The following is a 51888-nucleotide window of genomic DNA, read 5'->3' as shown; positions in this document are numbered from 1 at the left end:
ATCCAAAATAAGATATAAGTTCTTACATACCTCTGTCTAAAATATCATTCACAGAATTAAAAGCTTCTTTCACTTTATCTCTGGAAAGATGGACGTCACATTCCATGTCTCCCGATCCGTATGCCTTAAATGACATCAGTAAAGCAGAGCTCACCCATAATACTAGATAATACGCCATCTATAAAACATTTTTATAAAAAATACCTAATAAAATATTAGTTTATATTAAATCGTTCTCAGTATAAAATCTGGATTATATTATATTAAAAATTTATGAAGTCAAAATGTATAATTTTTTCAATAACAACCTTTAGTCTTAATTGATAATCTTTTCAAGCAAGGAATGAAAAGTCGCTTTGCTTGCGTTCTCAATTTAAGTAACGGCGTTTTATACTTTTTTCCCTAACAATTATATAATGCCCAGCTTTTATAAGTACAAAATCTTATAAATGCTAAAACGAACTTTAATACATGGTAAATAAGAATAAGTGCCAGAAGTTGTACCGCTAAAGCTTTATGAAAACTCACGCCGGCGCTAGGATCTTTGCCGCCCGCATGCAATTTCTATCTAAGCGCCCCTGTAACGATCCGGGAGTGTGTGGTTCTTTTACGATAATAAACATTTAAATTATTTGAAATTTCTTAAATAAATATTGACAGAACAGCCACACGTTGGTTCGCTAAATGTAACGAACCGGGGATGTTGACTAAGCAGGATAATCGTTAAAAACCCGAATATTCAAAAAATTCTCAAAAGTTAAAGCAAATTTTGATAAAGCCACTTCACTTTAATCGTTGAATATAATGATACAGGGATTATAGCCTTCTCACCGACCGGAATCGCTAACAAAATTAGAATGAATTTTAATTAAAGTTAAAATTGATATGAACTAAAGTTCAAAAAATTCTTGCATTTCACTAAATTCTTAGTAAGTTGTAAAATTTTTTTAATAATTTTTATAAGTGGAACTATCTTTTAGGAAAATAAAAGAAACTCAAGATAGATGAGAATATAAGAAAATAATTCAGAAATAATGAGAACATTTAATATAAGTATTCAAAAAAAACATCTTTACAGAATAACAGAAAATAAATTAAATTACATAAATATACTTGAAATTTTTTTAATTAAAATTTTAAGGTTTTTGATTTCATATTCACAAAATTAGAAATAATGGTGTTAACGTCTAATTCCGCACATATCATTTTCAATAGCTATTAGCACGAAACTAACAAGCCTTTTTTTGTGACATACTTGTTCTTAAGTAGGTTTTAATCAATTTTCAACTTGGAAAAGGAACGTTCACCTCTCGCTACACTAACAGTTAAGGTTAATAGTATTCTTAAAGCAATTGAAAAGTTAGGGAAAGATAAATTATTGGACACAATAAAATTAAGAATAACGAAAGGGCTTTTGAATATTTAAATTATCCTGCCGAAAAATATCCCGGAAAGCAAATAATATATATAAAATAATATATATTATATATAAAAAAGAGAATCTCTAAATCGTCACAATTTCTTCGTAAATCTTCGTTATTAATTTGTAGTAATCTATACAAGAAATTGAAATTATCTTAATATGTTTTTAATTGTTTAAAACGTTCTATTAACGAACACATTGCAACGTCTAGAAGTGTAAAAAACACATTCACTCTAAATTTAACTTCTGGCGATTGTGGCGTTTCGTCATGATGCTCGTAGTCCAATTGTCGTGTCTTCTTTCGTCGTCGAACTTCAGTACCAGTTTTAAATTCTTGTTCTCCATCCACCTCTTCACTCAGTTCTTTTGCCCTTTTTAGAACTTCTTTAAAATTTGTATCTGATCGATACTCTTGTAAGAATATTTTTAAGTTTTCGATAGATTCTAAAGCAAGTGTAATGTTCATATTTTTGTCTTGAAGCATTTTATTCACAGGCTTTATTTTGTTAAGTAAATCATGCCAAGTTATAAGAGAGCAAATACATTTGTAATCCTTTATTTTAACACATGATGTTTGTGCTTCATGCTTACTTTCTTTATTAAAATTTTCATTATTTAAAATTTCAAAAAGTGCATCGTAAATTTCTCCTAACTGATATCGTAGAGGGCGGATTGCATTAATTTTACTTTCCCATCTCGTATCTGATGGCTGTTTCAATGTTACATTTTTTACGAACTTTAAAAGGATTGCCCAACGTTTGTAAGAGAATGAAAAGAAATTGTATATTTCATGAATAATTGCAAAGAAACTAATTGTATCTGCATTCACTTTGGCAGATAATTTAGAGTAAGAGCAGCACATGGCACGTAAAACGCTCGAGGATTTTTGTTCGAAAGCAAATTTTGGAGCCCATATTTTTTCTTTTCCATATTTGCCCCATTGTCATACCCTTGACCTCGCATGTCTTCAATGGCAATGTTCCATTTTTCCAGTTGTTCCATTATTGTTACACATAAACTACGTCCTGTGGAATCTGATATATCTGGAAAACCTAAAACGTTTTCTCTGATCTTGACAATTCCATTGTCACAGGAAACAAAGCGAATAATATTGGTAATTTGTATAAAAAATAATATTTAGATTTGCGAATTGATAATAAAATTGTATCCCTGATTGCGTTACTTAAAGTTTCCAATATTTCATTTTGACTGTTTTTACTCAAATAGTGTACTCCATTGTTTCGTTGTAGGACACTTTCAACATGATTTTCCATAACGGGATCAAACATAGCAAACAGTTCGACTAATTTTAAAAAATTGCCGTTATTCCTTTCATATAATTTATCAGATGATCCGCGAAAAGCTAAATTTTGGCTACCAAGGTATTTTATAATTTCAATTAAGCGTTCTAAAACACTCGTCCAATGTTTCTTTTCCATTTCATGCATGCTTCGAGTCTGGAAATCAATAGTAGTTTTGTTGTTTTTTAATTTTTATCAAGTTCCTTCCATTTTAAGAAATTTTTCATGTGAGTTAAACTAGTCTCATGTCTATGTAAAGTTGTACTTACATTTCTCCAATCGTTATAACCTTCTACAAGACTCAGTAGGTGATTCAGTTGATTCAGTAGGTGCGACAAGTTTACAACAAAAGCAAAAAACAGAATTTAAAGTTAATATTATTTTTTTTATTTTGAACAGGCTCCATTACAATTAAAACAACTCGTAATTTTTCATCAATATTTCCCCATTCACCTGGATATTCTAAATTTACAGAGACTAGCAATGTGTTAGTTTCGTGGTCAACTACAACTAAATCTTGTTGTAGTTGACTAAATCCTAACTATTTTTCAATTAAATCATGTTCAATTATCTTGTTCAATAGTTGCAATAGAACTTTCATGCAAACTTTCATGCAAACTGGATGATGTGCACGGTTCTTCGACTCTGATTTCTGATGTATCGAGTTAGTTACAATTTGCATCAGAATATTTTAACAAATTTATTAAGAGCCCCAGTTTGTTTCTTAATATCTGCTTCTTTCGCAGCATGACGCTTACGATTTTGTGCACCGAATAACGTTTTTTAATTTTTGATTCCATTTCTATTTTATACTCACAAGAAATTATTACACAACACGACACAGAGACGAAATAATAGTCGGCACTGCGCTACTGTCAGTAGCCTACTGAGATGCGTACCATATGGCTGGTTAACTAGCAAAAATATTTTGTACGAAAATTCGTTTCTGCGCATGAAAACCGTTCACCGTTTCACTTTAGATAGATTGCAGTAGACACAACATTCTGTAGGCAAGCATTTAGCCTACTCTAGCTGCAAAATTGTAAACAGCTGGCTGATCAAAGAGGCGGCAATATACTTTTTTTTGTTTTAATTTTTATTCGGTGTATCCGGCTTTATTTATTTTAATATTGATCATTCTGAGAATTTTTTGTTTTTAATTAAAATTTAAAAAATTTTTAATTTTAATTGAAATTAATTTATTTGAATTTAATTTTAATTGAAAGTTAAATTTTAAGAAACAAAATTAAAAATTTTGTTTCTTAAAAATTAACTTGTGAACCGTTCCCTGGCGGCGGCGCCCCCATCGTAGCGGCGCCCGCATGCCCGCTTCCGTCGGCCCTGTGAAAACTATATTAGAAAATGAAAGTATACGGTTAGACGAAATTTTTCATGGAAATTGACAATGAATGCAATCAAGAAAAAGATGAGAGCTAGAAAATTAAATTACAAAATTACGATAAATACTCCTATGATGGTTTGCAATTTCATATTCCCAAAACGCTTAAGTGCTTTTCAACTGAAGGCGGTGAGATTTCAGTTGAAGGTAAGACTGGGTCAACAACACAGAACAAATTTCAATTTATATTTCCATCTTTTCCAGTTACTTCATTACAGTAAATATTTGATGATAGTCTGTAATGAAAGACATTCTTATCTAGAAAGTAATTTTTGGTATGATTTATTTCTACGATTTTCAAACTTTGTTACACGTTATTACTATTATATGACTTCATGAGAATCAAGACTCATCAAAGGAGGACCCTTGAAAATTGCGAATTATCTTTATACCTATATAATGTTTCTGTCTTGAAATAAGATTTCAAAAAAGTGTTAACACATTCTAGAATGATTATTTCATGATATCCTTCTTCAGACCAAGATGGCGATATCTCTGCTTATATATTTCTATAATTATGTAAAATGGGAACAAATTTCTGCTTTCTCATCAGCTTTCTATCTACCCATGGTGCGAATGCACTGCATGTTATCCAAACTCTGATTGTATATGAGATCGCCATTAAACATTAAAAAAAAAAAAATTAAAATAGCGGGCATTAATAAGTTTTTCCTGCATTTCGGTTGATCGAAATCTAAATGCTTGAATATAAAGAAAAATATATATTATATTTTAGTTCTTCATTTTTGTAATACTTCTATTCGATAACATTTATAAATTCGATCGATCGACCATTCCTGGTGTATGAATTGTCGAACGTATTGAAGATCAGATACAAATTACATTTATGATGAAATGACTTTGCGATATAATTACAAATATAATTTTTTTACTTTGCAATATAATTAGAAATATATTTGTTTTACTTTGCAATATAATCACAATATAATTACAAATATTGCCTGCAATGATTCATTATGCAATTAAATAAAAATCATTAACATAGAAATTGAAATATATACCACGGCGAATTGCATGCCTTGACGAGTTGTACATTTCTTTCAGTTCAACCGGCAACGAAAATCAATTGCTGACGTGTATTCGTTATTATAAAACAGCACTATCAACTCACTGTTAAAGGGAAATTAACCAGGGTTGACGTATAATTTACATTTATAGATATAATTTATAATTGTAAATTATGTGTTCCGTGAGCGAATCATATAATTTACAATTAGATCTACTTACTTTATTCTTCTTTACTTCTCAAATATGTCTTGAACATATGAAATAACTAGTAGAAGTGTGCTCAACACGCCCCTTCAGTAGTTCAAATTTTCTTTCACATATTCTAACATGAACTCTGCTGATAACATATAAAGAAAAGGAAAAGGAACAGGAAAAAGGAAGACGTGAGTTTATAATGTCTGTAAAAGGGTACAGTAGGCCTGAGAGTTATAGAGTTATTACGCACAGTTATAACAATAAATGCATAAATATATTTATTTATATATTTATATATTTATTTATAAATTGATATTAATAAATGTGTTGGTTTGAATATTGTAATAAATGTGAAAAGTTTTTTACCTTGGTGATAATATATATTAAGGATACCAAGTAATTTTTATAAACTTGGTTTATTTTACTCCTTCCCCCAAGTAAGCAAAACAGTTAAGTTTGCGCCTGAACGTAGTTCAAGTCTAAAGTTAGTGCAACACCAGGGCAACTCGTTGTAAAGGTGGTTAAAGTTCTGATCACTATTCTTAGTATTTCCCATAATGTAAAACACATCTCACTAAGAGATGTATACTGTTATACATCTCTTGAAACCGGTCTGGGTAGTGACCCCCCCCCCACACACCCATAATGTCTAACAGTATACATCTCTTAGTGAGATGTGTTTTACATTATGGGAAATACTAAGAATAGTGATCAGAGCTTTAACCACCTTTACAACGAGTTGCCCTGATGTTGCACTACCTTTAGACTTGAACTACGTTCAGGCACAAACTTAATTGTTTTGCTTACTTGGGAGAAGGAGTAAAAAAAACAAGTTTATAAAATTACTTCGTATCCTTAATATATTGTAATAAATATTTAACTATAAACTGGTAAACTACGGTGTTTTTCTAATTTTTGGTAATTCATATTAATCGCTGTAGTTTATTGCACATTTTGGTTTATAACTGATCGGAAATAAATTGTTGTTTTTGTTGAGAAAAGTCATATCGTTAATCTCTTGTGTTTCTTTAGTACGAGGCAAAATTCCCTCCATTAAGCAGTAGAAAACATGCAGACAGAAGACCTCGGATATGATTTCCTGGCAAATCTAACAATAAAGGCATAGAATAAAGCGACGTTAAGCCTCAGTAAATTAGATATGTCAGAGGTACTTAAGGATATTAAGCGGGAGGCAATGTCGATAATTGAAACAATGCCGGAGTTATCAGCACCTAATCATTCACTAAAGGGTGTATACTTGAGTTTTGAATTCCGATTCAAGATACACTCTAGTCCAGCTGAGAAATTACTCCATCTGTAACGAATTCAATGAAAGCAGAGGATCGCGACCCGAGAATTTTTTTCTGAAGGCAAGTGAAAATAGCACATCTGGGCTATCTGGTGTGAGATAGAGGCCAGCAGAACAATATATATACAGTTGGATGCTTCTATAAACCAGTGTATGGAAAATATGATTTTATCGTAGATGGTATACCAGCTTGAGTTTTACGTGAAATTGCTAGGGAATTGTCGGTGCCTTGGACTATATTGTTTCATCTAAGGCTCACCTCCTGGTTAGTCCCCCAGGAGGTAGAAATATTGGAAAATAGTTCCATTGCATAAAGGAGACTCCAAATCGATGTCGAAAATGACAACAGCTCCTGATGTGCTGTTGTAATTTTGAAGGAAATCGGATACCTTATGGGGGGGGGACATGGTTTTGTGAAAGGGAGATCATGCCTGAGTAATGTGCTCACGTTTGTTAATACATTGATAGCTGGGTTGGATAAAGGTGATAGATTTACAGTGATACTTCTGAACTTTGCAAAAGCATTTGACATTTGGATACCACATGGAATTATAATCAATAAACTGCAGCACATGAGAATGATATAGGGTTTGTCAGGGGGATAAGAGGTTGATTGATGGAGAGATATCAGAGAGTATTTCATTCAAGGATACGCTCCAGAAGAGGGCCAGTGGCTAGTGATGTGCCACAGAGCTCTGTTCTTTACCGCTAATGTTTAGTTTTGCATTATTGATATCAGAAAGGATCTGGAAGGAACTATTCACTGTTAAGTGGATTATGCAAAATTGGTCAGAGCAATAGTTAATATAGATTATGTTAAATTTTTAACATACGTTTAACGTCAGTTTAATGTGGCAAAGTGTAATAATGTTTTGCATTTTGTGGTGAAAAGATTACTAGCTTACATCACATTGATGGAACTGTACTACTCCAAGAAATTGACGAAGCCAAAGACTTGGGAGTATTAGTGGATATGATTTAAAGTTTAGGCGGGACACATAGCAAAAGTGGCTAGCTGCTCGTCAGATCACTTGATTACTGAAGAATACTTTGACGAGCATAGACAAGTAGGTTGGTATATTCTTCTTTATCGAATCTTGATAAGACTCTATCTTGACTACTAAGTGCATATCTCTCACCTAAGTTTCTTTGCGATGAGGAAGAAGTAGAGAGGATCCGGAAGCGAGGGACCACGTCTATGCAATGAATCTTACGAGAACAGGTTGAAGATTTGTGGGTTACAGAAACTGATTGAAAAAGTAGTGACGTGATTCAGACATACAAATTACTGAAGGATTTTTAAAAGACTAATTCAAAGGAAAGTTTTAGAACAGGTCTGGTGGTGGTGGGAGAACTAGAGACCATACCTGGAAACAGAGCAAGAGTTTAGTTAGCAAGGGTGTTAGAACAAGAGTTTTTAGCTTGGAGAGAGAGAGAGAAAGAGAGAGAGAGAGAGAGAGAGAGAGAGAGAGTTGAATAGGTTGCCGGAGTTTTTTTATGGATGCCATGACTGTGAATGAGATGAAAGCAAAGTATGATAGATACTGTGCAATTGTTGGATATTACTTGGCATGATATTTAGGGCCTCCCTCCCTCGATGACTTTAAAGACTACATGGAGTAGCTAATCATCATCATCATCATCATAATAATAATAATAGAACGAGTGCCGTGAAATAACAGTTTGGTAAAATTATATTAACACACATAAATGGAGTTATGAATATTATAATTTGTGTTTGAAGGCAATACAGCTCTAGGTATGACATTTCATTTATTATACATGCATTAACATTTGCATACATATTCATAGGATAATGCAGAATGAACAAGCAAAGTTTTCAAGTAATACTACCATAAAACGTCAAATACTACAGATTCTGTATTGGAAGGATTAGCATAAAGCTTAGCAAGTATTTCTAAATTATTTTCATTCTATGATCGGCATCTCGTCTATCCACAAAACACAACTGTCATTATTATTTCATCCAATGTTCCGTCACAAGGATGCGATCATGATATTGCATTAAAGGTTCAGTCATTTGAGATACAAGTGGATGATGTAATGATCATGTTATGATTTAAAACGACGTTTTTCGATTGCTGAAAACCAGTCGTCGAGTTAGAGAAAGAACAATGGCTTCCCTTCCAGTTTGGATGCAGTTGGTGGATATTGTCTGATAGTCATTTTTGTAAGCCAGCCGTCTCTAGCAGACGTTTGCACAAATCGGTTACCGTTTTGTACTGTTGGAGCAATAACTGCGTTGTGCGATATTTGTCAAGCACAATCTACTGCAGGTATGCTTTTCGTTAATGAGAATAATTTCCGAAATGACTTTGATGTTATACCTTCTTATATAGCTCAGTTAACTAGTATTTTTTGTATTTGTGAGAATTCACATAAAGTTGATTGAATATTTGTTATTATGTGAAGAATAATAAACCAAATGGTGTTTTCCTTTCTCTTGAAAGTTTGAAGACTGGCAATAACATGTGAATTTCCTCCCTGCGGGAGAGAATAAGGCCATGCGTATTGAAAATCTGAAGTAAACTGAAAACAAAACTTCCATTTGTGTGGTTTCAAAGTTGGGTATCTAAATAATGTAAATCCCCACCTGCATTTAAATATTTGGATGCCCAGCTATGTGCAGACTTCACATTACTAAATATAAATCTATGCTTTTTTTTTCCTCGAAACCATCAAAAGATTTATATTTAATAAGTCCCCAAAATGAGCTATGAATGAGGATTGTTTGTTTACTAGATTTCATCAAAACATATAGTACAGATATTGTACTGCATCTGATCTTTGTTCACAGCGACGAAGGAATATTTGAGAGCGAACAGTTTTAGTTTCTCTCATGCAAACTAGTGACTCAGATACAGAAGTCAAAAATAATTGAAAGTGATCTCTGCTAATTCTGGTTCCGATAAGGTGGATGTTTTCAATGATTACATATTTGTAGTTTCCATTCGAAATATAATTGCAGCCATCTGTGGAATCGAAACACACAAAGTTTTGTATATTTCATTAGGGATAACTTTAAACTTCCACTGATTTTAAAATGTCTTTCTTTTTTATTTAGGTTCTAGCAGAACCTCAGGTTAGAAATGAATAGGCCGCAGTCAATTTCCGCAGGAAATCGAAATGGAATAGCAAGGAATTAAATACAATCATCAAATATAGCTTCTTGCCCTTCATTTTAAAAGCATCAGAAGAATCTGGAATATCTAGAATACCAATAAATAATGTTCGTCTTTGTAGTACTTCCCCCCTCAATTTATGTGCAATTAAAAGTTTTCCTCCAGAATTAATATCGTTATCATCATCAGTATTAATTTCCAGACATGAACCTTCAAGACACGCACAGAATATTATGAGAGTGCAGAATAATTTTCCTCCAATACGTAAATAACCATCATTCAGTAGCATCATATCAGATTCTTAGTTTTGCTGACCACAGCCCACTCTGTTTTTCTTATTTTATTTCATTTCATAAATCCTGTAGTGCTTAAATATCCCAACCATTAAAATATTTATCCATGTGATTAAATAAAATTTAAATCAATAAAATATATGAAAAATGTTTATATATTGTCTAAATTAAATGCCTGTAGATAAATTCATTATTATTTTTCATGTTTATGTAATAAAGAAAATTATTACTAAAACCGTCTCTTGTCAATTTAAAATAAAGTCCCTTCATCACAGAAATGATATATATATATATATATATATATATTGCAGCCATTAATTGAGTAATTTGAATATTAGATACATGGTACCTTAAAGCTAGAACTATTTCAATGTTTAGCAGGAAAGGTTTCGTGTAATACTTGTATGTAATTTAATGCTATATTTTTAATGTTGTTTTACCGATGATTTTAATATTTTAAAGGTTTTAATGTTCTGTGTAATGAGCTCACTTAAATGCTTTACACTTCAGATTATTCTTTCCTAAAATATGCTCCGTACCGATCCTTATTGACATCCTTAGATAATAGAAAACTGTTATATAATGCGAGCTTTCAGTGAAGAAAATCATGTTTAGATGTGAAAATACGAAAACATATTATGCTATAAAGCAGATTCTCAGCTACGTGAAGTATGCGAAACGTCGCTTTGGTTGATTTTTCTGCAACTTTATTCATTATTTATTTTTGTTATAACTCATCCTAATAATAAACGAAAAGCAGTCCAGTTTTGTAGCCGAAATTTTATCGACTACAAAGTAACAGATAAGATGCTTGAGGATACAATATTACGAAACAGGAATGAGAACCAATAAAAATTAACAGTTTGTAGTTAAAAACGAGGCTACTTTCAAAATATTTACCTACGTTAATTCACAACCATTCCAAATTTGTGACTGTACAAGCAAGTGACGTTCTACAGCTTAATGTAGCGTATCAGAGGATTGAAATCATAAACAATTATTAATTATTGGAATTATTTTCTGATAAAATTTCTTGTGAATCTCTTGACACACTCCCAGATAAAATCTTTGTTTTCAAAATCTTTTCAAGTGAGACCTCTTCATCGATGTGGGACTTCCATTTCCTTGTATCAAATTTTATTCTGGTAATAGTTGCAATTCTTCTCTTATGAGATGGTCACTTCCGTTTATTTCTAGATACTTTCTTTGTATAGCATGATATAAATTTTATTTCTAAAGAATTTGTAGGAAAGCGTGAATCCCTATGAAAATGATAATTGAATAATATTCAATATTTTACCAAATCATTATGTCACAAAAGATCACAGTAATAACATCGCTTATTTCCCTCTTTCTGAATATTAAATAAAGGGAATTCATGACAAACAATCTTATCTTATTAAACAATTAAAATAGTTATTAAAAATAATAATAATGTTCACTGAGGGATTATATCTTTCACTGATATTCTGAAGTTTACAGGGCGAATCTTCATTTCAGTGAAGGAAAGTGAATGATGATATCCCCTAAAAGTAAGCCAGTTAACCCCATTAGCAAAACTGGAATGTTTGCCCTTCAGAAACAATCCATTGAGATTAGAACTATGGCACTTTAAATACCACCAGGCTGCATTGAGTGCCTGCGAGCAACTACTATTTGGATGCATGTCGTTATCTCTGTCTTTGGTACTGAATTTGCATGTGTTATGTTCACTAAAGGAATCACCTGAAAAAATAATAAATTATAGATCAGAAATAAAGGCAAACATCATACATAACAGTAATCTTTTAGTTCATTGGGTAGAAATTGCTAATGTTAGAGATAACCTCTGCTCGAAGTTGTCATAAACAAACTAAATGCAATGTTTCAAATAAAAATACGCAATTTTGCATGTTTTTGTTCTAATAAACGAAATGCTAACTAATTATTTGAAAAGTTTTCCAACAAAAAAATTGTCACTACTACAAAGAATTAAGTTTCGTACCAGCGTTTCCATTGTAGAACTGCACGTGAAGGGTATAATTGTTTTCTTCATTTTCGATCCAAAACTCATCATAAACAGCATATGTGAAATTACCGTCATAATCTTTCAAATCAAATCTGATTATATTCTCTTCTTGATACGACAATGCATGTATTTTATCATTACCTGTAAGAAATAAGTGTGGGATTAAACAAGCTTACATTACTAACTATACGAAGACGTTAAGGTTAAATTTTGTTTAATGTGTAAATAAAGAAAGGCTAATGAGAAAGTATTAGTCTTCATTCTAGTCAATCAATGGTTATCTCGGCGAATCGGATCACAGATCAAGTCACCTGTGATGAGGAACGTGATCATTCTGATACAGGAAAAGATTCTAACTTAGAGAAGTCGCCAATGGATAGTAAATGAGTAGTTGTTATTCATACCTAACCAGAAATCACGATTAATATCTCCAAACCCAGTTTTATATTCCTTCCATGTTCTGTAGAAATAATCTTGCGCGTGTCAGAAGTCTCCTCTCCTTTGAATAACCTGAAAGTAGTGAAACGTCCATGATTAGCATTTTAGATACATCAAATTAAATCATATTAATTTAATTTATTGGATTTTAAATCATTGGCCTTAATATCGTGTCTGAAATAAAACAATAAAATACTTAATTCTAGGAACAGATAAAACACGGAATTCAGCTGAAGTTAAAAAAAAAAGAAAGAAAGAAACATCAAAACTTCCTTCGATCAAGAGTTCATTTATAAGTAAATTTTTCAAAACTCTCTCTCTCTTTTCTCTCTATTCCAATACTTCTCACTGTGTCAATTGAATGACACAGTTTTCGTGCTTCTGTTTTAAATTCCTAACCACACTGCGGTTTAATTAGGTTCTAAGAGATCTAAAGATCGTCTGAGATTGATTTTGAGGAGAAATGCTAATGTTGGTTTTAAGACGTTACTACCAATGCCTGTGTACCAAATTGAAAATCATCTTTCATTCAAACATTCCAAAACCTTTTTTTTATGTTGTTCCCACCCATGAAAATTATTGGTAAACATGTGGTACGTTAGTACCGTGAGTGGGCTAAACAGATTTTATTTTTATTAATTTTTAAATATTTTTGTAATTTTATTTTTTATTTTTTTGTATAAGCAGTAAACCCTGCTCTATAGATCAAACATAGAGCGTTTTCAGTTTACTTCTGGCTTCCAATACTAAGACTTAAACAAAGTTAATGTAAAAACGTGGTACACTTTTTCTCTACTTTTTAATAAAATTAGTGAAGGTGATAGTTATTTCGATCTGAAACGTCTTATACCCACAATTTCCTGAGATGGTAAGTAAAATAATGATATGATATTTATTGATTTGCTAAAATATTTACACATACAATAAACATCTTGAGTGACATTGCAACTTATAATTTTACAGAATTCAGCACTAAGTGCTGCATTTTCTACATTGGATTTCAATTAAAATTTTTAAACATACTTTTTTGCCTCTGTATTAGGTATTTACAACACATGTTCTTCTAATATTTACAATAAAGATTATACAGAATTTTTGAATATAGAATATACATAATAATAATAATAATAATAATAATAATAAAAAAAATAAGAATAATAATAATAATAATAATATTTTTTTATGTCTCAGACAAATTGCATGCATAGATGCTGTAATATATATATATATATATACATACATGTATGTATATATATGACAGAATGACTGGGAGGTTGTAGCTTATATATATTATATATAATATATATAATATATATATATATATATATATATATATATATATATAATATATATATATATATATATATATATATATATATATATATATATATATATATATATATATATATATATATAATATATATATATATATATATATATATATATATATATATATATATATATATATATATATATATATATATATATATAATATATATATATATATATATATATATATATAATATTTATGACACATTACAATTGTGAGTAATAGATACTTGCAAGTTAATAATTTTCTTCCTCGAAGCTTAGCAGAGCTTATCTGAAGATAATAGATGATAGATGGTGGTAGTTTCTTGGTTATGTTTCTATACTGGTCACAAACCAGGTGTTAATTTTACTGTTTGTTGGTACGTGCTTGGAAGACTTCGACTGCTATCACAGTTTAACTTTTTTCTTCTTTTTTTTTTGCAAATAGGGTTGGATTTTGTCATGGTGTGTTTGTTTCTTTGTGTTCTTGTAGTGATGGTTTTTGAGAGAAGGTTTGTCATAGTTTGTGTGTGTGTGTGCATGTGTGGGGGGAAAGAGAAAGGAATTGCTCTCATTTTCATTCTCTCTATAACATTTATATAGCACCTGTTTCAACTCTGTATATTCCTAGTTTTCTGTTGTCGAACAGCAGTTTGTTTGTCATGTCAGGTATGTAGAAGTTTCGGGTGGCTTTGCGATGATTATTGTTGTACTTATATGTTATGTAATTTGTTGACTGTGGTCTTGTTATTTGATATGTTGTTCTAGTTACTCTATAGGTTGGGCTGTAGTAATGTTTTAACATGACTGTGTAGTGGCATAAGTGTTTCACCTTAAATATTTTGTGTTTTTTCTATGCTTCCTGTATAAGTTTGGGTTGTTCCCAGAATATGAGTTTTACCATTTTATCTTGCAACCATTGCAACCTGTTAATTCTGTAGTCTGAGCAGAATGCATATGATGCGATTGCATATCTTAAAATTTTTCACATAATGCTTTATAGATTAGTATTTTTATGTGGGTTGGGGTAATTCCTTTTAACCTGTATAGTTTACTTGCTATTATCCTAAGCTTGTTATGTAGGTAGTTTGTATGGCTATTCCAACTTTGATCACATCGAAGTGAAGTCCGAGATAGCGAGTTGTTTTCACCTGTGTGATGGTTGTGATTTTAGGTTCTGCGCTTTGTGTATAGGAGGATGAATGTTGGACAGTGAGATATTTAGTTTCTATGGGCAGGGTTTTGGGGGTTTTTGAATACCATTAGCTTTGTTTTTCCAGAGTTTATATATATGCCGTTTTCGGTTAACCAGTTAGTGATTTCATTGATGTCGTGTTGCATATTTCTGTAAGCGATATATTTGCATTGTTGTGAATGGATACTATGGCCGTGTCGTCTGCGTACTGGAAGATTTTGCTTTTTAGGGGAAGGTGGCTTAATTCGTGTGTGTATATTTTAAATAGAATGGGAGATAGTACAGCTCCTTTCCGTACTCCACAGGTTGCATGTACCTCTTTGCTCTATGCTGATCCTATACGTGTGGTGTGCTTTCTATTTTTCATGTATGCTTTAAACCACTGGAGTAGACGACCTCCAATTCCGATATGCGTTAGCTTCGTTAGCAAGGTTTTGTGAGTTAGTGAGTCAAATGCTTTTGTTAGGTCAATGAATACTACTAGTGTTATTCTGTTTTTATCCAATGCAACGTTTATTAGATTTCTAAGATCTTCCAGGAGTGTTGCCTTTCCTTTGGTTTTTTGAATCCCATATTGTGTTTTGGTATGATTTGAAATTTTTCAACGTATGTGGTGAGTTTCTGATGCACGATGCGCTCCATGATTTGGTTGATTACAAGCAACGTGGCGATGGGTCAGTAATTACTTATAATGTTTCTTTTTCCATGTTTGTGTATGGGTGTGATTAATGCAGTCTTCAGTGTTTCAGGTGTGTGTCCCGTTTCGAATATTTTATTTAACAGTGTTTGTATAACTGGAAGTAGGTTGGTTGAGTGTTTCTTGATGTCTTTTGGTCTGAACTAGTCTATCCCCGGTACTTTGTTAGGGTTAATTTGTTGAATTGTGGACAGAGCTCACGAAGTGCTGATTAAATTTGTTTGCCAATTGTTTGAGGAATTTGTGGTCGCAGGCAAAGATGTGTTTTATTGTTCCTGAGGCAGTGGTCCTGTGTATATTGTCCAGCATTTCATTAATCAGGTGCCAGGTTTCCTTTATGTCATTCTTAGCTGTTGTTAATTTGTTGCTGTAATAGTTTCTTTTTGCCGTTCTTGTCTCTGTTGTTAGGAGATTCCGTTTTCTTTTGTGTTCAGCTTTTAATGCGATATTGTTCGGCGACTTCTTAAGTTGTTTCCATAAGGAATCTCTTCTTTGTATGTCTGTTAGTATGTTATCTGTTATCCATGGATTTTGTTTCGTTTGGGGACGGTTTTTTTTATTTTTGTTAATGCTTTGTTATATATTTTGTTAAATGCAAGTTTAAGATTATTATATACAGCTTCAGCAGAGTCTAAAGATGCTATCTGCGTCCAGTCTGTTTTTCTGATATCATCGTTTACTATTGTTTCGTTTAGAATGCTATAATACTGTTTTGTAGTCTCAGTGATTTTTATGGGTTCTAGTTCAGTGTATAACTGTAATGCTGTGAAATAATGGTCTGTCAGTTTGCATGTTATGATGGCTGCTGTGTGGCTGTTTGGAAGGGCCCTTATATTTATATGATCGATGCAGGATGAGGTTGTTGTGTTTCCGACTATCTCTTCTCGTGTATACGACTGTATGGATGAGGTTATGTTATATGCCGATAATAGGTCTAGGTATTGTTCTGTGTTGTTATTTATGTTCCTAATGTTTATGTTAATGTCTCCTATTATCATCAAGTATTCTGAGGTGCCTATTTCCGTGGTTGAAAGCCATTTGTTTAGTTCTTCTAGGAATTTTGTGGTGCTTAAGTTGGGTGGTCTGTATATTGCGTTTAATATCAGGGAGTTTTCTTGTTTGGTGTTTTTAATTTCGATGCATATGTTTTCTGCGTATTCTAATTTATAGTTTGTTTCTGTTACTTCTAGTTTATGTTTGGTAAATATTATTATACTACCGCCTCGTTTTGTTTGTCTGCAGTGTTTGTGTTGTTGGAAGTGTGGCATTTGGTAGGTGGATGCCTCCGTTTGTCGTGGATACTTCAGTCAGTATTAAAATGTCTATGTCGTCTATATCTTCCTTCCGATAAGCTTGCAGGGTCAGCCAGTATTTTTGAATGCTTCTGATGTTGATGTGGAGAATAGATAGTCCTTTTTTGGGGATTGTCAGTTGTTTCCATTCTGTTATTGATTTCAGAATGTGGCATTTATCATATTCCGGGGTGATTACGTCTGCTTGATGGTCTGCATTCATGTTGGTTGGTGTGCTGTTCCTTCTTTACGAGTTGTCCATATTCCTTTCAATGGGGCAGCCTGTTGAGGTCGTCTACGGATTTTATTTCGATTCGTTTTGCGTCTTGTGTCTTTCTTAGGAATATTTTGCTGTCTCTTATCCATATAAACTGGTAATTGTTTTCTGTTTTTACCTTCTTTGCTTGGTAGAATATTTTCTGGTAATATGGCGTTAGGTATTCGGACAAGTATATTGGGGTATTGTCGTGGTCTCCTTTCAGATCCTCGAGTACTGGTTTTTTAATCCTGCTAGATAAAAAAAAAAAACAATAATAATAATAATAATTTATTTTTTTTATTGTTCTTTCAAATATATTATTAGCACCTCCTCTAACTTGGCTGTTAAATTTAATCCTCAGTTCTGGTAAAATCCGATTGAGTGGAAAGAGGGGAAAATTATTCCACTGCATAAGGGACGCTCCAGCACTGAGGTAGCAAATTATAGCCCAATCAGTATATCAGGAGCGGTGTTTAAGGTTCTGGAAAAATTGATACAAATTTGAATTCACAATTGGGTGGACAGAAATATGATACTTTATAAGGGATAATATGGTTTTGTGAAGGGTAGATCTTGCCTTATCAATTTGCTCACTTTCTATAATGAAGTAACAAAGTCATGGAACTCTGTTGCATAAATTGGGTATGGATCAGAGGCTAGTGATTTGGATTAGAGAGCGGCTAGTAGACATATATTAAAGAGTGGTTTATGGTGGAGCGACGTCTAGTAGAAGGCAGGTGACACGTGGTGTGCCTCAGAGCTCAGTGCTTGGTGCTCTACTCTTTAATCTGTACATCTATGATATTGGGAATACTTTAAAAGGAGATATCCACTTGTTTGCTGATGATGATGCAAAACTGGAAAGAGCGATAGTTAATTCAGATGATGTGGAATCTTGTAGGATAACTTAAATAGGCTGAGGGTTTGGGCTAAACTAAATGGCTGCCAGCTTAATGAGGCCAAGTATAAGGCGATGCACTTCAGAAGTATGAGATCACATGCTTGTTACTATATTCATGGGACTGAACTGCAAGAAGTTGATGAGGCTAGCGACTTCGGAGTTATTATGGACAGAGAACACAAGTTTCGAGGGCATATTGCAAAGGTTGCCAAAACTTCACATCAAATTACATGGTTATTGAAGAACACACTGACAAGTGGGGATAAGGAAGTGATTGTCCATTATAAGACATAATAAGATCTCATTTAGACCACTGTGCACAGATCTGGTCACCTGGATTTCTTGGGGATGTGGAAATGGTGGAAAGGTTTCAGTGGCAGGTTACAAAAATTGTTGCAGGCCTGTTGGATGTCTCCTACGAGGTTAGATTGAAGGTCTGTTGACTTCAAAAACTAGTTGATAGACGTAGAAGAGGAGTATGATAGAGGCATATAAATTATTAAAAGGGTTTTATAGGATTGATACTGATAACTTTTTAAGACCAGCGCACGAAGAGAGAGGACGAGGAGTCACCAATGGAGATTGTGTGAGAGTGTGGTTAACAAGGGTGTGTTAGGACCAGATGTTTTGCTTGTAGGGCTTTAAATGGGTGGAATGCGTTGCCGGAGGTGGTCGTGAGTGATGGGTATTGTGTGAATAATGATTAGTATGTGAAAACTGGGTCTCCCGAGATGAGTCTTTTGACTCAATGGAGGCACCTTATATAATAATAATAATAATTATTATTATTATTATTACGTAACACCTCCAGGGAGCCCAAAGGCTCATCGAGAGAGGGCACCTATTCTACAACTCTCTGCCTAAATCATTTAATCCACCAACTACAACGAACCGCAACTACCATTATCATCTACACCAACACCATCTACGCCTATCATCCCCACTAGTATTTTCCAGACAATCACAACATCCATGCCCACTGCGGGATTCGAACCCGCAGCCTTTTGGCTGAAGAATGGATACGCTAACCACTCGGCCAACCAGACCAGTTGTGGCCGAGTGGTCAACGTATAATAATAATAATAATAATAATAATAATAATAATAATAATAATAATAATAATAATAATAATAATAATAATAATAATAATAATAATATCAGCTGATGTACTGCGTGAGGTGCTAACCATTAATGAGCGCAAGTGTGTAAAACTATAGAAAATGGCATAACAAACGCACAAACCAACAAACAAACGCTAAAATAAGTGTTGTTTTCATTTTCACACATCGAAATTTGTGTGCATACACATACACACACATTTCTTCTTACAGAGGATATGTGGAGAACATAAACAAATAAAACTATTGTTTCAACAGTACTGACTTGAAAACAATGCTGATTTTTATTACAAAATAGCAAAAATTTTCTTTTTTTATGGTAAATGAAATAAACGCAATTCAGATCCAAGAGATTTATCTTAACAAGTATTTAAATTACATATTCAGAAGTATTTTGAAATGAAAATGTTCACTGTGGAATTGTTTCCTTCATTAATATCTTAAAGTTTGCTGGACGGATCTTCATCTCAGCGAACGAAAGAGAATGATGATATCCCCTAAAGGTATACCAATTAACACCGTCGGCATAATCCGAATGGTTCCCCTTCAAGAACAATCCATTGAGATTAGAACTGTGGCAACTGGTGTACCACCAGGCTCCATTGTGTGCCTGCGCACAATTAACTGTATCATGTCGATCGTTATCTCTATCTTTGGTGCTGAATTTGTGAGTATTATGTCCACTAAAAGAGTCACCTGAAAAAATACCAAAAAGTTAAAATTAAAGGTCAGAAAGAATTATAGAAATAGTCATAAATTCTTTATATCCATGAAAATGTATACGCTAAAACGTTGACCATTAGTTGAAGATTTCCGACAGAGAGAGCTTTTCAGCAAGATCGTAATAAAATATGATAAACAAACTAAATACGATATTGATGTTCAAGGAGTGTATAATTTTAGTTAAAATGATCACTAATTTAGTTTCATTTTGCTTATGTTGGTAGAGGTTGCTTCGGTGTGCAGCTCTTCGGCAGCATATAAATCACTGTGATCTAACAAAATATATTTAGATTCAATTCTCAGCGACTATTCGGATAGCTAATAGTTATTAACTTACGCTGTACTAGAAGAAAGAAAATGTCAGATAACTTTCTCAGTAGTTTTATATCAAAAGTAATTAATTTTAAAAAAATACATACCAGCATTTCCACTGTAGAACTGCACGTGAAGGATATAGTTATATTCTTCACTCTCGATCCAAAACTGGTCGTAAACAGCATACGTGGAATTACCATCGTAATCCGTCAAATCAAATCTAATTTTGTTCTCTCCTTGATATGACAATGCATGTATTTTATCATTACCTGAAAGAAACAAACTTTTAAAATAACCTTATCATTTAGTTATTAAGGAAATAAAACAGACTTTCGAAAAATTTGCCGAGGGATAATAAAACAGCGGTTATTATACACACCTAACCAGAAATCCTGGTCAAGGTCTCCAAAACCGTTTTTATATTCATTCCAAGTTCTGTAGAAATAATCTTGTGCGTGTCCAAAGTCTCCCCTTCTTTGAACGACCTGAAAGCAGTGAACGTCCATAATTAGCATTTTAGACACTTCATCTCAAATCATATTAATCGAGTCTGTTGGTTGTTCAATCATTGGTCTTAAACTCAGAAAGTGAAACCAAATGCGGAATTCTAGAAACAGTTAACAAATCCAGTTAACAAGTTAACAGTTTATTTAAGTAGGTAAAATGTCAAATAATTCCTGGAATCAATCATTTGCTAATGAAACAGAATTCAAGACGAGTACGAACATATAAGTTAGATCGGTTTTATGTTAAAATAATGTAAATAAGGGTTATTTTCAAAAATATAATTTTTAACATTTCCGAATTATTTTAAACGTGACTAAAGCAATATTTTAGTATTTATGATATCAATTTTTAAAACCAATAAATGCATCGCTGAATGTTAATATTTACATAAGAAGCATCAATAACACACACACACACACACACACACACACACACACACACACACACACACACACACACACACACACACACACACACACACACACACACACACACACACACACACACACACACACACACACACACACACACACACACACACACACACAGAGAGAGAGAGAGAGAGAGAGAGAGAGAGAGAGAGAGAATTCACGACCAGCCGTATCTATATCTCTTTCTTTAGAATCAGTAAACATTTAAATAGGAATATTTGATAATAAAGCCACAAAAAAACACTCTCAAACCTAAAATGTGAAAGAGGGATGTATTGTGACGTTTTTGTTATTTCCAACTAAGAACAGCAATGATTTTTGAATTTCTACACCATCTCAACAATCCCAGTACCAAGTTCAGATTTACTTGTGTAACGAAGTCTAAATATTATGGTTACTTTTTGAGTTTATAACTAATTAAAGGGCCTGCAAAAATTGCAAATCTCCACACATGCACACACGCATATACATATATGTTGTGTGAAGAAAGTTCTGGAAAGACTTTTAATGGGATTATATTGATCAAGTGCATATAATAAACAAATATGTTTACCAACTAGTTTCACCAACTAAGGCTGTTGGCATCTTCAGGGTACATAACTGATGTAAGGCACTAAAAAGTAAAAACTGTAACAAACTCTAATCAACCGATTCCAATTATATTAAACAAAGAACAGAGCGCGCACAATACATGCATAGAGCGTTCATGATATCACTTGTTGTTATTTAGGAACGTTCTATAGTTGGCACTATAATTCAGTTCTGGCGAGTTGAAGGATCTGATAAGGTCTTCCAGATCACGGGCAAGATTATTCTTTGGTTCCTGTGAAGATTTTGCATACAGCGGGCAACTGTTATGGTCTCGTTAAAAATTCGGGAGCGGAAGTCCTCCTCCATGTAAGGAATTGTGCTTCTATCCCACTCTATGGTATGGTTCATTCTTGATAAATGAAAAGCTAACCTCGCGTTTTCTTCTCTGTTATTATTGACGTCGCCTATCTGTTCTTTTTGCCTAATTTCAACGCTCCTTGAAGTTTGGCCGATGTAACATACTCTGCTCATGCGGCTTGAATTACATCGGCCAAATTTCAAGAATCCTTGAAATTAGGCAAAAAGAACACATAGGTGACGTCAATAATAAGAGAGAAGAAAACGCGGGGTTAGCTTTTCATTTCTCAAGAACGAACCATACCATAGAGTGGGATAGAAGCGCAATTCCTTACATGGAGGAGGACTTCAGCTCCCGAATTTTTAACGAGACCATAACAGTTGCCCGCTGTATACAAAATCTTCACAGGAACCAAAGAATAATCTTGCCCGTGATCTGGAAGACCTTATCAGATCCTTCAACTCGCCAGAACTGAATTATAGTGCCAACTATAGAACGTTCCTAAATAACAAGTGATATCATGCACGCTCTATGCATGTATTGTGCGCGCTCTGTTCTTTGTTTAATATAATTGGAATCGGTTGATTATAGTTTGTAACAATTTTTTACTTTTTAATGCCTTACATCAGTTATGTACCCTGACGATGCCAACAGCCTTAGTCGGTGAAACTAGTTGGTAAACATATTTGTTTATTATATGCACTTGATCAACATAATCCCATTAAAAGTCTTTCCAATATGGAGAATGGCTGGCGCCGCTTCTCACACTGACGAAATCGATCAGTCAAATTTTCAAACCATGTGAAGCCTGTTCTGATCATTTCGTACTCTGGCCGGCTAATTCTATTAATGGCCAGAGAATGTTGGCCAGTTTTGGTCAAAATAATAAGTTACTGTTTTTAATAACTTTGTTTTTGAATATTTTGAAAAGCGAATTATTTCCATTTTTCACTATAGAAAGTGTTTTATTTGAAAGAAAATTAAACTTTGATGCTATAATTATTACTAGGATAACCTGGGGGAGACCAGACTCCTACTAGGCGCGTCCCTCGTGTGGCGGACGAGGGAAACACCAACGGATTGCTCCGAATAAAGAATAAGAAGCCGTAGACCAAAGGATGCAGCAGAGGAGTGGAAAGCCGGCTGCATTATTTTGCCATTAAACCCTATGAATCAGGAATCTCCACTGTGTCAAGAGAACGTTACTGCGTCCGAGGATGCCGCCGCGACTGTTCCTAGATCACAGGGAGCAGTCGAGAAGGATGTTAAGCGGTCAGCCAATAGAGTTTCGCATCTCTTAACTTTAAATATAAGGACACTGCTAAAACCTTGGAAAACGAATCTGATGGGAAAATAACTTGCTAGGATTAAATGGGATATTGTGTGCTTGGCTGAAACCCACTGGACAGGAGAAGGAATTAAAAACCTAAATTCAGGAAAATTATTTTTACTCTGGCAGAGAGGATAATATCCATAGAGAAGGAGTCCCCATTTTAGTGAATAATAGTTTACAAAATGCAGTCATGGCCGTAGAACCACGTGTCCGAAGAATGATCGCTATTAGATTAAAAGGCAAAGAGAAAAATGTTCACTTTACAATAATTCAAATCTACTCCCCGACCAGTCACATGAAGACGAAAAACTCGACACTTTTTATGATGAGTTGCAAGATTTAATAGACAAGACTAATAAGAAAGATACATCAATCGTGATTAATGATTTAATGCCAAAATTGGGAAGTTCCTCCCAGGCATGGAGGATGTGATGGGCAGGTTTGGAGTTGATAACAGAAATGAAAGGGGAGAAAGATTACTAGAATTTTGTAAAGCAAATAATCTATTTATTTGTAATACCCTTTTTTTTCATAGACCTTCCCACAAATACACATGGACCTCACCAGATGGTACAATAAAGAACTGTATTAATTACATTTTAATCAAACGTAATTGTAAATCATCAGTGCAATATGTTAGAACTTTAAAAACTCCAGACTTCGACACTGACCATGATCTGCTTGCGGCAACAATTAAACTAAAATTTAAGTGCTGTAAATCACGAGCTGTAAATCAACAAAATAGACCTGTCAAAACTGAAAGAGAAATTTATGCAAGACAGCTATCAAACACTAATAGGAAATGAACTTAGACGATTAATCTGATAATATAGAAAATACATGGAATCAAGGTAAAAAAAAACTGTTACAAGTACTGCAAGAAACATACTTGGTACAACATCAAGGACAAATCATAAATGGATAACCCCTGAAATTGTAAATACTTTAGAAGAAAAAAGAGCATCAAAGCATATATTAAATATAAAAAATACAGAAGAAAATAAACAACATTATAAGAATATTAAAAACAAAATTTATAAAATGTGCATATCTGCTAAAAATAATTGGCTGGAGGAAGAACAAAAAAGCAAAACTGTGCGAAGAAGCTAATAAAAGAAATGATAATAAAACTGGATATAAAATTTTAAAAGAATTAACTATGATCTATAAAGATAAACCACTAACAATTAAAGATAAAAACAATCTAAAAACTGGATCAATACAAAATGAAAACAATTTGGAAAGACTACTATCAAACATTATTTCAAAAAGAATATGAAGGGGAAAGTATAACAGAAGAGATGATATGAAACGGCATCACCCATAACTGCAGCAGAAATTATAAATGCAATAAACCAAAGGAAACTTTCGAAAGCTACAGGCAAAGATGAAATATCTATAGAACTCTGGAAATGTGGTACCAAGGAGCGATTAACTTCTTACTGAAATTATTTAATCAAATTCTTTATACTGGAGTAATTCCAACTGACTGGAAAACAGGAGTTATTATACCAATTCACAAAAAAGGAGACAAAAGAATATGTGAAAATTATAGACCCATAACACTCTTAAGTCATAGTTATAAACTATTCATCCGAATTATACAAACGAGAACACAGGTGCTTACAGAAAACATCATAGAGGAAAACCAAACAGGATTCATGCCACATAGATCCACATCTCACCATTAATAATATAGCAGAAAAAATATTGGAATACAACCTGCCCATATACTGTTGTTTTATAGATTTCAAGCAAGCCTTTGATTCAGTTAATAGAAACAAATTGATCACAGTCTTAAAAAACGTAAAAATGGATTCGGATATTTCAACATTTAAAACAAATTATTATGGAAACACCAAAGCTTTTGTTAAAACGAACAACATTAAAACCGAGGATTTCAGAGTTGAGGAACGTGTAATGCAGGGTTGCCCTCTCTCACTTCAACTCTTTATCATCTTCCTAGAAGTCTGTAAAACCATAGCTGATGAACCAGGTATAAAATTCAATGGTACCAACATTAATCACATTAAATACGCTGATGATATCGTTATCCTAGCAGATTATGAATCACAGTTAGAAAAAATCTGAATGACTTCTCTAAAACTTATGGTATGAAAATAAACATTCATAAAACAAAAATAATGAAGATAGGTAGAGAAGAAGAATATATTTCCATAAATCTCGAAAATCACCCGTTGGAACAAGTTAATAAATATGTTTATCTTGGTAGTCTCATTTCTAGTAACCTCACAATAAGGAAACAGTAAAACACGGGCTAAACCTAGGATGGACCAGCATGAATAAACTAAATAAAATATGGAAAAAAAAATCGAACAAGTCTAAAATTAAAATTACATAAAACAATTATCATCCCCTTGGCTACTTATGTTTCAGAAGCCTGGAGATTAACTCAACAACCAATCAAGAAACTTCAAGCATTTGAAATGAAATGCCTAAGAAAAATTAATCACTCATTGGATGCAACACAAGACTGATGATCAAGTCAGAATAGATTTAAACTTCCCAGATGACATAATAGATACAATCATTAAGCATCAACTGAAATGGTTTGGTCACATCCAGAGAATGGCCCCCCATAGATTATCATATTTAGCTCTGAATTGATATATAGGAAGTAAACGTCCTAGAGGGCAGACCAAGAAGTACTTGGTAAAGTTGCTGAAAGAACATTTCTATCTGCCCAGCTATAGAATCATGACCGAGATGGCTAAAGATCGCGATAAGTGGAGAACCTTTCTTCTTAGTGGACTCAACCCGTTATCAAGTGGATGAGATGATGGTGATGATGATGAATTAATACTAATTGTGTTAACAATTTAATTGAGTTACATGAATTTGATCAATTCTTCTTAGATGAAACTATAGCTGTGCTTATTACAATATGATAATTTTGACGAACACTTTTTAAATTAAATTGTACAGCTAGTTTAAAATTTTTCAAAGAAATTCTGCAGTCTATTGAACACTTTTAAAATGAAACCCTCCAGTTTCATGAGCGTTTCTAACAGTAAACCCTACTTGTTCTTCTCCCAATTCTAAGAATCGTGCAATGGCTCGTTGTACTACTTGATTCACTACTCCGCTCTTCTCATTCAGACGTCGAAGCCATTATGTTATTTTACAAAATTAAACCAATTAGCAATAACGTTCCAGGGGTATCACAAGCCAGATTAAACTTTCGTGTTTGGGACCCACTGGTTCGCTGAGTCTCGATGGGTATCGGACTTTGGATGATCGGTGTGGCCAATATACCAGTCATATATATATATATATATATATATTTTGGAAACCAACTTGGAAACCAACAGCCTCAATGTATACCACCAGTCTCGTCGAAGTTGTTGTTTGTGTTTTCTATATTTGCATTATTTACAATGAAACTACCCAAATAGCGAGTATGAAATTAAAACAGTGTTTACAGCTTTCATAAGAATATAATCGTTATTTCAATCGGTTAAACTTAGACACAGCCCTCAGAAATATCCAAGAGTTTATAGCTTGTTGATCAACTAGAGATCACTGACAAACAGCGAATCATATTGAAGATGCATCAAACTTCATACGAACACACTAGAAATAACGAAATGGCATAGAACTGAGGCTAGAGCTTTGTCATCACATATTTTCAGGACACCAAGAGAAAAGTCTGTTCATATTTATTGTTATTAGATTGTGTATATGTGGCGAAAGGTTTCCTAGCTGTAACCAGATATGCAAATGAGGGAAGTTACACAGTGTGATAACAACGAGCATATTTCCACTAGCAAATTGAATTACGACAATTCTACGTAATGCCGCATTTGTTGTTGACATGCTAATCTTTTTATGTTCGTAAATGTTTCTCTTGATATTATTTTCAATAATTATTTTAAGTAGCATGAAGTACTAACTATCCATCCTCCTCCATCGGTAGTCATATCACAGAAGACATCAATACCATCTTTGACCACTCTGCTCCTCGGCCATATCTTGTATATTCCATTGGTTGTATAACCTAACTTCAATACCTCAGCACAGTCCATTGGCCTGTGGAGATACTGCGTTCCATGCACTAAAGAAAAGAAAAGAGGCAAAAATGATATACTAATTATGTATACAAAAATGAAAATACCAATTATGTATTTAAATACATAATTGGTATTTAAGTTATGTCTTAATGATAAAATAAAGTATAATTTTAAAGTGAAATCAATATACAAGGAACTAGATTTTTTGCATAGTCATTTCGTTTGTTTTTTTGTTTGTAATAAGAAAAGTTATTATTTAAATAATAATAATAAAGCTAAGAAATAATTAATATCAAAGGCATGAACTAATTATAAACGTTGAATATTTTATTTCAAATACAGAAATATCGAACACCATTCCAGAATTTCATAAGATTCTTACATCTTAATATTAATTCCCACTTTTATCTGTCATTGTGCGTAACACATATTTCCGTGTCCGGGCAATTCATCGTAGGGACAATTCATCGCAAGAAAATTTGAAATCATTTTCGTGCCATTCCTATATATGAAATAAAAAAGAAATATTTTATGTATGATTTATAATTTCGATTATACTTAGCGTTGTGTAATTTTTTTATTCTGTATAAAGTTATTAATATTCTTTCTTACTACAGGCTTTGTAGATGGAACACTAATTGCTACAAAACTGGGATAGGATGGTTATGGAGAAACAGCACCATATTTAAGAATATTTAGGAATTATAGTTATAGTTAACTATTTATATACTCCTATTATTCTTATTACTATTCTATCAATATCTAGAATAGTCATTAGAGAGAATAAAATATTTATGAATAGTTAGGAAGAAAGGGAAACATATTTAAGAATATTGATAATTCTGACCGTTCACTATTTTTCTGTTCTGCGCATTTAGACATCCATGCAGGTTTAATATATTTTTATATGAAATAAATCAGAAAGTGACGTGTTTCAGTTAATGAATACACGTGCATTTAGAAAATCCCTGCACGTTTCCTGCACAACAAAGACATCTAGAACGCTGCTATCTTTTGCAGAGCTAGTTTAAGATCATAGATGCAATTTTGAGTAAAGATATTACAAATTATTATAATAAAATTACGCAAATGCTATCATAATGATGTAAATCAGCATACGAAAATCTGCTGCTTCAATACTACCTTTACCTTAACTTTTTCTTTACCTTTTCCTCAAATACTAGTATGTCACGATACTAAGAAATTTTAAATTTTATATTTAGTATTTTTTACTGAAAAAAAATATATACAGATGGATGCTCCCAAAGTGAAATACGTAATTAATTACTTCACTTATGAACCGTTCAAAAGTAAACTGTAATCAGAAACATCACGTCGTTAACATCCGAGTCAACCGGCTAACAACCTCAGCTATTCAGCCGGTATAGTATTAATATACTCATCTTTAGCCAAGGCGCAACAGCACTTTAACAAATTATGCCAAGCTGAAAAAATATTTGGATTGACAGTTAAATGTAATAAAATTAAAATACTCACAAATGTAGTAAAAGGCTCCATTATTACAGAACACAACCAATCTTTAAAAAAGTAGACTTTCAATACTTAGGCTCAAATATAACTAATAGTGTAAATGTCATATAAATAACAAAATATAAGCTCTCAATCAACGAGAAATCTAAGAAATATATCGAAAACGTCCCTCCTTACCATGGAAACAAAAATTAAGCTTTACAAATCGACCGCTCAGGCTATCTTCTTGTATCCTGGAGAAACATGGGACGGTTCCACTCAAACAGCAATAAAAATCATTAATAGCTTTTATACAACCTGCTTAAAACTATTACTGGGTTACCTTTCAAAGGATCGTATTCGTAATTCCAGTACTGTAGAAGAGGCAAACCAAATATCCTTGAATGAAACCCAACGCAGACGTCAACTTGATTGCCATGGACATCAACTGACACATCCTCCTTCTCCATAATTTCACAATTTATTTTTATACGCCCCCTCAAATTGACAAGGACATAGAGGAAGACCAAATAAACAATTCTGGTAGTATATTAACCACCTTATCAGCACAGATTCTCTCTCTCTCTTTCTCTCCATGAGAAATAACTCCGCCTGGCTCAAAACAGAGATGCCTGGAAAACTACATAAAATAATTAATTTTTTCTTATTCCTATTTATTTAGTTCGTTTCTCTATTCATAAATTGTAAATAAACCATGATGAAGAACAACCGACTAGATAGCGTACCCTCTCCCGCAAATGAACTGTGGATTCGTAACTCGCAATAGGCATGGATGTTTGTAATTGTTATTAGGTGAGAGATGAATTTCTTCGACTGAAAATACTAGCATTGGAGGAAATGGTAAAGACTAGTTTTGCAGCCGCAGATGGTAATTTAGCTAATGCTAATTAACATCATTATAATAGCATTTAAGTAAATTTGTTCTTTAAAAAACAGCGTACAACATATCTTTCCTATTCCTATGTAGGAAGAGTGGAGTTATTTTCAAAATAGACATGTATTCAGTAACTGAAACACCTCATCTTCTGAATTAGTTCAGATAAAATGTGCATAGACAACCGTACTTAGACAACCATCCAGATGTGATATATACATACATACATATATATATATATATATATATATATATATATATATATATATATACATATATATATATATATATGTATGTATGTATATATATATATATATATATATATATATATATATATATATATATATATATATATATATATATATATATATATATATATATATATAAGTATGTATGTATAGTACGCAGAAAAACAGTAAACGGTTCTCATAACAAATATTTTTAAATATGGTGCCCTTTCTCCCTAAATAGCCCTATTCAAGTTTTGTAAATATTAATATTATATCAACAGAACATGTAGTATCAAAGTAAGAAAGAATATTTATACCATTTTAAGACGAAACAGAAATTAGGATACTCATCGATCAATAAAATATTAATTTCACTGTATAAGAATAAAAATATTATGAAAACCTAATTACAATCTAAAGAAATAACACATAGATCTTAACCTCTTTTACCTTTACGGTGCGGAAGGTTTCTATTCCTTATAACTGCAACCGTTATACGAGGATTAGATGGTTGGCCCCATGCCTCCCACTGTATCCTATGTCTGTAGAAGTGTTATGTTCTCAAAGCTGGTTTACCTGCTTCCAGGAGGAAAATGCCCAGATAAACTGGGGAGAAAAACCTTGTATTCCTCACCCAATACTGGCTAACTTGGCTATGTCTGAGAAAGACCATAAGCTCCTCACGTCACCGACGGGAATCGAACCCAGGACACACATTTCCCAGGCTTATGGTCGGGGAGCAACCAGCCACTCAAATAACTGCACGGACTAATACATAGATTCATAATAAAATTGTATTTTGTGTCATTTATCTTAAGCTGCATTTACTTTTCATATACCGGTATCAATGCAATATCATTTCAATTTTCTAGCAAATAACATTTTCTGCGAATTTTTTCCGTGATCAATAGTGCGAGGGATGAATATTTCTCTAATGAATTTTCCTTGCAATGATTTTTACTCTCGATGAATTTTACCGGCGATGAATTGTCCCAGCAATGAATTGTCCCCGTGATGAATTTTCCTACTGTTCGTATGAGTTCACGGATAACATGAACTCATACTATTAAACATTTTGTGATGATTTGTCGCCTCTTTTGCCTAACAGAACTGTTTTTCCTCATATATGGCAACATGTATCCAATATATTCTACAACAACTCTTGATGGTGTAATGAGGCATTGAATGTATGCTGAATTTTTATGTAGGACTGCGTTTACTTCTTGGGGCGCCAGGACATGGAAAAAAGTCAAGAATTTTGAATGGTGTGGAGAATGAAGGCATTCCTTCCAACAGAAATGATTCCACTTATTGTATGGGAAAAGGGGTTTCGGCACGAAAAGCCGAAAAAGCAATAAGACAACAATCTCTAACATCATCCCATAAGAAAGGCTCAGGCTTGGAAGAAAAATGAGAAGTATCTGTATTCTACTGGATTGATAAACAACTGGATAGCAAATAGGGAAGTGGAACCAGTATGAATTATGAACATTCAAAGTCTCCCACGATAATACCTTCATTCTTTGGATTATTAGACTGCATGAAAGCAACGTTTAGACATAATCAAAGAGATCAGCACAGATTATCTGGATTAGGAGAGAATGAAAGCATTAAATAAAGGCAAACAAAATGTGGCAGATCATATTGAGAGAATTAAAGGTTTAGATGCTTCAAAAATATCAAATAATAATAATAATTTATTATTATTTTATATATTATTGTCAATATATAATATGAAATAATATATTATGTCAACGATTTTATGAAACAGATTGTGATATTTTGCGAATAATCTGTAAGTAACAGGTTAATTAGTTGTCATTTTTCTACTCGGTATATTTTAGGTTACAGATTGACGACTTCACACTCCCACACATTATAAAGACGTGTGCCATCTATTTAATAAATGTCTAGATTTAAGTTGCGTTTTATTTAAAAAAGTAGACGTTTTGGTTGTCAGGACAACGTGCAAGGAAACATGCTAATTTCTACAACCCTGAGAACTGAAAGATAACATGATTTACTTTTGGGAATATATGTATAGATAGAGCGAATATTTAACGGTGATAATTATTCCACACCGCCGTAATTCGACTTACTTTTCCCCCCCTCCCATCTTTCCTTATAACTATATTGTTCGCTGACCGACCGATCTTGCAAGGAGTTTCATTCTGGCTGCACTACTTACATCATTGAGTTAGATTTTTTGTTTGACCTGAAATGATGCACTTGAAAGAAAGGGGTTAATTCCAGGTTGCAAGGCGCAAAGGAGAGAGAGTACTGCAAATGATATGGAGATAATTATGAAATGTAAGAACAAACTGAGAACTTGTGGGCTGCAGATACAAACAAGATAATACAGTTAGTGACCTAGAACTTCTGAAAGGTTAATAGGATACTGTCATACGGAATTATTCATGGGAATTGAAAAGGAACGCAATCAAGAAAGAGGTCAGAGCTAGAATTTGTTTTCTCTCACAGATTAGTGCGTGATGGGAATGGATTGACACTGGATGAAGTGAGTGCAGATGGTGGGAGTGAATTCAAGAAAAAGTATGACGTCTGATAGTAAGTGATATGTGACCTCCCTTGATTAACCCCTGATTCCTAGAGGTCTCGAGTAGTAGTAATAGTGGTAATATTAGTGTTACGTAAATCGTATCTTTTCTGCATACATTACACTAAACACTACATAAGTATGGATTTTCATTCATTTTAACTTTTGGTTAAGTAGGTTTACTGCAGTTATTAGAATATTGTTCAAAACTTTATTTCCTTAATATTTTCCTTATTTGTCTCTTATTTCCTTATTTTCTTCCCTATTTCACAATTCCTCTCTGTTTCTGTTGCTTGATAGGAAAATTATCAAATTAACAACAAAAAAAGCATCATATAAAGAAAGCGCTGGGCTGGTTCACCAAGCGGTTAATGTATCCACTTACCAATCAACAGCTGTAAGTTCGATTCTCTCTGTGGAATGCTTTGTTATTGTCTTTAAGTAGGAGATTAAATTCATCGCCCGAAGTAAGACCACCGGCATTCTAGAGAGTGTTGAAGTGACTTTAAAAAATTCCATGTTTGGTCTTCAGAGAAGGGTTTCCACACTTCATATATTACAAACTATGTTTGAAATATATAAAAAGTTAAATCATTCCAATTGTTTGGGTCAATCGAAAAAATTAAATGATAGAATTTAAGAACTGGAAGAGAACAAAATGAATATTTCATTGTATATAAAACGTATACCAAAATAATTATTTACTTTTTTAAGTGTTTTCTTGCATAAAAGATCTCAATCCAAAATAAGTTCTTGCATACCTCTGTCTAAAATATCATTCACAGAATTACAAGCTTCTTTCACTTTCTCTCTGGAACGATTGACTTCACATTCCATGTCTCCTGATCCGTATGTCTTAAATGTCATCAGTAAAGCAGTGCTCACACATAACACTAGATGATACGCCATCTATAAAACATTTTTATAAAAATATACCTAATAAAATATGAGTTTATATGAAATCGTTCTCAGTATAAAATCTGGATGGTATTATATTAAAAGCTTACGAGATTAAAACAAATCTTTTTTTAATAACATATCTGAACTTTTCGTATTAATTGATAACCTTTTCAAGAAAGGAATGCGCTGTCGTTTACCTGAGTGCTCTCGAATGTTTCCAGCTTTTATAACTTCAAAATCTTATAAATGCTTAAACGAATTTTAAAACATTCTAAATAAGAATAAGTGTCATAACCTACTACACAAAAGTTTATGAAAACAATATTAGAAAATGAAAGTAGAATTATTACTAAAATTAAATTAAAAAAATACGATAAATATGATGCCTTGTAATTTCATATTCCCATATATGTGAAACACTTAAGTTCAATTAACATATAATCTTACATACTAATTATATTTTAATTCCCATCAACCTAGTCCCATATATTATATTATATTATATTATATTATATTATACTAAAGTATAGTATATTATTATGAAATCATTGCCACCTATATAAGACCAGCTTGGAAACAAGTGATTTTCAAGCGAAGGTGAGTTATCTGTTGAGACTTCAGTTTAAGGTAAGACTGGGTCAACAGCACAGAACAAATCTATTTAAATGGTGTTGGAAATCGCAAAATTAATTAGTATGTTTTAAGTTATGATGATATGTTTCTGTCTTGAAACAAGATTTCAAAAGAGTCCTGACATATTCTAGAATGATTATTTTGTAATTCTCTCCTTCCCTAGATAACGATATATCTTCATATATATTTCCAGAATTAAATAAAATGTGAACAAAATTCTTCTTTCTCATTAGCTTTCTATTGACCCGTAGTGCGAACGAACTGCATGTTAATCAAGCTCTAATTGTATGACATCGCCATTAAAAATAAAAAAATATAGCGGACGTTAATAAATTTTTCACGAATTTCGGTTGATCGAAACCTAAATTCTTTAATATACAGAAAAATATATATTATATTTTAGTTGTTCATTTTTGAAATACTTTTCTTCGATAATATTTATTAATTCGATCGATTGTACATTCCTGGTGTGTGAATATTCGAACGTATTGAAGATCAGATCCAAATTTCATTTAAAATGAAATTACTTTGCAATATAATTAAAAATATAATTGTTTTACTTTGCAATATAATCACAATAGAATTACAAATTTTGTCTATAATTATTCATTATGCAATTAAATGGGGGAAAAAATGTAACATAGAAATTGAAGTGTATACCGCTGCGAATTTCATGCCTTGGTAAGTTGTAAATTTTTTTCAGTTCAACAGGCAACGAAAACTAATTGCCGACATGTATTTATTATTACAAAACATCAATATCAACTCAGCATTAAACACAAATTAACCAATGTTAACGTGAGCGCAACATTTAATTTACAATTAGATCTACTTACTTTATTTCTTCGTAACTTCTCAAATATCTCTTGAACATATGAAATAACTAGCAGAAGTGCTCAACACGCCTCTTCAATCTGTTTTAGTTTCTCATATTCTAATATTAACTCTACTGATAACATACAAAGAAAAGGAAAACGAAAATAACAGGAAAAGGAAGAAGTGACTTTATATTGTCTGTAAAAGGGTATAGTAGGCCTGAGAGTTGTAGAGTTATTAGGCATAGTTATAACAATAAATGAATAAATAAATTAATATTAATTAATGTATTAGTTCGGATATTGAAATAAATATCTAACTGGAAAAATATAAACTTTTTTCCAATAATTAAGGGGATACAAATCCCTTGTGCTGGTAAGCAAAACTCTAAGATCGAGAATTACGAATCTATGAGTTTCATATATATATATATATATATATATATATATATATATATATATATATATATATATATATATATATATATATATATATATATATATATATATATATATATATATATATATATATATACCTAAAAACTATCGGCGAATCCAAGTGTAAATGACCACTTGGTAGTACAACACCAAGGCAACTCGAAGCAAAGGTGGAGCAAGCTCCCTCACTATCCTTGATATTTTCTCATAATGTAAAAACACAGCCCCTAGAGGATGTAATACTGTAATTAGATTATGAGGAGAGGTCACTACCCAGACCGGTTTCAACCTTTTTGAGGTCTCATCAGTGAGTATATAGACCTGGAAGATAACAAGGTTTAAGTGAAAAGAACTTACATACCTTTACTATACGAATGACATAAAGGTGTGTTTGTATATTATAACATAAATCGAAACCAAACGGCAGTTGAACAAGAAGGGATTTGTTTCCCTTTAATTATTATTAAGGATGACCGAAATATCGTCCAACTGAGTGTTCGTTACACTCAGTGACAGGCTTACCCCACCACTGAACAAAACCGCTCATATTCCAGGGAAAAGCACCCACAGAAGGCACCACATGGGCCCTGCCAGAAAACACTCTCCTCAGAGTGTTTTCCCAGAGACACAAAATGCTCTCGCATTGCAAATCCCCCAAAGTCTAAGCCCCTCTCACCAGGAACTAATTTTTAAGTAAAGCCCATCTTTAAAAATTAGGGTGATCCCCAAACCTCTCCCTACGAGTGACTAAAATATCCTTCAACTCAGTGACTGTATCACCTTTCCACAGAGAGTCAAAATGCTCTCTCAGGGCAAACCCTCAAAATCTAACCTCCCGTCACTGGGAAATACATTTTTAAGTAAAGCCACTCTCTAAATATTAGGACGATTCCCAGGACTACTCCCTACGAGTGACCGAAAGAACGTCCAACGCAGCGTTGCTTCCACTCAGTGATAGACCCACCCAACCACTGAGGAAAACAGCTCATATTCCAGGGGAAAGCATCCACCAACAAAGCCTTGCATGGGCCATGCCCGAAAACATTCTCCCCCAGAGACTCAAATAGCTCTCCCAAGGCACTGTCTAAGTAAGGGCCTCTCTAAAAAGTAAGGCGATCCTCCGGATCACACCTACGAGTGACCGAAAGATCGTACAACTCAGTGACAGGCTCATTCTTCCCCTGAGCAGAACCGCTCATATTATAGTGAAAAGTACCCACTGACTAGCCTCACACAGGCTATGCCGGAAATCTTTTCCTTGGAATATGAGCGAATCTGCTCAGTGGTAGGGTGAGCCTGCCACTGAGTGGAACCAACGCTGAGTTGGACGATCTTTCAGTCACTCGTAGGGAGTGGTCCACGGGATCGCCTAATTTTTAGAGAGACCTTTATTTAAACAGCGCCTTGAGAGAGAGCTATTTGAGTCTCTGGGAAGAGTGTTCTCCAGCATGGCGCAGGTAGGTCATTGTCGGTAGATGATTTTCCCTGGGAAATGAACGGTTCTGCTAACTGATGGGGTGAGCTTATCACTCAGTGCAACCAACGCTGAGTTAACGATTTTTTGGTCACTCGTAGGGAGTGGTCCTGGGGATCGCCCTAATTTTTGGAGAGGGGCTTTACTTAAAAATTAGTTTCCGGTAAGGATGAAAATTAGATTTCGGGGGATTTGCCCTGAGAGTGCATTTTGAGTATCCGGGGAAAGGTTTTCCGGCTGGAAGATCTTCCGACAATCGTATGTAGTGCTGCGGGTGATCGCCCAAATTTCGAGAGAGGGGCTATACTTAAAAACTAGTTCCCGATGAGGGGAGCTTGGATTTCGGGGGGGTTTTCCTTGAGAGAGCATTATTAGTCTCTGGGAAGATTGTTTTCCGACATGGCCTGTGAGGGATTTGTCGGTGGATACTTTTACCTGGTATATGAGCAGCACTGCTCAGTGGTGGGCTGAGCCTTTCACTGAGTAGAACCAACGCTGAGTTGGACGATCTTTAGGTCACTCGTTTTGGATGGTCTGGGGATTGCCTAACTTTTAGAGAAGACTTTACTTATACAGTGTCTTGTTCGGCTGAGTGGGTTTAAGATTTCGGAGGATTTTGTCCTGAGAGAGCATTTTCAGTCTCTTTGGTAAGTGCTTTTCGTCGTTTTCCGTGAAGGACAATTTCGGTGGGTGCTTTTCCCTGGAATATGAGCGGTTCTGCTTAGTGGTGGGGTGAGCCTGCCACTGGGTGAACCCCAGTGGCAGGCTCCTCTCCTCTGAGTTGGACGATTTGAAAGATTCGTCCAACTCCTCTGAGTTGGACGAATCTTTCATTCACTCGTAGGGAGTGGTCCAGGAGATCGCCTAATTATTAAAAGACCTTTACTTAAACTGTGTCTCTGTCGATAACCAATGAGTTTGAAACAACTGTCAGATTAGTGGAACCTTATCAAAATGAATCAAAGGAGGCGAACATACGGGCGCTTTGAGCGTTCATCTCTCCTATAAGGTTCGTCCTGGGCAACTCGTAGTATGGCGGCGAGTGCATTCCAGCAAGCTCTCTGGTCAATTTTCGCACGAAACTTTTATAATTTCTGTATTCGGCTTTAAACGATGTTGAATTTAATATCCACTTAATTTATATAACCTCAGCAATATAACTACCACATGTCTGAATACACTAATGTACAAAGCACAATGCCAAAATATACTAAGATACGCTAAACATCGTATGTATTCTGTGCACACTACAAACTAAATAGATTTATATCATTGCAGTATAAAATGATAAAACTTATCTTTTGGAACAAAGAGATGATACCGGCTTTATATACACTGAAATGTGAGAACACAAAATACTACCAACAAAATACGTATGTCACTATGTAGCTGTGCTAAAATATTACTTAGATCTCAATTACAGGACAGCCATAAATACATAACGTGTAACAAGACCTCAGACAACTTATTATATCACATATAAATGTAATAATCACTACAGAAAGACCACACGTAGCTTTCCCTCTCACATATACAAAATATAAAAGTTCCTTTTGAATACGGGAACCTTACAAACTAGAATAGCCTGAAAAGAGCCTTAATGACATACTATAAATCAGTGGAGGTCATGACATTCCAAATTATCGTGTGTGTGTGTGTGTGTGTGTGTGTGTGCGTGTGTGTGTGTGTGTGTGTGTGTGTGTGTGTGTGTGTGTGTGTGTGTGTGTGTGTGTGTGTGTGTGTGTGTGTGTGTGTGTGTGTGTGTGTGTGTGTGTGTGTGTGTGTGTGTGTGTGTGTGTGTGTGTGTGTGTGTGTGTGTGTGTGTGTGTGTGTGTGTGTGTGTGTGTGTGTGTGTGTGTGTCAATTTTAAATTGTAATTTGTAGTATAAAAATAAACCTTTTAGTATATACAACAGACAAACCTCCTTCTTTGTTTGGAATACAATCAGCAACTTTTACTTTTGCATTTTCAGGTAACAATTGCAAGCGCTTCTATATCACCTAAACGGTGAACTGTCGCCATACGGCAAAATGTATTTAAAGCGATTATGTTATACGGCAGACAACAGTGGTAATAATACGTCAGAAAAAAAAGAGCAATGAGAAATTAAATTAAGCCACTTTACATGATACTGGAATTGCTTTTTAAGTATTCGATTTTAATATAAGAAATGGAAAAGGTACTATTAATAAATTAATTTGGAAATTCTGCAAGATCTCCTGCGAGAAATATCAAGGTATCACGTTATGTTATGTTATATTAGATAACATAACATAAAAAGAAAATGGACTACTTTGAAAGGAGAAAATAATTCAAAATTAGAAGTAAAGTAAATAAAAAACCAAAATTCTGACTTACATCTGATTGGAGTGGGTGTATCAGGCAGTGAAACATAAAAGTATCGGTAATCATTAAAGAAATAAATGACGGACTGTAAAATAATTTAATAATTTGGGAGCTAATGATGTCCAAGCATATTATATAATTAAAAAAGTAAATGGTGAGGACACAAGTACAAGAAACTATCTTCCCCTAGTCGAAATAATGTTCAGCCATCTTTATATAAAGAGCCTACAGCAACTGAGGTGAAAACAAATCTTCAATCGCATTTTCAAATCATTACCTTCCGCAAATTTCCGGTTGTAATCTAAAAGCACGCAAATTCACATACCTTTCTGGTATTTGCCTGAGTCTGCTCGTTGTGATATTTTACATACTCTTTGCAATCATGTTTTTTTTTTCATTGACAGTTTTTTATCATTATAAGACAGAAATTGGTTGTTTTCCATTTTTACTTCAATATAAAAAGCTACCCATCAAAAAACTCAACAAATGGAAAGTACACGTATAATCAGAAATCGTGATGGTCTGAATCAAGCATCGTAAGATAAAAAAATCTACATGTAAGTTATTATAATAATGAGAAAAGCGGCATATTTAATTAAGAAGATAATAATGTCATTCTCCCATCGTAAATAAAGTGATCTTCGATTTTAATGTTTTTGGTTTTAGTACCACTTTCCATAATGATGTGTTCAACGTACATTTCTAAATCAGATCCAATGGGATAAGTAGTATAGTTTCTCCTTATTCACACGGTCTTCTATGTCTGTATATTACGTGTTTTCTCTTGGTTTTTCAATGTTTTACGTGATGAAAATCCAAAGGTTTCGGAGCGAAACTTTTCTACGCACAACTCATGAGATTTAAATTAACTTCATTTGAAAAGTCCGATAAGGGTTTTTCGTCCTAGATGGAATCCTTATCTAGGTCATTTTAACTATATCACTGTCGACACTTTTTGAGTTACGGAGATCCTAATTAATTCCTAGAATCAAATAAAATGAAGAAATGTTGCAGTGTATACGTTTTGAGAAATCAAGAAAAATAACCCGAATGCCACCTTGGTCACCCCAGGCATCGGTTCCAACAGAATAATCTTTATAATACCGTCCTTGTACTTATACAGGGTGTCCCAAAATTCACGCAAGAAGTAATTTTGATAGAAAACACAGGTTTTTAAATAAAAATTGTAATTTCTTATTGATTCATAAAGTATACAGTATAGGGTTATGCATGGAATAGCATATCGGATAAATGGACTCCACGGCTTTGTTGACACATACACACCCTTTTGTCGAAATTTTCCATGACCGTTTTGCAAAAATGTGGCTGAATTTCGTTGATACAGCGCTCAATTTCCTCCTTCAAGGCGTGGGTGGTCGTGGGCTTGTTGGTATAAACCTTAGACTTAAAAAAACTCCAAAGAAAAATGTCCAACGGCGTTAAGCCACATGATCTGGGCGGCCAATTATTATAACCAAAACGGGAAATTACACGACCAGGAAATGACTTATGCAGTAATTGAATTGTTTCTCGGGCTGTATGGCATGTGGCACCGTCTTGTTGAAACCACATGTCGTCCACATCCATATCTTTCAATTTAGGCACAAAAAACTGGATTATCATGTCGCGATAGCGAGCAACATTAATTGTTATTGCCTTACCAGCCGCATTTTCGAAGAATGGACTGATGATGCTCCAGCCCAAAATCCACACCAAACAGCGACACGTTGTGGATGCATTTGTTTCTCAACAATTGCTCATGGATTTTCTGAATCCCAAATGTGAATTTTGTCGATTAACGAAGCAATCAAGATGAAAATGAGCCTCATCGCTGAAGATGATTTTGTTTGAAAAATAAGCATCCACTTGTTGTTGATGTTTCATAATCCATTCAACGTTGTTGTTCTTTCGTGTAGCGCTCCATTTTTAATAACCCTGAACTGTCACCTGTCACGCTGTCTTTTTTTTCTCGTTGGCAACACTTTACCTCACAAATGGCGCTAAATTTAAATCTTGCGTGAATTCTGGGACACCCTGTATAATTACAGTTGTTGACTATTTTATTATTATTACTCTTTCATTTACTTCAGTAAATAAAATTTTATTTATTATTTTGTTCCTCCTCATTTGTTTCTCATATTTTCCTAGTTCATTTTTCTTTCTACCATTTCTTACACCTGCAAGTTATCAAAAAATCAGATAACTCCTACTCCCGAATAGGAAGTAGGCGAGGCCTATATAACTTTTGGAGACGGAGTGGGCATTTCAATCTCCACTGGTTCCCAATCAGAGATAACTGGCCCAAGGCTGTCACTAATTAAGCGGTACGCAGTGAACAGAGGCGATTCAACAAGTATCGCCGTCTCGTAGTCCATAGCCCTTACACAATATATTTAACGTCTGAAATAATGTGGGTTCTAAGGTCAATTTTCTTGGGTTTACGGGACGAAAAACCCGAGTTTCGGGGAGAAAAATCCCGCTTCCCCGTGCTAGAGATGGACTAACTCGGCAATCCATCTTGAACTTCTGAATAGAAACATTTATTATTGTTACCTAAAGATGATGCATTTAATTTACTTAGAAGCATTTCTGCTTAATTTTAAATTTTTAGGTTGTAAAGTCTCCATGATCAGATATTTGGCGATATCCTCCTCTTTTAAATGATTTATATCTCATCCTACACTTTCGTGAAATTATTCATTTATTAAGTAATTATATAGCAGGATTGGACCTTGTGGAAAATAAATGTAACCTATAAGCTAAACTGTTTTTAAATTTAAACGCCATATTCAGTTACATAAATTTTTTCATGACAGTTTTTGCAACTGTGCATGAAAATTTTATTTCTGTATTTCATGCATAGAATACTTGATCAAGCAGAAATTAAATGATTACCGTTAACCAAACTGCTTTTTAATTTACACTGAATATCATTCTTTAAATGCATTCTTTGAAATTCGTTCGGACATTGTCGTGTAAACATCTGGATTAGTGTTTTGAATAATTTTTAATTTATGTGGTATGCATTTTTAAAAAAAGTACATTCAAGGCAATGCAGTTTTATGTGTACGACTACAGTAAAGAAAAGTGGTGTATATTTTTATACATGCTCTTAATAAAATGAAGAATTAAACCTACATAATAGGTTTTTCAAATAAAATTACGATACAAGCCAATAATGGAAGTCTACAACGAAAGGAATAGAATAAACTTCTTCACGTATTCCTAGGTTATTAAAATTTTATGATTGGCAGCTCGTATACATGCAGATATGACGTATCTTCGAGTATCACTTAATATTTCGTTCGACCCATATTTTTCTCTCAAACGTTTCATGCATATCATGATACTGCATTAAAGGTTGAATAATGTGAGCCAAACGTGATTTATGTAGTTGTCACAGTATTATTTAAGAGTATTTTTGAAAACACCAACCATCTTATCTGAGCTTGATAAAGAAGAATGACTTCCATTCCAATATGGCTGCAATTAACGGGATGGTTGATTGTCATTTTTGACTATCATGCGTGTCTCGCTAACTTTTGTAATAATCACGATAAACAGTTCTGTGCATGAGAGACAAATTCGATTTCTGCCATTATTCTACATTAAAATCTGCAACAGATATGTTCTTTGCATTGTGATTACACATCGAAATGACTGAATTTTTCGAATAATGCTTATTATTATTTATTCAATTACCTAGAAAACGCAATTCAGATCAAAAACATTTATCTTAACAAGTATTTAAATTACATATTCAGAAGTATTTTGAAATGAAAATGTTCACTGTGGAATTGTTTCTTTCATTAATATCTTAAAGTTTGCTGGACGGATCTTCATCTCAGCGAAGGAAAGAGAATGATGATGTCCTCTAAAGGTATACCAGTTAACACCGTTGGCATAACTCGAATGGTTCCCCTTCAAGAACAATCCATTGAGATTAGAACTGTGGCAACTGGTGTACCACCAGGCTCCATTGTGTGCCTGCGCACAACTAACTGTAGCATGTTGATCATTATCTCTATCTTTGGTGCTAAATTTATGAGTGTCATGTCCACTGAACGAGTCACCTGAAAAAATACCAAAAATTTAAAATTAAAGATCAAAACGAATTATAGAAATGGTCATGCATTCTTTATATCAGTGAAAATATATACTCTAAAACGTTGACCATTAGTTAAAGATTTCAGGCACAGAGAACCTTTCAGCAAGTTCGCAATAAAATACCATAATGGTGTTCAAAGTTTGTATAATTTTAGTTAAAATGATTACTAATTCAGTTTCATTTTCTTATATTGGTAGAGTTGCTTCAGTATGCAGATCTTCGGTAGCATATAAATCATTGTGTTCTATCAAAATATATTTAGATTCAACTCTCAGCGACTATTCGGATAGCTAATAGTTATTTGCTTACGCTGTACTAGAAGAAAGAAAATGTGAAATAACTTTCTCAGTAGATTTATAACAAACGTAATTGATTAAAAAAAATACATACCAGCATTTCCACTGTAGAACTGCACGTGAAGGATATAGTTGTATTCTTCACTCTCGATCCAAAACTGGTCGTAAACAGCATTCGTGGAATTACCATCGTAATCCTTCAAATCAAATCTAATTTTATTCTCTCCTTGATATCACAAAGCATGTATTTTATCATTACCTGAAAAAAAACAAACCTTTAAGCTAAGCTTAACATTTACTTATTAAGGAAGTTAAAAACAGACTTCCTAAAAATTTGCCGAGGGATAATAAAACAGCGGTTATTATACACACCTAACCAGAAATCCTGGTCAAGGTCTCCAAAACCATTTTTATATTCATTCCAAGTTCTGTAGAAATAATCTTGTGCATGTCCATAGTCTCCTCTTCTTTGAATGACCTGAAAGCAGTGAACGTCCATCATTAGCATTTTAGACACTTCACCTCAAATCATATTAATCGAGTCTGATGGTTGTTCAATCATTGGTCTTAAACACAGAACGTGAAACCAAATGCTGAATTCCAGGAACAGTTAACAAATCCAGTTAACAGTTAACAGTTTATTTAAGTGCCTAAAAATTCAAATAATTCCTGGAATCAGTCATTTGCTAATGAAACAGATTTCAAGACGAGTACGAACATATAAGTTAGATCGGTTTTATGTTAAAATAGTGTAAATAAGGGTTATTTTTATAAAAAAATCATTCTTAAAATTTCAGAATTATTTTAAGCGTGACTAAAGCAATATTTTAGTGTTTATGATATCATATTTTAAATAACACAAACGCATCGCTGAATGTTAATATTTACATACGAATAACACGAAATAACACACACACACACACACACACACACACACACACACACACACACACACACACACACACACACACACACACACACACACACACACACACACACACACACACAAACAGAGAGAGAGAGAGAGAGAGAGAGAGAAAGAAAGATCAAGATTAGCCATATGCATATCTCTTTCTCCAGTATTAGCAAACATTTCAATGGGAATATTTGAGAATAAATCCACAAAAAAACCCACAAACCTGCATGTTATAAAAAAAACCAGCTAACGCCTTTTTATTCCCGTATAGAGAGTATGCGAAGATACCTTCAAGTGATGTGAAAGAGGAAATGCAGGTTGACGTTAAGAACAACAATTATTTTTGATTTTATAGACCATCTTAACAACCACAGCCCCAAGTTCAAATTTTTGTGAAATAAAGTCTAAATAAAGCCTGGAAAATTGAAAATCTCGACACATATATAAATAAATTTAAAATTTAAATATTAATTAATATTTATTAATTAATATTTAATACACACACACACACGTGTGTGTATATGTGTGTGTGACCAGCCATTCTCCATAAGTATACATATATATGGAGAAGCCCACTTCGCACACTGACCTAATCGATCGGCCAAATTCCCAAACCATAGAGAATGTCAGGCCTGTTCTGATCATTTCGGACTCTAGCCATCTAATTCTATTGATGCCCAGAGACTGTTGACCACTTTTTGCCAAAATAATAAGTTACCGTTTTTCAATAACCTTTTTTTTGAATAAGGAAAGAGCTTTATTTCCATTCTGCACTGTAGAAAGTCTTTTATTTGAACGAGAATTGAAATTTGATGCTATAATTAATAATAATGATATTAACAATTTAATTGCAAAGTTACATGAATTTGTGCAATTCTTCTTAGATGAAACTATAGCATGGCTTATTACAATATGATAATTTTGACAAACGCTTTTTAGATTAAACTCTACTTGTTTAAAATTTGTCGAAGAAATACTTCCGTCTATTGAACACCTTTAAAATGAAAACCCTCCATTTTGATGAGCGTTTCTAACAGTAAACTTTACTTGTACATCTCCCAATTCGAAGAATCGTTCAATGGCTCGTTGTACCACTTGATTCAGTACTCTGCTCTTCTCCCTCAGCCGACGAAGCCATTATGTTATTTTACAAAATGAAACCGATGAGAAATAACATTCCTGGGATATCACAAGCCAGGCTACACATTCCTGTTCGCGACCCGCTAGCTCGCTGAGTCTCGTTGGGTATTGGACTTTGGCTGATCGCTGTGGCCAGTAAACCAGTCATGTATATAAACATATCATCTTCGTGTTACTTGGAAACCAACAGACTCGATGTATACCAACAGTTTCGTTGAAGTCGTTGTTTGTATTTTTCGTTTTTTTTTATATTTGCTTTATTTACGATGAAACCCAAATAGTTAGAGAATAAAAGGTAAAACTGTGTTTACCGCTTTCATAAGAATGTAATCGCTATTTCAATCGGTTAAAGCTAAACACAGTCCTCAGAAATATCCAGTAGTTTATAGGCTGTTCTGTGACTAGGGATCACTGACAAACAGAGAAGTCTAGTGGGCAATTTATCAAACTTCATAAGAACACACCAAAAATATTGAAATAGATTTAGATTGTGTATATGATTTAGATTTTGTATATGAAATGATTTGTATTGTGTATATGTGTTGAAATGTTTTCTGGCTCTAACCAGATATGCACAAGTGTGAAAACAACGAGCATATTTCCACAAGGAAACTGAATTACGACAATTCTACATAATGCCGCATTTGTTGTTGACATGCTAATCTTTTCCTGTTAGTAAATTTTTCTCTTGATATTATTTTAAATAATTATTTTAAGTAGCATGAAATACTAACTATCCATCCTCCTCCATCGGTAGTCATATCACAGAAGACATCAATACTATCTTTCACTACTCTGCTCCTCGGCCATATCTTGTATATTCCATTGGTTTTATATCCTAACTTCAATACCTGAGCACAGTCCATTGGCCTGGAGAGACAATGCGTTCCGTGCACTAAAGAAAAGAACAGAGGCAAAAATTTTAATTTTGTTATGAAAATTTTTAGAATGTTATGAAATTCCAGAATTCATTACATTCTTACAGCTTAATGTGAATTCCCACTTTTATCTGACATTGTACGTAACACCTATTTCCCTGTCCGGGAAATTCATCGCGTGGAAAATTCATCGTGGAGGAAATTCACGTGGACAACGTAAACTCATATGTCTGGCATATTTTGTGATTTTTTGCCGCCTCTTTTACCTAACAGAATTGTTTTTGACTAAGCGTATGGCAACATGTATCCAATGTATTCTGCAATAGTTCTTGATGGCATAATGTGTCATTCAATGTATGCTGAATTTTTATCTTTGACTGCGTTTACGTATTTCTTGTAGCGCCAGGTCTTGGAGAGAAGTCAAGAATTTTCACAGGTGTGGGGATTGAAGGCCTTCCTGGAAATAGGAATGATTCCACTTATTGTATGGGAAAAGGGGTCTTTCAGCACGAAGAGCGTACAGTTTATTTGGAGAGAGAGAGAACTTGTAAAGAAAATGTTCAGGGTTGGGAGAATGATGAGAATTATCTGTATTGCGCTGGATTGATGAACAACTGGATAGCAAATAGAGAATGGGAGCCGGTATAAATTATGAACATTCAAAGATTTCCAGGATAATACCTTAATTCTTTGGATAGCTACACTGCATGAAAGTAACATTTAGAGATAAATAATCAAAGAGGTCGGCTCAGATTATTTGAATTAGGAGAGATTGAAAGCATTAAGTAAAGGTAAAAAACTGTGGCAAGTGAATCGTGAGTCAGGATCATATCGAGAGAATTAAAGGTTTAGATGCTTCAATTATATAAAATAATAATAATAATATATTATGTCAACGTTTTCATTCAGATATATGAAATAGACTGTTTTATTTTGTGAATAATCTGTATGTGACAGGAAAAATTTGTTGTCATTTGTCTACTCAGTATATTTTAGGTTATGGATTGACGACTAAGATTCACACACCCATACATTATATAGGCCTGTGCCATTTATTTCATAAATGTCTAGATTTAAGTTGCATTTTATTTATGAAAATAGACATTTTGTTTGTCAGGACAACGTGCAAGGAAACATGCTAATTGCTACGACCTGAGAACTGAAAGATAACATGATTTACGTTTGGCAATTTATGTATAGGTTAAGAGTGCTAATTATTCCACACCGCTAGAATTCGAATTATTCCCCCCCTCCCCATATTTCTCATAACAACATTGTTCGCTGACCGACCAATTTTACAGCGAGGAGTTTCATTCTGGCTGCACTACTTACATCATTAAGTGAGATTTGTTGTTTGACCTGGAATGATGCACTTGAAAGAAAATGCATCATTTATATGAGTTTGTTGGTGGTAATTAAAATATAATTAGTATGTAAGATTATCTGTTATTGAACTTACGTGTTTCACATGTTTTCTCGGTGAAACATGTGAAAATTTCAGGGGACAATGCGCAAAGGAGAGAGAGTACTGCAAGTGATATGGAGTTTATTTTGAAATGTAAGAACAGACTGAGAACTTGTGGGCTGCACATTAAAACAGGATATAGAACTTCTGAAAGGTTAATAGAATACGGTTAGACGGAATTATTCATGGAAATTGAAAATGAACGCAACCAAGAAAGAGGTCAGAGCTAGAATGTTTTCTCTCTCACAGATTAGTGCGTAATGGGAATGGATTGACACTGGATGAAGTGAGTGCAGATGGTGTGAGTCAATTCAAGAAAAAGTATGACGTCGATAGTAAGTGATATGTGACCTCCCTTGATTAATCCCTGATTCCTAGAGGTCTAGAGTAGTATTAATAGTGGTGATATTATTATTAGGTAAATTGCATCTTATTTGCATACATTATACGAAACACTACATAAGTATGGATTTTTTCATTTTATCTTTTGGTTAAGTAGGTTTATTTCAGTTATTAGAATATTGTTCAAAACTTTATTTCCTTAATATTTTCCTAAGTTGGCTCTTATTTCCTTATTTTCTTCCCTATTTGACAATTTCTCTCTGTTTCTTTTGCTTGATAGGAAAAATATCAAAATAACAATAAAACAAATCATATAAAGAAAGCACTGGCCTGGTTGACAAAGTGGTTAGTCTATCCTCTCACCATCAAAAGGTTGTGGGTTCGAACATCTTTGTGGAATGGTTTGCTATTGTCTTTAAGTAGGAGAAGAAATTCATCGTCCGATGTAAGACCACTGGCCTCCTGTAAGAATCTTGAATTGACTTTAAAAAAATCCATGTTTGGTCTCAAGAGAAGGGTTTCCACATTACATATATTATCAGCTATGTTTGAAATATTTAAAAAGTTAAACTATTTTAATTGTTTCGGTCACTCGAAAAAATTAAATGAAATAATTTAAGAACTGGAAGAGAACAAAATGAATATTTCATTGTATATAAAACGTATACCAAAATAATTATTTACTTTTTAAGTATTTTCTTGTATAAAAGATCTCAATCCAAAATAAGATACAAGTTCTTGCATACCTCTGTCTAAAATATCATTCATAGAATTACAAGCTTCTTTCACTTTCTCTCTGGAACGATTGACTTCACATTCCATGTCTCCTGATCCGTATGCCTTAAATGTCATCAGTAAAGCAGTGCACACACATAACACTGGATGGTACGCCATCTATAAAACATTTGTATAAAAAAATACCTAATAAAATATGAGTTCATATGAAATCGTTCTCAGTATAAAATCTGGATTATATTATATTAAAAATCTATAAGGTTAAAATGAATCTTTTCTTCAATAACATATCTCAACCTTTCGTATTAATTGATAACCTTTTCAAGAAAGGAATGCGCAGTCGTTTCCTTGATTGCTGAATATATTTTTATCCTTTTATCGTGAAAAAAAAGTTTGTAATTTTATAATTACAAAAATCTTATAAATGCTAAAACGAACTTTAAAATATGCTAAATAAGAATAAGTGTCATAAACTACTACACAAAAGCTTATGAAAACAATAATAGAAAATTAAATTAGAATTATTACTAAAAATTATATTAAAAAATTATGATAAACATGATGCCTTGTAATTTCATATTCCCAAACATGAACACGTAAGTTCAATAACAGATAATCTTATATACTAATTATATTTTAATTCCCACCAACAAACTCATATAAATTAGATATTATTATATTATAGTATATTATATTACTAAAAATCATTGCCAGCTACTTAAGACCAGATTGGAAACAAGTGATTTTCAACCGAAGGCAAGTTATCTGTTGAGACTTCAGTTTAAGGTAAGACTGGGTCAATCAACAGCACAAACCAAATCTATTTAAATGGTGTTGAAAATCACAAAATTAATTAGTATGGTTTAAAAATGATGATATGTTTCTGCCTTGAAACAAGATTTCAAAAAAGTCCTAACATATTCTACAATGATTATTTCGTAATCTTCTTCTTCCCTAGATAAAGATATTTCTGCATATATATTTCCATAATTAAATAAAATGGGAACGAATTTCTTCTTTTTCAAAAGCTTTCTAACCAACCCGTGATGCGAACGTACTGAATGTTAATCAAGCTCTAATAAATTTTTCATGGATTTCGGTTCATCTAAACCTAAACGCTTGAATATATAGAAAAATATATATTATATTCTGTTGTTCATTTTTATAATCCTTTTGTTGAATAACATTTATAAATTCGATCGATTGTACATTCCTGGGGTGTGAATTGTCGAAGGTATTGAAGATCAGATACAAATTTCATTTAAGATGAAATGAGTTTGTAATATAATTAAAAATAGATTTGTTTTACTTTGCAATATAATCATAATTTAATTACAAATATTATGTGTAATGATTCATTATGAAATTAAATCAAAAAAAGTTAATATAGAAATTGAAGTGTATACCACTGCGAATTTCATTTCTTGGCGAGTTGTAAATTTTTTTCAGTTTAACCGGCAACTAAAACTAATTGTCGACGTGTATTTATTATTATAAAACAAGAATATCAACTCAAGTATAAAAGAGAAATTAACCAATGTTAACGTGAGCGCAACGTTTAATTTATAATTAGATCTACTTACTTTATTTCTTCTTTACTTCTCAAATATTCTCTTGAACATATGAAATAAATAGCAGAAGTGCTCAACACGCCCCTTCAATCTGTTTTTCTTACGCAAATTCTAACATTAACTCTACTGATAACATATAAAAGAAAAGGAAAAGGAACAGGAAAAGGAAGTTAGTTATTATTGCCTGTAAAAGGGTACAGTAGGCCTGAGAGTTGTAGAGTTATTAGGCAGAGTTATAACAATAAATTAATAAATATATAACTAAATTGATATTAATTAATTTATTAGTTCGAATGTTGTAATAAATATTTAACTACTAACTGAAAAAATATAAGCCTTTTTCCAATTTTTGGTAATTCGTATTAATAGCTGTACTTTATTGCATATTTTGGTGTATGATTGATCGGAACTAAATTGGGATTTCTGTTGAGAAAAGTCAATCGTTAATCTCTTGTGACTCTTTAATACGTGGCAAATTCCCACCATTAAGCAGAAGAAAAACAGATAGATAGAAGACCTCGTATAAGATTTCGTTGCAAATCTAACAATAAAAGCATAGAAAAAAAAGGCGTTAAGCGTCAGTGAATTAGATATACCAAAGGGATTTAAGAATATTAAGCAAGAGGCAATGTCGATAAGTGAAAGAAATTCCGAGTTATCAGAATCTAACCAACGAAAGGGTGTATACTTGAATTTTGAATTCCTATTCAAGTGTACACTCTAGTTCAGCTCAGAAATTACTATATATGTAATGAATTCAATGAAAGCAGACGATCTCTGCAAGCCGAACACACAGTAACTGAAATGGAGTCATTTCATTTAATGGCATAGGCGATAACAACAGTTAATATATTTGCATTGTCAGAGAATAAAACCTCAACTAAAAGATGTGAGTGTTTCGTAGAATTTGCATTCCAATTCATCATCGTTGGATATCCTCGTCACAGTATCCGGAGGAACTCTGCTACAGCATCCACATTTGCAAGACCAAAACTCTGAAACGTCATATGAAGCATCACGAAAATATTACATGTGAATCTTTATGTTACCAGATTTCTGATTGAGATATTTCTTCTGACAATTTACACCTCAATATAAGCTTCGGGATTGAAATTACCATTTCTTTCTCCTCTACCCT

General features: G+C 33.3%; 3 protein-coding genes across 3 annotated transcripts in view; all 3 read right to left on the bottom strand.

Annotated features, from left to right (window-relative positions):
• LOC150103329 (techylectin-5A-like) overlaps positions 1 to 5490 on the bottom strand; it is an 11342-nt gene extending 5852 nt beyond the window's left edge. The window contains exons 1-2 of the mRNA XM_090397719.1: positions 5372 to 5490; positions 31 to 178 (exon numbers count right to left, since the gene is read on the bottom strand). Of these exons, the coding sequence (XP_090253845.1) occupies positions 31 to 178 (148 nt within the window). The 5' untranslated portion in view covers positions 5372 to 5490. The remainder of the gene's footprint in view (positions 1 to 30; positions 179 to 5371) is intronic.
• A 13959-nt stretch (positions 5491 to 19449) lies between these two features.
• LOC150103328 (techylectin-5A-like) lies at positions 19450 to 35143 on the bottom strand. The gene is made up of 6 exons (XM_090397720.1): positions 35062 to 35143; positions 33454 to 33601; positions 27424 to 27584; positions 20729 to 20834; positions 20454 to 20618; positions 19450 to 20007 (listed from the first exon to the last, which is right to left on the bottom strand). The coding sequence occupies exons 2-6, from the start codon at positions 33599 to 33601 to the stop codon at positions 19721 to 19723; spliced, it is 867 nt and encodes a 288-aa protein (XP_090253846.1). The 5' UTR covers positions 35062 to 35143; the 3' UTR covers positions 19450 to 19720.
• A 7840-nt stretch (positions 35144 to 42983) lies between these two features.
• LOC150103327 (techylectin-5A-like) lies at positions 42984 to 50835 on the bottom strand. The gene is made up of 6 exons (XM_090397721.1): positions 50763 to 50835; positions 49191 to 49338; positions 46494 to 46654; positions 44076 to 44181; positions 43798 to 43962; positions 42984 to 43372 (listed from the first exon to the last, which is right to left on the bottom strand). The coding sequence occupies exons 2-5, from the start codon at positions 49336 to 49338 to the stop codon at positions 43937 to 43939; spliced, it is 441 nt and encodes a 146-aa protein (XP_090253847.1). The 5' UTR covers positions 50763 to 50835; the 3' UTR covers positions 42984 to 43372; positions 43798 to 43936.
• Between the last annotated feature and the right edge of the window lie 1053 nt (positions 50836 to 51888).

The sequence above is a fragment of the Typopeltis vanoorti genome, chromosome 9 (assembly GCF_054136105.1).
Source record: "Typopeltis vanoorti isolate ZY-2024b chromosome 9, IOZ_Tvanoo_1.0, whole genome shotgun sequence".
Lineage (NCBI taxonomy): Eukaryota > Metazoa > Arthropoda > Arachnida > Uropygi > Thelyphonidae > Typopeltis > Typopeltis vanoorti.
The sequence above is the reverse complement of the archived record's forward strand: the minus strand, read 5'-3'. Positions and strand labels throughout refer to the sequence as shown.

What these genes read in the sequence shown, in the direction of transcription:
- LOC150103328 (XM_090397720.1), bottom strand. Translation starts at nt 33,601, where the DNA reads ATGGCGTATCATCTAGTGTTATGTGTGAGCACTGCTTTACTGATGACA. An exon ending in GAATGATATTTTAGACAGAG is followed by an intron (nt 27,585 to 33,453) that starts GTATGCAAGAAC and finishes TCTTTTCTTTAG; the next exon opens with TGCATGGAACGCAGTATCTC. An exon ending in GTTCTACAGTGGAAATGCTG is followed by an intron (nt 20,008 to 20,453) that starts GTATGTATTTTT and finishes GTATTTTTTCAG; the next exon opens with GTGACTCTTTTAGTGGACAT.
- LOC150103327 (XM_090397721.1), bottom strand. Translation starts at nt 49,338, where the DNA reads ATGGCGTACCATCCAGTGTTATGTGTGTGCACTGCTTTACTGATGACA. An exon ending in GAATGATATTTTAGACAGAG is followed by an intron (nt 46,655 to 49,190) that starts GTATGCAAGAAC and finishes TCTTTTCTTTAG; the next exon opens with TGCACGGAACGCATTGTCTC. An exon ending in CCGATGGAGGAGGATGGATA is followed by an intron (nt 44,182 to 46,493) that starts GTTAGTATTTCA and finishes CACTGCTTTCAG; the next exon opens with GTCATTCAAAGAAGAGGAGA.